The sequence below is a fragment of the Bombina bombina genome, chromosome 7 (genome assembly GCF_027579735.1).
Source record: "Bombina bombina isolate aBomBom1 chromosome 7, aBomBom1.pri, whole genome shotgun sequence".
Classification (NCBI taxonomy): Eukaryota; Metazoa; Chordata; class Amphibia; order Anura; family Bombinatoridae; genus Bombina; species Bombina bombina.
Window position 1 is genome coordinate 14,319,984 of NC_069505.1, and position 71,477 is coordinate 14,391,460.

Genomic DNA, 71,477 nt, shown 5'->3' on the forward strand with positions numbered 1-71,477 from the left:
AAAGGAAGTCATGGCATATGGGGTCTTTCATGTTGTCGTGCCTGTTGAGGGTCGGGGACCCTCGTATAAAAAGGCTAAAGGAGAACGACCTGTACTGGGTGTCCAAGCATCTTTTTCCATCTCCCGGTTCCTAAAATCCATGCCATATACACGTCCCCTGATAGGGGACACCGCAGTGGAAGGTACCCGGCCACAATTTCTTTGCACAAAAGGAAATCCCGGACCCCAACCTGTACTCGATTGTGCAAAAGGAAGTAACCTTACCATGGGTCCCAAACCGCACGTCTTGTAATTCTCTGTCTGGGAAATTATATATCTATCAAATCTATCAATCGTATCTATCAAATGTATATTGCATCTATTGATCTATGTAATTCGTATCTATCAAATGTATATTGCATCTATTGATCTATGTAATTTGTATCTATCAAATGTATATTGCATCTATTGATCTATGTAATTCGTATCTATCAAATGTATATTGCATCTATTAATCTATGTAATTCGTATCTATCAAATGTATATTGCATCTATTGATCTATGTAATTCGTATCTATCAAATGTATATTGCATCTATTGATCTATGTAATTCGCAACTATCAAATGTATATTGCATCTATTGATCTATGTAATTCGTATCTATCAAATGTATATTGCATCTATTGATCTATGTAATTCGTATCTAGCAAATGTATATTGCATCTATTGATCTATGTAATTCGTATCTATCAAATGTATATTGCATCTATTGATCTATGTAATTCATATCTATCAAATGTATATTGCATCTATTGATCTATGTAATTCATATCTATCAAATGTATATTGCATCTATTGATCTATGTAATTCGTATCTATCAAATGTATATTGCATATATTGATCTATGTAATTCGTATCTATCAAATGTATATTGCATCTATTGATCTATATAATTTGTATCTATCAAATGTACATTGCATCTATTGATCTATGTAATTCATAACTATCAAATGTATATTGCATCTATTGATCTATGTAATTCGTATATATCATATGTATATTGCATCTATTGATCTATGTAATTCGTATCTATCAAATGTATATTGCATCTATTGATCTATGTAATTTGTATCTATCAAATGTATATTGCATCTATTGATCTATGTAATCTATGTATCTATCTATCAAATCTATCTATCTCGTGGCCGGACTGTTTTGTGACAGCCACTTGTGTTTTGGTCAAATTTGAAGTAGGAGGACCGACCAAGCATCTTTTTCCATCTCCCGGTTCCTAAAATCAATGCCATATACACCTCCCCCGATAGGGGGAGTAACAGGTATTAAACTGCTAAGAATAGTACTACTTAACACACCACTCAAATCTGGTGGCACAATAGATTGCACGCGCAGTGCCCCAAATTTGAAGCAGGAGGACCGACCAAGCATCTTTTTCCATCTCCCGGTTCTTAAAATCCATGCCATATACACGTCCACTGGCGCCGCAACTGCCTCTGGGAACCTTACCATGGGTCCCAGACCGCACATCTTGTAATTCTCTGTCTGGGAAATTATATATCTATCAAATCTATCTCTTTATCTATCAAATCTATCTAACTATAAATCGTATCTATCAAATGTATATTGCATCTATTGATCTATGTAATTCGCAACTATCAAATGTATATTGCATCTATTGATCTATGTAATTCGTATCTATCAAATGTATATTGCATCTATTGATCTATGTAATTCGTATCTAGCAAATGTATATTGCATCTATTGATCTATGTAATTCGTATCTATCAAATGTATATTGCATCTATTGATCTATGTAATTCATATCTATCAAATGTATATTGCATCTATTGATCTATGTAATTCATATCTATCAAATGTATATTGCATCTATTGATCTATGTAATTCGTATCTATCAAATGTATATTGCATATATTGATCTATGTAATTCGTATCTATCAAATGTATATTGCATCTATTGATCTATATAATTTGTATCTATCAAATGTATATTGCATCTATTGATCTATGTAATTCGTAACTATCAAATGTATATTGCATCTATTGATCTATGTAATTCGTATATATCATATGTATATTGCATCTATTGATCTATGTAATTCGTATCTATCAAATGTATATTGCATCTATTGATCTATGTAATTTGTATCTATCAAATGTATATTGCATCTATTGATCTATGTAATCTATGTATCTATCTATCAAATCTATCTATCTCATGGCCGGACTGTTTTGTGACAGCCACTTGTGTTTTGGTCAAATTTGAAGTAGGAGGACCGACCAAGCATCTTTTTCCATCTCCCGGTTCCTAAAATCAATGCCATATACACCTCCCCCGATAGGGGGAGTAACAGGTATTAAACTGCTAAGAATAGTACTACTTAACACACCACTCAAATCTGGTGGCACAATAGATTGCATGCGCAGTGCCCCAAATTTGAAGCAGGAGGACCGACCAAGCATCTTTTTCCATCTCCCGGTTCTTAAAATCCATGCCATGTACACGTCCACTGGCACCGCAACTGCCTCTGGGAACCTTACCATGGGTCACAGACCGCACATCTTGTAATTCTCTGTCTGTGAAATTATATATCTATCAAATCTATCTCTTTATCTATCAAATCTATCTAACTATAAATCGTATCTATCAAATGTATATTGCATCTATTGATCTATGTAATTCGTATCTATCAAATGTATATTGCATCTATTGATCTATGTAAATCGTATCTATCAAATGTATATTGCATCTATTGATCTATGTAATTTGTATCAATCAAATGTATATTGCATCTATTGATCTATGTAATTCGTATCAATCAAATGTATATTGCATCTATTGATCTATGTAATTCGTATCTATCAAATGTATATTGCATCTATTGATCTATGTAATTCGTATCTATCAAATGTATATTGCATCTATTGATCTATGTAATTCGTATCTATCAAATGTATATTGCATCTATTAATCTATGTAATTTGTATCTATCAAATGTATATTGCATCTATTGATCTATGTAATTCGTATCTATCAAATGTATATTGCATCTATTGATCTATGTAATTCGTATCTATCAAATGTATATTTCATCTACTGATCTATGTAATTTGTATCTATCAAATGTATATTGCATCTATTGATTTATGTATCTATCTATCAAATCTATCTCGTGGTTGTGCAAATGGACTGTTTGCGGTTGTTTGTGGTGTGTTTGGTCTGTCACTGTGAAGCGGGCGTAACCCCTACACTACATGATCGATTCAACATCATGCCTGATGTTTTAAAGCACGTTATTCCAAACAGTTTAGGAATGTTAGGTGATTTATGCCCTTTATGGCTTAAAACCAGACTTTGCATCAACTATGTAATTTTCCCTGGGAGTTTTGCCATGGATCCCCCTCCGGCATGCCACAGTCCAGGTGTTAGTCCCCTTGAAACAACTTTTCCATCACTATTGTGGCCAGAAAGAGTCCCTGTGGGTTTTAAAGTTCGCCTGCCTATTGAAGTCAATGGCGGTTCGCCCGGTTCGCCGGTTCGCGAACAGTTGCGGAAGTTCGAGTCCGCTGTTCGCGAACCGAAATTTTTAGTTTCGCGACATCACTACTTAAGATCCAATGGACATATGTCTGCGTGGGTTTGAACCCCACTGCTGGTATAGACTTTTCATTTCAGTGAAGTTAATTTATAAACTATTACTAATTATGTAAAGATGAAATATAGGGACAAAAGTAATCCAGTTTTCTTCTACTTTAGCAATTAGTACAGAGAACATCAAAGTATTTTATATAAATTAATTTCTCACAGGCAATTATTTTTAAATCTTATCTTACTGTCCATAACCCAGAATTCAATGGCTTAGTTAGTAAATTATATTTACTTTTAAAGCTTTACTAAAATCATCTGTTAGTCATTTTTTGCAATAGCGTTAAAATGTCGATAATATTCTGGAAACGTTCTTACACAAAAAACAGTATGACACCTACATGATAGTAAATGTTTGATTCAATTTCTATCATTGAGAATTACATTTCAAATGTTATTGCTTCATGGTTAGTAAAAAAAAGATGTGGTTTTCTATGGTGTTCTGACATGATATATTAATGTTTTGGATTTTAGACAATTTTTGATGTAATCTTCCTGTGGATTTGTTAACTTACAAATTGATGAATGATTTCTTCAGCCCCTTTTATATTGTTACAAATTAGATGTATGGCTTAAGTTAATTTTCTAATTGTTTTAAGAAAGATTGGCCTATAAAGCAAGTTTTAAAGTACATAACGCGTTTCAATACATTTTAAGATTGTAGGTTTATCTTCAGCTTGGTTTTGTTTCTGTCGACATTGTTAAAATTTAATGTACAACTTTGTTTGATCTTATAAACTTTTTAAAACATTTATTATTAATGCAAAGGAACTCTTATCTCTCAAAAACAAATTTGCTTCTATGTGATCTTAATTAACTCATATTACACCTAGCTGACATGTTAATATGACAATGAAAAAAATGATTACATGTCAAAAATGTGAATGTGGCATTGGACTTAAAGGGCCACTGTAAGTAAATATTTTCTATGCCTGTTACTAACTAACTACCCCAAATACGCTTTTTATCAATAGCATTTCATTAACATATCTCTACCGTATATCAGAAATCTTGTCTGCAAATGTAATTGTTTTCCAAACCCACTCTGTGGGTATCCTTTGCTCTGTACCAATCCGTTTACAATACCTAGGTTTCAAAATGGCGCTTTAAACACAAAGTTATTGGTTTAAGTATTTTGAACACACAGTGCTGAAAATAGTGGGCAGGATAACGTGACATCATCGGCGAATAAAAGATATAACTTTTAGAACGTTATGAAACTTCGTTTTGGAGAAAATATAGGTCAGTAGGTTTTAATTAATGTTTATTAACTTTAATATGTTAGTTGTTTAGCTTAAAAATTATAACAGAAAGTAATCCTTTAAGATCCAATGGACATATGTCCACGTGGGTTCGAACCCCACTTCTGATAAACATTTTTTCTTTCAGTGATGTTAAATTCTGTTTATTTATAAACTATTACTGAGTTTGTAGAGATTAAATATAGGGAAATAATTAATCCAGTTTTCTTCTACTTTAGCAATTAGTACAGAGAACATCAAAGTATTTTATATAAATTAATTTAAAAAACAAGGGTTCGGATTCCACTCCAAGTGAGTTTAAAAACAATCTTTATTGGTACATTTATAAGACATCATGGCTGAGGCTGCAGCTGTAATAGAGCATGAAGAAAAATGGATCTTACGCGTTTCGGCCGTTGGCCGTAATCATAGATCTGATTGATCTATGTGGATTTTAGATAAATTTTGATGTAATCTTCATGTGGATTTTGTTGTATAAACTGTAAAAGTGAAGTTAAATTCTGTTAATTTATAAACTTTTACTGAGTATGTAGATATGAAATATAGGGACATAATTAATCCAGTTTTCTTCTACTTTAGCAATTAGTACAGAGAACAAAGTATTTTATATAAATTTATTTCTCACAGGCAATTATTTTTAAATCTTATCTTACTGTCCAAAACCCAGTATTCAATGGCGTAGTTAGTAAATTATATTTACTTTTAAAGCTTTACTAAAATCATCTGTTAGTCATTTTTTGGAATAGCGTTAAAATGTCGATAATATTCTGGAAACGTTGTTACACAAAAAACAGTATGACACCTACATGATAGTAACAGTTTGATATTTATAGGAGCGCCAAAAAGGGCTAAGGTATATCACAGGGCTAATAAAGATCAAATAGTAATCAGGATAACAAACTTAAAGATATAAGTACAATAGATATCTGTTAAGATTATTTTTAATCAGTAGGGGTTGTCAAACAATCCAACCCATCACATATATGTAATAACAACAATATAAAAATACAATAAAAATTACAATCTAAAAGATATCTATACAATATAAAATCTGAGCGTGTAGCTACAAGTACAAGATTGAACTACTTATCTCAATAGGTGGTGTCAATCCTTAAGGAGCCATAAACTAGTTATAGGTATGGATTTGATAACCCAAAAGGAGAAATAGAAGTATAGGTGGCTTCTAAGTTTCCTACATACTACTAGTAGGAACAAAAAATCCTGTTGGCAGTAAAGGTGAAATTGGGGGTCACAAACTATCCGGTGGCTGAATATACAAAAAGTGAAAAATAAGATCTGATATGTGAAAAATATGATATAAGACAACACAGTAAAATCTCAATATTTAAAAAATCAGTGAACAGGGCAAATAAACTTTTTTGTGAATAAGTGCTACAAATTTGTGCAGAAGATATAAAAGTTATTCTATCCTAAATAGAACAATACCTGTATGTTCTAATATAAAGATAAGTGGGAATAAGACAATCGTACGCTAACTGGAAATCACAAAAGTCTGCGCTCTTGAATAAGATATAAAGTGATTCCTGAATGAAAAATTGTATATCGCTCCTATGCTTTCTCAGCGGTAATTTGTTAACATAGAGTAATAAATAGTTAAATGAAATTCACAGTACTAATGGATTACAATTTCCTAATCAAGTAATAATCCTAAAAGATACAAAAATTCAAATGTACAAATACAAAATTCCAAACCTATAAAGAAAAGAAAAATAAAATAATAGAAAAATAAAATAAAAATAAAAAATAATCAATGATAATATAAAAAGTCCTAAATGAAGTTAGTGAAAGTCAGTTAAAATCCAATTGCTGATGTCCCTCCATAAGGTCCAGAGTGGCTGATAATCCTAAGGGTATGTTGATCCAAGTTCTAATCAGTACAAACAATTCCTAAAAGAAAAAAAGTGCACTAAACAAACGGCCTATGGGGTATGGAATATTGGTATATAGACTTACCCCAATAGGCAATATCCTGGAAATATGGCAAGCCTCACAAATCGTGTGTCGATTATCCGTCTACGCGTTTCGGCCCTCTGATGGGCCTTTTTCAAGACATAGTGAGGCTAAATGTATACTGACCTTATATAGTGTATCTTAGGGGTATTCCTCTAGAATATTGGCGCCAAATTGACTCGGATAGAACCGGATTGCCTGCCAATTTTCATGGCCGTTATCGCTAAACCGGAAGTCCAGGATGTGTGCACTTCCGGTTGGGTCATTTCCGGTGCTTACGGAGCCATTTTGGAAACGGGCATTCTGAATATTTTGGGACAGATTTAAAACTTGCGGAATTGGTCACTAGAGGATAATTATGTTATGCCCCCTTTTTTGCTATTTGAGAACATTATCTTATCAACAATTTGGGACTCATTTGACCATTAAATTATAAGAGTAATCCAAAGTATTAAATCTTAAGTCTTTTATTAATCAATATATTTCGTTAAAAATTGATTGATGTTGTCTAATAGTTTCTGGATTTTATCTAAAGTGGTTTCCACGGGTGGTTTTACCTCTCCTGAACTAGGGAATAATTTAGATGATTTTAGGCTTCCATATTCCAGGATTCACAAACATAGATAGTTATATGCAACATAATAGCAATATATATGCATGGTTGAGGTTTTCATACCCATATGTATTTAATTACATTTATCCATATATGGTTAGTTAACTTTAATATCTCAACTTGGATATTCACTATTGCTTGTAAAGGTACATCCTTATATGGTGAGAGAATCTTCTGTAAACCCAAAATTTATTGTATATCACAGAACAATTTCTATGAGGAATTATATTCCGACATGTTAAATTGACCTTTAATAAAAAATTAAAAATTGACATCTAATTAAAAACTAGGGGGCAATTAAAGTGAGAGTGATTCCCTTACTTTCGAAAGGTCACGGTTAGCCAATTATCAATCTCATCGATTGGGGTATTGGTGCCACCTCTTTTAACCATTTTGTTGTTATAGTACATATTTGGTCTAATATTGCTGAAATTATTGAGGAGTTATGTTTCATTTCTAAACTTCTTTATTATCAATAGTTGTCATTATAATTGTATTCAGACTCAAATATTTCAGAATAGATGGACTATCTCAAAGTTGGCATTAAGTCCCTTAGGATGAATGCAACCCAAATGGAAAATCCATTTGCACTCTGTTTTTAGCATTCTTGCTTCCATGTTTCCCCCTCTCCAGTCTTTGTTTAATTTACAAATTGCCAGATACCTAAAACTTTCACTGCTGCTTCCATGTACCTCTTTGAAATGTTTGTAGAGGGGCAGATCTATTTTCTTTCACTTTATTTGTAGGAGTTGCTCCCGAATCCTGTCTCTCAGCTTTCTCGTGGTCTGGCCCACGTAGTGTAGGCCACACCCACATTCAATTAAATATACCACATGGTGGTCTGTGCATCTGATGGTTTGTTTGATGTTATAAGATTCATTGGTGATCTTGGATTTGAATTTGTCCGTCTTCATTCCATGTTTGCAAGCCTTACAAAAGTGGCATGGGAAAAAACCTTTCAAATTCTTTCCCAGAACCCCCATGGGATTCTTATATGTTTTGTTCCTCGGGATACTTGGGGCTAACATGGATTTAAGGTTGTCTGCTTTCCTGAAGATGAAGCCCGGTTGTTCTGTTAGGTGTTCACCTAATACATCATCTTCCTTCAAAAGATACCAATGGCGTTTGATAATGTCCTCAATTATTTTCCTTCTTTCACTATATTGAGTGATGAATGGTATCTTAAGGTTTTCAGGAGTCGTTGTATTCTGTTTTTTCTTATAAGTTAGTAGGTTTTCTCTTTTAATAAGGCTTACTTCTTTGATTGTTTTGTTTATGGAGGATTCGTTATATCCCCTCTCCAGGAATTTGTTTTTAAGTGTTGCCGACTGTTTGGCCCACATGTCCTCACTCAAACAATTTTTCCTGATTCTCATTAATTGTCCCTTTGGGATGTTTGAGATCCACTTCCTATGATGACAGCTTGTTTGATGAATGAAGTTATTCGAATCCACTTCCTTAAAGTGGGTTGAGGTTTCTACTTTCCCATTTGTCACTCTTATGTCTAGATCTAGAAATACTACATTTGTTTTGCTGATAGTACTCGTAAACTTCAGATTTAGTTGGTTCATATTCATCACTTCTAATGTGTATTGTAGATCTTCCAAACTCCCCTTCCAGATGAGGAAGATGTCGTCTATGTACCTTTTGTATAGGACCAGGTCCGCGCCTGCTGGGCAAGACTCCCAGAAGATGTTTTCCCACTTGCCCATATAGAGGTTGGCATAGCTAGGCGCGAACCTGGTCCCCATGGCTGTTCCACAGACTTGACAATAGAATGTTCCTTCCCAACAGAAAAAATTGTGTTTCAGAATGTAGTTGATACCATCCAATATGAACGTTTTCTGGACTTCCGGCATGTTTGTGTCTTTCTCTAGAAAATAACCAATAGATTCATGTCCTTTTTCGTGTGGGATGGATGTATATAAGGATGTTACATCACTCGTCACCATGATGTAACTATCATCCCACTCCATGTTTCTGAGTAGATTGAGGACTTCTGTGGAGTCTCTTAGGTAGGAGGGTAAGGTTCTCACAAATGGCTGGAGTTTTTTGTCGATGTATTCGGACAAATTGCTAGAAAGAGATCCTATACCCGAGATGATTGGGCGTCCCATTGGATTAATGAGGCTCTTATGGATCTTTGGCAGATGGTAGAACACCGGGATGCTTGGGTGTTTAATGGTTAGGTAGCTGAATTCCTTTTCATTTAGGATCCCGATTTCATTAGCTTCCCTCAGCTGTTCATCCAATCTTCTTTGATATTCACTTGTGGGGTCAGTCCTTAAGACCTCATAGGTCACCTCGTCATCAAGGATTCTTTTGGATTCTTTACAGTACTCTTGATTTGTTCAGTATTACAATTCCTCCACCCTTGTCGGCTGATTTTATGACAATATTGGAATTGTGTTCTAATTTGGAGATTACATTCAGTTGTTTTGCACTTAAGTTTCTGTTATGTGCCTTTACTGATTGTAATTTCTTAATATCATTACAGACTACGGCCTCAAAAGCCTCAATCGCTGATCCCTTACAATGAGTGGGATAAAAACGGGACTTAGGTTTGAGGTCCGTATGTAAGAAGGAGTCTCCCTTGGGAGTTCTTGATGGAAGTGACGCATTTCTTTCAGCCATAGATTTTAGGAAATATCTCTTCAGGGTGAGTTTCCTCACAAACTCCTTTGTGTTGAGATATGTTTGAAATTTGTCTAATCCTCTTGATGGAGCATATGTTAGACCATATCCTAAGACTTCCTTTTCTTCTGGTTTTAAAATTATATTGCTCAAATTGAAGATCCCTTTTACTTCAGTGGCGTTTGGGTCATTATTCCGGTTATGTTCAGTATTTTCAGATCTTTCTATTGGATGGACCAAGTTGGGTCTGTTCTTAAATCTGGCCCCTGATCTTTGTCCCCGGTGTATCTTCTTTTCACTGGGGTGTCCACGTTCTCTAGTATTATTAGCTTCCTTTTTCCCTTTGCTTCTCTCATGGGTGGGTTGTTGTGGCCCATCCCTAAAAAAGAAGAAGATGAGGAGGCAGTGGATGAGGATGTGGGGTTGTTGTCTTCCCTTACGTTGTCTGGAGGTCCCTATATGTGGGTGTGGCTAGAGGAGAGAATCTATTGGTTAATTCTCTAAAGTTCTCTTTCCAATCGTGTTGTTGCCCCCTATATCCACCTTGTGGACTATGATCTCTAGTATGATTATAAAATGGTCGTCGTCTCATGGAATTATTCTCTGAGTTTTTCATCCTGTATTGATCACTGTATTCATAGTTTCCTAACCATTGTCGGTTATGTCCATAGTTTTCTTTCATGGGATGTGGTTGATAGATTCTATTTTGATGCCTATCATTCCAGTTTGGTGTATATGGTCCCCTTCTTTGTGGGTTCCCATAAACTCCATGATTTTCATATGGTCTATGTGAATAGTTATAGTCACTTTAACAATGGCCTTGATACATGGAATGTCTTCTATCGTTAGTGGAGGGTCCTGCATAGCCCTTGTCTCTGTTATAATAGGAATTCCTTCTTAGGTAGTTATTGGGGAGATTTTCATTAAAAGGTCTCCTTGAATTGGGTCTATTGGATCCATATTGGGGATGATCCTCGGGGTTAAAATGCACCCTAGGTCCCCTGGTCTCTCTACGTGCGTTATTTGGAAAACCTTTTACAGGTGTTTCTGTCCAATTGTTCCTATTTACCACTTGTGTCATTGAAGGTGGTATTACCACCTCTGTGTACATCTGGTCGTTGACAGTAGTTTTGCTCGTATCGTGGCTTTCTTGGGCCGCGTTCAGATCTCTGTTGATTTTCTTTGTTTTTTTCGCAATCATATAATCTTTCAATTTATTATTTTTTGTGTATAGATGTTCCTGTTTCTCTTTGAAAGTTTGAGAGTCTTTAAATAATTCCATATTTTTCTCCTCAGACTGAATTTCTGAGTCTATATGTGTTAGAAGGAGTTCCCTGTATTTGATAATGAGTCTCATGAGTTCCTGAGATGCCCCAATAATGATTTTATTCCAATTATCACTAAATTTTAGTGATAATTAGTGTTGAAGGAATATTCTTTGGTGATCAATAAACCTTTCGGTACATAATTGAGTTCTAAACACTTTTTTAAAAAGGAGATTTCTATCTTATATTTTGTTTCTGATATCAATAATTTTTCCAGATTCTTGAATATAGTATTGATGTCAATTACAGTGTTTGTTCCTGTTAAATTATCACTATTAAGGGCTATATTAATATCAGAGCTAACATCAGCTCTAAGGCTCTTAATTGATAATGTAGAATCCATAACGTAAAACAAATGAATAAATAGACCTGTGTCTGGCAGCTGTCCACTTATGATAGGTTTAGCAATAGACTATTAACAACAGAAATGAAGTTTCCAGCGCCTAAACTGATAAAGATAATATACCTGCTACACTATAAAGAAGATCCCCTATCAGATCTAATGAATTGTGACAGTTTGATATATATAGGAGTGCCAAAAAGGGCTAAGATATATCACAGGGCTAATAAAGATCAAATAGTAATCAGGATAACAAACTTAAAGATATAAGTACAATAGATATCTGTTAAGATTATTTTTAATCAGTAGGGGTTGTCAAACAATCCAACCCATCACATATATGTAATAACAACAATATAAAAATACAATAAAAATTACAATCTAAAAAATGTCTATACAATATAAAATCTGAGCGTGTAGCTACAAGTACAAGATTGAACTACTTATCTCAATAGGTGGTGTCAATCCTTAAGGAGCCATAAACTAGTTATAGGTATGGATTTGATAACCCAAAAGGAGAAATAGAAGTATAGGTGGCTTCTAAGTTTCCTACATACTACTAGTAGGAACAAAAAATCATGTTGGCAGTAAAGGTGAAATTGGGGTCACAAACTATCCGGTGGCTGAATATACAAAAAGTGAAAAATAATATCTGATATGTGAAAAATATGATATAATACAACACAGTAAAATCTCAATATTCAAAAAATCAGTGAATAGGGCAAAGAAACTTTTTTTTGAATAAGTGCTACAAATTTGTGCAAAAGATATAAAAGTGATTCTATCCTAAATAGAACAATACCGGTATGTTCTAATATAAAGATAAGTGGGAATAAGACAATCGTACGCTAACTGGAAATCACAAAAGTCTGCGCTCTTGATTAAGATATAAAGTGATTCCTGAATGAAAAATTGTATATCGCTCCTATGCTTTCTCAGCGGTAATTTGTTAATAGTTAAATGAAATTCACAGTACTAATGGATTACAATTTCCTAATCAAGTAATAATCCTAAAAGATACAAAAATTCAAATGTACAAATACAAAATTCCAAACCTATAAAGAAAAGAAAAGAAAAAGAAAATAATAGAAAAATAAAATAAAAAATAAAAAAATAATAATCAATGATAATATAAAAAGTCCTAAATGAAGTTAGTGAAAATCAGTTAAAATCCAATTGTTGATGTCCCTCGATAGGGTCCAGAGTGGCTGATAATCCTAAGGGTATGTTGATCCAAGTTCTAATCAGTACAAACAATTCCTAAAAGAAAAAAAGAGAAGTGCACTAAACAAACGGCCTATGGGGTATGGAATATTGGTAAATAGACTTACCCCAATAGGCAATATCCTGGAAATATGGCAAGCCTCACAAATCGTGTGTCGATTATCCGTCTACGCGGTTCGGCCCTCTGATGGGCCTTTTTAAAGACATAGTGAGGCTAAGTGTATACTGACCTTATATAGTGTATCTTAGGGGTATTCCTTTATAATATTGGTGCCAAATTGACTTGGAAAGAACCGGATTGCCCGCCAATTTTCATGGTGGTTATCGCTAAACCGGAAGTCCAGGATGTGTGCACTTCCGGTTGGGTCATTTCCGGTGCTTACGGAGCCATTTTGGAAACGGGCATTCTGAATATTTTGAGGCAGATTTAAAACTTGCGGAATTGGTCACTAGAGGATTATTATGTTATGCCCCCATTTTTGCTATTTGAGAACATTATCTTATCAACAATTTGGGACTCATTTGACCATTAGATTATAAAAGTAATCCAAAGTATTAAATCTTAAGTCTTTTATTAATCAATATATTTCGTTAAAAAATTATTGATGTTGTCTAATAGTTTCTGGATTTTATCTAAAGTGGTTTCCACGGGTGGTTTTACCTCTCCTGAACTAGGGAATAATTTAGATGATTTTAGGCTTCCATATTCCAGGATTCACGAACATAGATAGTTATGTGCAACATAATAGCAATATATATGCATGGTTGAGGTTTTCATACACATATGTATTTAATTACATTTATCCATATATGGTTAGTTAACTTTAATATGTCAACTTGGATATTCACTATTGCTTGTAAAGGTACATCCTTATATTGTGAGATAATCTTCTGTAAACCCAAAATTTATTGTATATCACACAACAATCTCTATGAGGAATTATATTCCGACATGTTAAATTGACCTTTAATAAAAAATTAAAAATTGACATCTAATTAAAAACTAGGGGGCAATTAAAGTGAGAGTGATTCCCTTACTTTTGAAAGGTCACGGTTAGCCAATTATCAATCTCATCGATTGGGGTATTGGTGCCACCTTTTTTTAACCATTTTGTTGTTATAGTACATATTTGGTCTAATATTGCTGAAATTATTGAGGAGTTATGTTTCATCTCTAAACTTCTTTATTATCAATAGTTGTCATTATAATTGTTTTCAGACTCAAATATTTCAGAATAGATGGACTATCTCAAAGTTGGCATTAAGTCCCTTAGGATGAATGCAATCCAAATGGAAAATCCATTTGCACTCTGTTTTTAGCATTCTTGCTTCCATGTTTCCCCCTCTCCAGTCTTTGTTTAATTTACAAATTGCCAGATACCTAAAACTTTCACTGTTGCTTCCATGTACCTTTTTGAAATGTTTGTAGAAGGGCAGATCTATTTTCTTCCACTTTATTTGTAGGAGGTGCTCCCGAATCCTGTCTCTTAGCTTTCTCGTGGTCTGGCCCACGTATTGTAGGCCACACCCACATTCAATTAAATATACCACATGGTGGTCTGTGCATCTGATGGTTTGTTTGATGTTATAAGATTCGTTGGTGATCTTGGATTTGAATGTGTCCGTCTTCATTCCATGTTTGCAAGCCTTACAAAAGTGGCATGGGAAAAAACCTTTCAAATTCTTTCCTAGAACCCCCATGGGATTCTTATATGTTTTGTTCAGGATACTTGATTCGATTGTTCCGGATACTTGATTTGATTTGTTCGGGATACTTGGGGCTAACATGGATTTAAGGTTGTCTGCTTTCCTGAAGATGAAGCCCGGTTGTTCTGTTAGGTGTTCGCCTAATACATCATCTTCCTTCAAAAGATACCAATGGCATTTGATAATGTCCTCAATTATTTTCATTCTTTCACTATATTGAGTGATGAATGGTATCTTAAGGTTTTTCAGGAGTCGTTGTATTCTGTTTTTTCTTATAAGTTAGTAGGCTTTCTCTTTTAATAAGGCTTACTTCTTCGATTGTTTTGTTTATGGAGGATTCGTTATATCCCCTCTCCAGGAATTTGTTTTTAAGTGTTGCCGACTGTTTGGCCCACATGTCCTCACTTGAACAGTTTTTCCTGATTCTCATTAATTGTCCCTTCGGGATGTTTGAGATCCACTTCCTATGATGACAGCTTGTTTGATGAATGAAGTTATTCAAATCCACTTCCTTAAAGTAGGTTGAGGTTTCTACTTTACCATTTGTCACTCTTATGTCTAGATCTAGAAATACTACATTTGTTTTGCTGATAGTACTCGTAAACTTCAGATTTAGTTGGTTCATATTCATCACTTCTAATGTGTATTGTAGATCTTCCAAACTAACCTTCCAGATGAGGAAGATGTCGTCTATGTACCTTTTGTATAGGACCAGGTCCGCGCCTGCTGGGCAAGACTCCCAGAAGATGATTATTTTTTTTTTTTTTTTATTTTTCTATTATTTTATTTTTCTTTTCTTTTCTTTATAGGTTTGGAATTTTGAAATTACCGCTGAGAAAGCATAGGAGCGATATACAATTTTTCATTCAGGAATCACTTTATATCTTAATCAAGAGCGCAGACTTTTGTGATTTCCAGTTAGCGTACGATTGTCTTATTCTCTCTTATCTTTATATTAGAACATACCGGTATTGTTCTATTTAGGATAGAATCACTTTTATATCTTTTGCACAAATTTGTAGCACTTATTCACAAAAAAGTTTCTTTGCCCTGTTCACTGATTTTTTGAATATTGAGATTTTACTGTGTTGTAAAATATCATATTTTTCACATATCAGATCTTATTTTTCACTTTTTGTATATTCAGCCACCGGATAGTTTGTGACCCCAATTTCACCTTTACTGCCAGCAGGATTTTTTGTTCCTACTAGTAGTATGTAGGAAACTTAGAAGCCACCTATACTTCTATTTCTCCTTTTGGGTTATCAAATCCATACCTATAACTAGTTTATGGCTCCTTAAGGATTGACACCACCTATTGAGATAAGTAGTTCAATCTTGTACTTGTAGCTACACGCTCAGATTTTATATTGTATAGATATTTTTTAGATTGTAATTTTTATTGCATTTTTATATTGTTGTTAATACATATATGTGATGGGTTGGATTGTTTGACAACCCCTACTGATTAAAAATAATCTTAACAGATATCTATTGTACTTATATCTTTAAGTTTGTTATCCTGATTACTATTTGATCTTTATTAGCCCTGTGATATACCTTAGCCCTTTTTGGCACTCCTATATATATCAAACTGTCACAATTCATTAGATCTGATAGGGGATCTTCTTTATAGTGTAGCAGGTATATTATCTTTATGAGTTTAGGTGCTGGAACCTACATTATAGTAAATGTTTGATTCCATTTTTATCATTGAGAATTACATTTAAAATGTTATTGCTTCATGGTTAGTAAAAAAAAAGATGTTGTTTTCTATGGTGTTCTGACAAGATATATTGATTTTTTGGATTTTAGACAGATTTTGATGTAATCTTCATGTGGATTTGTTAACTTACAAATTGATGAATGATTTCTTCAGCCCCGTTTCTATTGTTCCAAATTAGATTTATGGCTTAAGTGAATTTTCTAATTGTTTTAAGAAAGATTGGCCTTAAAAGCAAGTTTTGAAGTACATAACGCATTTCACTACATTTTAAGATTGTTCCAAGTTAGATGTATGGCTTAAGTTAATTTTCTAATTGTTTTAAGAAAGATTGGCCTTAAAAGCAAGTTTTAAAATACATAACGCGTTTCACTTCATTTTAAGATTGTAGGTTTATCTTCAGCTTGGTTTTGTTTCTGTCGGCATAGATAAAATTTAATGTACAACTTTGTCTGATCTTATAAACTTTTTAAAACATTTATTAATAATGCAAAGGAACTCTTATCTCTCAAAAACAAATTTGCTTCTATGTGATCTTAATTAACTCATAGTACACCTAGTTTAAATGTTAATATCACAATGATTACATGTCAAAGCTTTGGATGTGGCACCAGGATGGCCGAGTGGTTAAGGCGTTGGACTTAAGATCCAATGGACATATGTCCGCGTGGGTTCGAACCCCACTTCTGGTAGAGATTTTTCATTTCAGTGAAGTTAAATTCTGTTCATTTATAAACTATTACTGAGTATGTAGAGATGAATCATAGGGAAATAATTAATCCAGTTGTCTTCTACTTTAGCAATTAGTACAGAGAACATCAAAGTATTTTATATAAATTAATTTCTCACAGGCAATTATTTTTAAATCTTATCTTACTGTCCAAAACCCAGTATTCAATGGCTTAGTTAGTAAATTATATTTACTTTTAAAGTTTTACTAAAATCATCTGTTAGTCATTTTTCGGACTAGCGTTAAAATGTTGATAATATTCTGGAAACGTTATTACACAAAAAACAGTATGACATCTACATGATAGCAAATGTTTGATTCAATTTCTATCATTGAGAATTACATTTCAAATGTTATAGCTTCATGGTTAGTAAAAAAAAGATGTTGTTTTCTATGGTGCTCTGACAAGATATATTGATTTTTTGGATTTTAGACAGATTTTGATGTAATCTTCATGTGGATTTGTTAACTTACAAATTGATGAATGATTTCTTCAGCCCCTTTTCTATTGTTCCAAATTAGATGTATGGCTAAAGTTAATTTTCTAATTGTTTTAAGAAATATTGGCCTTAAAAGCAAGTTTTGAAGTACATAACGCGTTTCACTACATTTTAAGATTGTTCCAAGTTAGATGTATGGCTTAAGTTAATTTTCTAATTGTTTTAAGAAAGATTGGCCTTAAAAGCAAGTTTTAAAATACATAACGCGTTTCACTTCATTTTAAGATTGTAGGTTTATCTTCAGCTTGGTTTTGTTTCTGTCGGCATAGATAAAATTTAATGTACAACTTTGTTTGATCTTATAAACTTTTTAAAACATTTATTAATAATGCAAAGGAACTCTTATCTCTCAAAAACAAATTTGCTTCTATGTGATCTTAATTAACTCATAGTACACCTAGCTTACATGTTAATATCACAATGACAAAAATGATTACATGTCACAACTGTGATTGTGGCACCAGGATGGCTGAGTGGTTAAGGCGTAGGACTTAAGATCCAATGGACATATGTCCGCGTGGGTTCGAACCCCACTTCTGGTAGAGATTTTTCGTTTCAGTGAAGTTAAATTCTGTTCATTTATAAACTATTACTGAGTATGTAGAGATGAATCATAGGGAAATAATTAATCCAGTTGTCTTCTACTTTAGCAATTAGTACAGAGAACATCAAAGTATTTTATATAAATTAATTTCTCACAGGCAATTATTTTTAAATCTTATCTTACTGTCCAAAACCCAGTATTCAATGGCTTAGTTAGTAAATTATATTTACTTTTAAAGCTTTACTAAAATCATCTGTTAGTCATTTTTCGGACTAGCGTTAAAATGTTGATAATATTCTGGAAACATTATTACACAAAAAACAGTATGACATCTACATGATAGCAAATGTTTGATTCAATTTCTATCATTGAGAATTACATTTCAAATGTTATAGCTTCATGGTTAGTAAAAAAAAGATGTTGTTTTCTATGGTGCTCTGACAAGATATATTGATTTTTTGGATTTTAGACAGATTTTGATGTAATCTTCATGTGGATTTGTTAACTTACAAATTGATGAATGATTTCTTCAGCCCCTTTTCTATTGTTCCAAATTAGATGTATGGCTAAAGTTAATTTTCTAATTGTTTTAAGAAATATTGGCCTTAAAAGCAAGTTTTGAAGTACATAACGCGTTTCACTACATTTTAAGATTGTTCCAAGTTAGATGTATGGCTTAAGTTAATTTTCTAATTGTTTTAAGAAAGATTGGCCTTAAAAGCAAGTTTTAAAATACATAACGCGTTTCACTTCATTTTAAGATTGTAGGTTTATCTTCAGCTTGGTTTTGTTTCTGTCGGCATAGATAAAATTTAATGTACAACTTTGTCTGATCTTATAAACTTTTTAAAACATTTATTAATAATGCAAAGGAACTCTTATCTCTCAAAAACAAATTTGCTTCTATGTGATCTTAATTAACTCATAGTACACCTAGCTTACATGTTAATATCACAATGACAAAAATGATTACATGTCACAACTGTGATTGTGGCACCAGGATGGCCGAGTGGTTAAGGCGTTGGACTTAAGATCCAATGGACATATGTCCGCGTGGGTTCGAACCCCACTTCTGGTAGAGATTTTTCGTTTCAGTGAAGTTAAATTCTGTTCATTTATAAACTATTACTGAGTATGTAGAGATGAATCATAGGGAAATAATTAATCCAGTTGTCTTCTACTTTAGCAATTAGTACAGAGAACATCAAAGTATTTTATATAAATTAATTTCTCACAGGCAATTATTTTTAAATCTTATCTTACTGTCCAAAACCCAGTATTCAATGGCTTAGTTAGTAAATTATATTTACTTTTAAAGTTTTACTAAAATCATCTGTTAGTCATTTTTCGGACTAGCGTTAAAATGTTGATAATATTCTGGAAACGTTATTACACAAAAAACAGTATGACATCTACATGATAGCAAATGTTTGATTCAATTTCTATCATTGAGAATTACATTTCAAATGTTATAGCTTCATGGTTAGTAAAAAAAAGATGTTGTTTTCTATGGTGCTCTGACAAGATATATTGATTTTTTGGATTTTAGACAGATTTTGATGTAATCTTCATGTGGATTTGTTAACTTACAAATTGATGAATGATTTCTTCAGCCCCTTTTCTATTGTTCCAAATTAGATGTATGGCTAAAGTTAATTTTCTAATTGTTTTAAGAAATATTGGCCTTAAAAGCAAGTTTTGAAGTACATAACGCGTTTCACTACATTTTAAGATTGTTCCAAGTTAGATGTATGGCTTAAGTTAATTTTCTAATTGTTTTAAGAAAGATTGGCCTTAAAAGCAAGTTTTAAAATACATAACGCGTTTCACTTCATTTTAAGATTGTAGGTTTATCTTCAGCTTGGTTTTGTTTCTGTCGGCATAGATAAAATTTAATGTACAACTTTGTTTGATCTTATAAACTTTTTAAAACATTTATTAATAATGCAAAGGAACTCTTATCTCTCAAAAACAAATTTGCTTCTATGTGATTTTAATTAACTCATAGTACACCTAGCTTACATGTTAATATCACAATGACAAAAATGATTACATGTCACAACTGTGATTGTGGCACCAGGATGGCCGAGTGGTTAAGGCGTAGGACTTAAGATCCAATGGACATATGTCCGCGTGGGTTCGAACCCCACTTCTGGTAGAGATTTTTCGTTTCAGTGAAGTTAAATTCTGTTCATTTATAAACTATTACTGAGTATGTAGAGATGAATCATAGGGAAATAATTAATCCAGTTGTCTTCTACTTTAGCAATTAGTACAGAGAACATCAAAGTATTTTATATAAATTAATTTCTCACAGGCAATTATTTTTAAATCTTATCTTACTGTCCAAAACCCAGTATTCAATGGCTTAGTTAGTAAATTATATTTACTTTTAAAGTTTTACTAAAATCATCTGTTAGTCATTTTTCGGACTAGCGTTAAAATGTTGATAATATTCTGGAAACGTTATTACACAAAAAACAGTATGACATCTACATGATAGCAAATGTTTGATTCAATTTCTATCATTGAGAATTACATTTCAAATGTTATAGCTTCATGGTTAGTAAAAAAAAGATGTTGTTTTCTATGGTGCTCTGACAAGATATATTGATTTTTTGGATTTTAGACAGATTTTGATGTAATCTTCATGTGGATTTGTTAACTTACAAATTGATGAATGATTTCTTCAGCCCCTTTTCTATTGTTCCAAATTAGATGTATGGCTAAAGTTAATTTTCTAATTGTTTTAAGAAATATTGGCCTTAAAAGCAAGTTTTGAAGTACATAACGCGTTTCACTACATTTTAAGATTGTTCCAAGTTAGATGTATGGCTTAAGTTAATTTTCTAATTGTTTTAAGAAAGATTGGCCTTAAAAGCAAGTTTTAAAATACATAACGCGTTTCACTTCATTTTAAGATTGTAGGTTTATCTTCAGCTTGGTTTTGTTTCTGTCGGCATAGATAAAATTTAATGTACAACTTTGTCTGATCTTATAAACTTTTTAAAACATTTATTAATAATGCAAAGGAACTCTTATCTCTCAAAAACAAATTTGCTTCTATGTGATTTTAATTAACTCATAGTACACCTAGCTTACATGTTAATATCACAATGACAAAAATGATTACATGTCACAACTGTGAGTGTGGCACCAGGATGGCCGAGTGGTTAAGGCGTTGGACTTAAGATCCAATGGACATATGTCCGCGTGGGTTCGAACCCCACTTCTGGTAGAGATTTTTCGTTTCAGTGAAGTTAAATTCTGTTCATTTATAAACTATTACTGAGTATGTAGAGATGAATCATAGGGAAATAATTAATCCAGTTGTCTTCTACTTTAGCAATTAGTACAGAGAACATCAAAGTATTTTATATAAATTAATTTCTCACAGGCAATTATTTTTAAATCTTATCTTACTGTCCAAAACCCAGTATTCAATGGCTTAGTTAGTAAATTATATTTACTTTTAAAGTTTTACTAAAATCATCTGTTAGTCATTTTTCGGACTAGCGTTAAAATGTTGATAATATTCTGGAAACGTTATTACACAAAAAACAGTATGACATCTACATGATAGCAAATGTTTGATTCAATTTCTATCATTGAGAATTACATTTCAAATGTTATAGCTTCATGGTTAGTAAAAAAAAGATGTTGTTTTCTATGGTGCTCTGACAAGATATATTGATTTTTTGGATTTTAGACAGATTTTGATGTAATCTTCATGTGGATTTGTTAACTTACAAATTGATGAATGATTTCTTCAGCCCCTTTTCTATTGTTCCAAATTAGATGTATGGCTAAAGTTAATTTTCTAATTGTTTTAAGAAATATTGGCCTTAAAAGCAAGTTTTGAAGTACATAACGCGTTTCACTACATTTTAAGATTGTTCCAAGTTAGATGTATGGCTTAAGTTAATTTTCTAATTGTTTTAAGAAAGATTGGCCTTAAAAGCAAGTTTTAAAATACATAACGCGTTTCACTACATTTTAAGATTGTAGGTTTATCTTCAGCTTGGTTTTGTTTCTGTCGGCATAGATAAAATGTAATGTACAACTTTGTTTGCTCTTATAAACTTTTTAAAACATTTATTAATAATGCAAAGGAACTCTTATCTCTCAAAAACAAATTTGCTTCTATGTGATCTTAATTAACTCATAGTACACCTAGCTTACATGTTAATATCACAATGACAAAAATGATTACATGTCACAACTGTGATTGTGGCACCAGGATGGCCGAGTGGTTAAGGCGTTGGACTTAAGATCCAATGGACATATGTCCGCGTGGGTTCGAACCCCACTTCTGGTAGAGATTTTTCGTTTCAGTGAAGTTAAATTCTGTTCATTTATAAACTATTACTGAGTATGTAGAGATGAATCATAGGGAAATAATTAATCCAGTTGTCTTCTACTTTAGCAATTAGTACAGAGAACATCAAAGTATTTTATATAAATTAATTTCTCACAGGCAATTATTTTTAAATCTTATCTTACTGTCCAAAACCCAGTATTCAATGGCTTAGTTAGTAAATTATATTTACTTTTAAAGTTTTACTAAAATCATCTGTTAGTCATTTTTCGGACTAGCGTTAAAATGTTGATAATATTCTGGAAACGTTATTACACAAAAAACAGTATGACATCTACATGATAGCAAATGTTTGATTCAATTTCTATCATTGAGAATTACATTTCAAATGTTATAGCTTCATGGTTAGTAAAAAAAAGATGTTGTTTTCTATGGTGCTCTGACAAGATATATTGATTTTTTGGATTTTAGACAGATTTTGATGTAATCTTCATGTGGATTTGTTAACTTACAAATTGATGAATGATTTCTTCAGCCCCTTTTCTATTGTTCCAAATTAGATGTATGGCTAAAGTTAATTTTCTAATTGTTTTAAGAAATATTGGCCTTAAAAGCAAGTTTTGAAGTACATAACGCATTTCACTACATTTTAAGATTGTTCCAAGTTAGATGTATGGCTTAAGTGAATTTTCTAATTGTTTTAAGAAAGATTGGCCTTAAAAGCAAGTTTTAAAATACATAACGCGTTTCACTTCATTTTAAGATTGTAGGTTTATCTTCAGCTTGGTTTTGTTTCTGTCGGCATAGATAAAATTTAATGTACAACTTTGTTTGATCTTATAAACTTTTTAAAACATTTATTAATAATGCAAAGGAACTCTTATCTCTCAAAAACAAATTTGCTTCTATGTGATTTTAATTAACTCATAGTACACCTAGCTTACATGTTAATATCACAATGACAAAAATGATTACATGTCACAACTGTGATTGTGGCACCAGGATGGCCGAGTGGTTAAGGCGTTGGACTTAAGATCCAATGGACATATGTCCGCGTGGGTTCGAACCCCACTTCTGGTAGAGATTTTTCGTTTCAGTGAAGTTAAATTCTGTTCATTTATAAACTATTACTGAGTATGTAGAGATGAATCATAGGGAAATAATTAATCCAGTTGTCTTCTACTTTAGCAATTAGTACAGAGAACATCAAAGTATTTTATATAAATTAATTTCTCACAGGCAATTATTTTTAAATCTTATCTTACTGTCCAAAACCCAGTATTCAATGGCTTAGTTAGTAAATTATATTTACTTTTAAAGTTTTACTAAAATCATCTGTTAGTCATTTTTTGGACTAGCGTTAAAATGTTGATAATATTCTGGAAACGTTATTACACAAAAAACAGTATGACATCTACATGATAGCAAATGTTTGATTCAATTTCTATCATTGAGAATTACATTTCAAATTTTATAGCTTCATTGTTAGTAAAAAAAAAGATGTTGTTTTCTATGGTGTTCTGACAAGATATATTGCTTTTTTGATTTTAGACAGATTTTGATGTAATCTTCATGTGGATTTGTTAACTTACAAATTGATGAATGATTTCTTCAGCCCCTTTTCTATTGTTCCAAATTAGATGTATGGCTAAAGTTAATTTTCTAATTGTTTTAAGAAATATTGGCCTTAAAAGCAAGTTTTGAAGTACATAACGCGTTTCACTACATTTTAAGATTGTTCCAAGTTAGATGTATGGCTTAAGTTAATTTTCTAATTGTTTTAAGAAAGATTGGCCTTAAAAGCAAGTTTTAAAGTACATAACGCGTTTCACTTCATTTTAAGATTGTAGGTTTATCTTCAGCTTGGTTTTGTTTCTGTCGGCATAGATAAAATTTAATGTACAACTTTGTTTGCTCTTATAAACTTTTTAAAACATTTATTAATAATGCAAAGGAACTCTTATCTCTCAAAAACAAATTTGCTTCTATGTGATCTTAATTAACTCATAGTACACCTAGCTTACATGTTAATATCACAATGACAAAAATGATTACATGTCACAACTGTGAGTGTGGCACCAGGATGGCCGAGTGGTTAAGGCGTTGGACTTAAGATCCAATGGACATATGTCCGCGTGGGTTCGAACCCCACTTCTGGTAGAGATTTTTCGTTTCAGTGAAGTTAAATTCTGTTCATTTATAAACTATTACTGAGTATGTAGAGATGAATCATAGGGAAATAATTAATCCAGTTGTCTTCTACTTTAGCAATTAGTACAGAGAACATCAAAGTATTTTATATAAATTAATTTCTCACAGGCAATTATTTTTAAATCTTATCTTACTGTCCAAAACCCAGTATTCAATGGCTTAGTTAGTAAATTATATTTACTTTTAAAGTTTTACTAAAATCATCTGTTAGTCATTTTTCGGACTAGCGTTAAAATGTTGATAATATTCTGGAAACGTTATTACACAAAAAACAGTATGACATCTACATGATAGCAAATGTTTGATTCAATTTCTATCATTGAGAATTACATTTCAAATGTTATAGCTTCATGGTTAGTAAAAAAAAGATGTTGTTTTCTATGGTGCTCTGACAAGATATATTGATTTTTTGGATTTTAGACAGATTTTGATGTAATCTTCATGTGGATTTGTTAACTTACAAATTGATGAATGATTTCTTCAGCCCCTTTTCTATTGTTCCAAATTAGATGTATGGCTAAAGTTAATTTTCTAATTGTTTTAAGAAATATTGGCCTTAAAAGCAAGTTTTGAAGTACATAACGCGTTTCACTACATTTTAAGATTGTTCCAAGTTAGATGTATGGCTTAAGTTAATTTTCTAATTGTTTTAAAAAGATTGGCCTTAAAAGCAAGTTTTAAAATACATAACGCGTTTCACTTCATTTTAAGATTGTAGGTTTATCTTCAGCTTGGTTTTGTTTCTGTCGGCATAGATAAAATTTAATGTACAACTTTGTTTGATCTTATAAACTTTTTAAAACATTTATTAATAATGCAAAGGAACTCTTATCTCTCAAAAACAAATTTGCTTCTATGTGATTTTAATTAACTCATAGTACACCTAGCTTACATGTTAATATCACAATGACAAAAATGATTACATGTCACAACTGTGATTGTGGCACCAGGATGGCCGAGTGGTTAAGGCGTTGGACTTAAGATCCAATGGACATATGTCCGCGTGGGTTCGAACCCCACTTCTGGTAGAGATTTTTCGTTTCAGTGAAGTTAAATTCTGTTCATTTATAAACTATTACTGAGTATGTAGAGATGAATCATAGGGAAATAATTAATCCAGTTGTCTTCTACTTTAGCAATTAGTACAGAGAACATCAAAGTATTTTATATAAATTAATTTCTCACAGGCAATTATTTTTAAATCTTATCTTACTGTCCAAAACCCAGTATTCAATGGCTTAGTTAGTAAATTATATTTACTTTTAAAGTTTTACTAAAATCATCTGTTAGTCATTTTTCGGACTAGCGTTAAAATGTTGATAATATTCTGGAAACGTTATTACACAAAAAACAGTATGACATCTACATGATAGCAAATGTTTGATTCAATTTCTATCATTGAGAATTACATTTCAAATGTTATAGCTTCATGGTTAGTAAAAAAAAGATGTTGTTTTCTATGGTGCTCTGACAAGATATATTGATTTTTTGGATTTTAGACAGATTTTGATGTAATCTTCATGTGGATTGGATAACTTACAAATTGATGAATGATTTCTTCAGCCCCTTTTCTATTGTTCCAAATTAGATGTATGGCTAAAGTTAATTTTCTAATTGTTTTAAGAAATATTGGCCTTAAAAGCAAGTTTTGAAGTACATAACGCATTTCACTACATTTTAAGATTGTTCCAAGTTAGATGTATGGCTTAAGTTAATTTTCTAATTGTTTTAAGAAAGATTGGCCTTAAAAGCAAGTTTTGAAGTACATAACGCGTTTCACTTCATTTTAAGATTGTAGGTTTATCTTCAGCTTGGTTTTGTTTCTGTCGGCATAGATAAAATTTAATGTACAACTTTGTCTGATCTTATAAACTTTTTAAAACATTTATTAATAATGCAAAGGAACTCTTATCTCTAAAAAACAAATTTGCTTCTATGTGATCTTAATTAACTCATAGTACACCTAGCTTACATGTTAATATCACAATGACAAAAATGATTACATGTCACAACTGTGAGTGTGGCACCAGGATGGCCGAGTGGTTAAGGCGTTGGACTTAAGATCCAATGGACATATGTCCGCGTGGGTTCGAACCCCACTTCTGGTAGAGATTTTTTGTTTCAGTGAAGTTAAATTCTGTTCATTTATAAACTATTACTGAGTATGTAGAGATGAATCATAGGGAAATAATTAATCCAGTTGTCTTCTACTTTAGCAATTAGTACAGAGAACATCAAAGTATTTTATATAAATTAATTTCTCACAGGCAATTATTTTTAAATCTTATCTTACTGTCCAAAACCCAGTATTCAATGGCTTAGTTAGTAAATTATATTTACTTTTAAAGTTTTACTAAAATCATCTGTTAGTCATTTTTCGGACTAGCGTTAAAATGTTGATAATATTCTGGAAACGTTATTACACAAAAAACAGTATGACATCTACATGATAGCAAATGTTTGATTCAATTTCTATCATTGAGAATTACATTTCAAATGTTATAGCTTCATGGTTAGTAAAAAAAAGATGTTGTTTTCTATGGTGCTCTGACAAGATATATTGATTTTTTGGATTTTAGACAGATTTTGATGTAATCTTCATGTGGATTTGTTAACTTACAAATTGATGAATGATTTCTTCAGCCCCTTTTCTATTGTTCCAAATTAGATGTATGGCTAAAGTTAATTTTCTAATTGTTTTAAGAAATATTGGCCTTAAAAGCAAGTTTTGAAGTACATAACGCGTTTCACTACATTTTAAGATTGTTCCAAGTTAGATGTATGGCTTAAGTTAATTTTCTAATTGTTTTAAGAAAGATTGGCCATAAAAGCAAGTTTTAAAGTACATAACGCGTTTCACTACATTTTAAGATTGTAGGTTTATCTTCAGCTTGGTTTTGTTTCTGTCGGCATAGATAAAATTTAATGTACAACTTTGTTTGATCTTATAAACTTTTTAAAACATTTATTAATAATGCAAAGGAACTCTTATCTCTCAAAAACAAATTTGCTTCTATGTGATTTTAATTAACTCATAGTACACCTAGCTTACATGTTAATATCACAATGACAAAAATGATTACATGTCACAACTGTGAGTGTGGCACCAGGATGGCCGAGTGGTTAAGGCGTTGGACTTAAGATCCAATGGACATATGTCCGCGTGGGTTCGAACCCCACTTCTGGTAGAGATTTTTCGTTTCAGTGAAGTTAAATTCTGTTCATTTATAAACTATTACTGAGTATGTAGAGATGAATCATAGGGAAATAATTAATCCAGTTGTCTTCTACTTTAGCAATTAGTACAGAGAACATCAAAGTATTTTATATAAATTAATTTCTCACAGGCAATTATTTTTAAATCTTATCTTACTGTCCAAAACCCAGTATTCAATGGCTTAGTTAGTAAATTATATTTACTTTTAAAGTTTTACTAAAATCATCTGTTAGTCATTTTTCGGACTAGCGTTAAAATGTTGATAATATTCTGGAAACGTTATTACACAAAAAACAGTATGACATCTACATGATAGCAAATGTTTGATTCAATTTCTATCATTGAGAATTACATTTCAAATGTTATAGCTTCATGGTTAGTAAAAAAAAGATGTTGTTTTCTATGGTGCTCTGACAAGATATATTGATTTTTTGGATTTTAGACAGATTTTGATGTAATCTTCATGTGGATTTGTTAACTTACAAATTGATGAATGATTTCTTCAGCCCCTTTTCTATTGTTCCAAATTAGATGTATGGCTAAAGTTAATTTTCTAATTGTTTTAAGAAATATTGGCCTTAAAAGCAAGTTTTGAAGTACATAACGCGTTTCACTACATTTTAAGATTGTTCCAAGTTAGATATATGGCTTAAGTTAATTTTCTAATTGTTTTAAGAAAGATTGGCCTTAAAAGCAAGTTTTAAAATACATAACGCGTTGTTATTACGTTATATTTACTTTTAAAATTTTACTAAAATCATCTGTTAGTCATTTTTCGGACTAGCGTTAAAATGTTGATAATATTCTGGAAACGTTATTACACAAAAAACAGTATGACATCTACATGATAGCAAATGTTTGATTCAATTTCTATCATTGAGAATTACATTTCAAATGTTATAGCTTCATGGTTAGTAAAAAAAAGATGTTGTTTTCTATGGTGCTCTGACAAGATATATTGATTTTTTGGATTTTAGACAGATTTTGATGTAATCTTCATGTGGATTTGTTAACTTACAAATTGATGAATGATTTCTTCAGCCCCTTTTCTATTGTTCCAAATTAGATGTATGGCTAAAGTTAATTTTCTAATTGTTTTAAGAAAGATTGGCCTTAAAAGCAAGTTTTGAAGTACATAACGCGTTTCACTACATTTTAAGATTGTTCCAAGTTAGATGTATGGCTTAAGTTAATTTTCTAATTGTTTTAAGAAAGATTGGCCTTAAAAGCAAGTTTTAAAATACATAACGCGTTTCACTTCATTTTAAGATTGTAGGTTTATCTTCAGCTTGGTTTTGTTTCTGTCGGCATAGATAAAATTTAATGTACAACTTTGTCTGATCTTATAAACTTTTTAAAACATTTATTAATAATGCAAAGGAACTCTTATCTCTCAAAAACAAATTTGCTTCTATGTGATCTTAATTAACTCATAGTACACCTAGCTTACATGTTAATATCACAATGACAAAAATGATTACATGTCACAACTGTGAGTGTGGCACCAGGATGGCCGAGTGGTTAAGGCGTTGGACTTAAGATCCAATGGACATATGTCCGCGTGGGTTCGAACCCCACTTCTGGTAGAGATTTTTCATTTCAGTGAAGTTAAATTCTGTTCATTTATAAACTATTACTGAGTATGTAGAGATGAATCATAGGGAAATAATTAATCCAGTTGTCTTCTACTTTAGCAATTAGTACAGAGAACATCAAAGTATTTTATATAAATTAATTTCTCACAGGCAATTATTTTTAAATCTTATCTTACTGTCCAAAACCCAGTATTCAATGGCTTAGTTAGTAAATTATATTTACTTTTAAAGTTTTACTAAAATCATCTGTTAGTCATTTTTTGGACTAGCGTTAAAATGTTGATAATATTCTGGAAACGTTATTACACAAAAAACAGTATGACATCTACATGATAGCAAATGTTTGATTCAATTTCTATCATTGAGAATTACATTTCAAATTTTATAGCTTCATGGTTAGTAAAAAAAAAGATGTTGTTTTCTATGGTGTTCTGACAAGATATATTGATTTTTTGGATTTTAGACAGATTTTGATGTAATCTTCATGTGGATTTGTTAACTTACAAATTGATGAATGATTTCTTCAGCCCCTTTTCTATGGTTCCAAATTAGATGTATGGCTAAAGTTAATTTTCTAATTGTTTTAAGAAAGATTGGCCTTAAAAGCAAGTTTTGAAGTACATAACGCGTTTCACTACATTTTAAGATTGTTCCAAGTTAGATGTATGGCTTAAGTTAATTTTCTAATTGTTTTAAGAAAGATTGGCCTTAAAAGCAAGTTTTAAAAGTACATAACGCGTTTCACTTCATTTTAAGATTGTAGGTTTATCTTCAGCTTGGTTTTGTTTCTGTCGGCATAGATAAAATTTAATGTACAACTTTGTCTGATCTTATAAACTTTTTAAAACATTTATTAATAATGCAAAGGAACTCTTATCTCTCAAAAACAAATTTGCTTCTATGTGATCTTAATTAACTCATAGTACACCTAGCTTACATGTTAATATCACAATGACAAAAATGATTACATGTCACAACTGTGATTGTGGCACCAGGATGGCCGAGTGGTTAAGGCGTTGGACTTAAGATCCAATGGACATATGTCCGCGTGGGTTCGAACCCCACTTCTGGTAGAGATTTTTCGTTTCAGTGAAGTTAAATTCTGTTCATTTATAAACTATTACTGAGTATGTAGAGATGAATCATAGGGAAATAATTAATCCAGTTGTCTTCTACTTTAGCAATTAGTACAGAGAACATCAAAGTATTTTATATAAATTAATTTCTCACAGGCAATTATTTTTAAATCTTATCTTACTGTCCAAAACCCAGTATTCAATGGCTTAGTTAGTAAATTATATTTACTTTTAAAGTTTTACTAAAATCATCTGTTAGTCATTTTTCGGACTAGCGTTAAAATGTTGATAATATTCTGGAAACGTTATTACACAAAAAACAGTATGACATCTACATGATAGCAAATGTTTGATTCAATTTCTATCATTGAGAATTACATTTCAAATGTTATAGCTTCATGGTTAGTAAAAAAAAGATGTTGTTTTCTATGGTGCTCTGACAAGATATATTGATTTTTTGGATTTTAGACAGATTTTGATGTAATCTTCATGTGGATTTGTTAACTTACAAATTGATGAATGATTTCTTCAGCCCCTTTTCTATTGTTCCAAATTAGATGTATGGCTAAAGTTAATTTTCTAATTGTTTTAAGAAATATTGGCCTTAAAAGCAAGTTTTGAAGTACATAACGCGTTTCACTACATTTTAAGATTGTTCCAAGTTAGATGTATGGCTTAAGTTAATTTTCTAATTGTTTTAAGAAAGATTGGCATAAAAGCAAGTTTTAAAATACATAACGCGTTTCACTTCATTTTAAGATTGTAGGTTTATCTTCAGCTTGGTTTTGTTTCTGTCGGCATAGATAAAATTTAATGTACAACTTTGTCTGATCTTATAAACTTTTTAAAACATTTATTAATAATGCAAAGGAACTCTTATCTCTCAAAAACAAATTTGCTTCTATGTGATCTTAATTAACTCATAGTACACCTAGCTTACATGTTAATATCACAATGACAAAAATGATTACATGTCACAACTGTGAGTGTGGCACCAGGATGGCCGAGTGGTTAAGGCGTTGGACTTAAGATCCAATGGACATATGTCCGCGTGGGTTCGAACCCCACTTCTGGTAGAGATTTTTCGTTTCAGTGAAGTTAAATTCTGTTCATTTATAAACTATTACTGAGTATGTAGAGATGAATCATAGGGAAATAATTAATCCAGTTGTCTTCTACTTTAGCAATTAGTACAGAGAACATCAAAGTATTTTATATAAATTAATTTCTCACAGGCAATTATTTTTAAATCTTATCTTACTGTCCAAAACCCAGTATTCAATGGCTTAGTTAGTAAATTATATTTACTTTTAAAGTTTTACTAAAATCATCTGTTAGTCATTTTTCGGACTAGCGTTAAAATGTTGATAATATTCTGGAAACGTTATTACACAAAAAACAGTATGACATCTACATGATAGCAAATGTTTGATTCAATTTCTATCATTGAGAATTACATTTCAAATGTTATAGCTTCATGGTTAGTAAAAAAAAGATGTTGTTTTCTATGGTGCTCTGACAAGATATATTGATTTTTTGGATTTTAGACAGATTTTGATGTAATCTTCATGTGGATTGGATAACTTACAAATTGATGAATGATTTCTTCAGCCCCTTTTCTATTGTTCCAAATTAGATGTATGGCTAAAGTTAATTTTCTAATTGTTTTAAGAAATATTGGCCTTAAAAGCAAGTTTTGAAGTACATAACGCATTTCACTACATTTTAAGATTGTTCCAAGTTAGATGTATGGCTTAAGTTAATTTTCTAATTGTTTTAAGAAAGATTGGCCTTAAAAGCAAGTTTTAAAATACATAACGCGTTTCACTTCATTTTAAGATTGTAGGTTTATCTTCAGCTTGGTTTTGTTTCTGTCGGCATAGATAAAATTTAATGTACAACTTTGTCTGATCTTATAAACTTTTTAAAACATTTATTAATAATGCAAAGGAACTCTTATCTCTCAAAAACAAATTTGCTTCTATGTGATCTTAATTAACTCATAGTACACCTAGCTTACATGTTAATATCACAATGACAAAAATGATTACATGTCACAACTGTGAGTGTGGCACCAGGATGGCCGAGTGGTTAAGGCGTTGGACTTAAGATCCAATGGACATATGTCCGCGTGGGTTCGAACCCCACTTCTGGTAGAGATTTTTCGTTTCAGTGAAGTTAAATTCTGTTCATTTATAAACTATTACTGAGTATGTAGAGATGAATCATAGGGAAATAATTAATCCAGTTGTCTTCTACTTTAGCAATTAGTACAGAGAACATCAAAGTATTTTATATAAATTAATTTCTCACAGGCAATTATTTTTAAATCTTATCTTACTGTCCAAAACCCAGTATTCAATGGCTTAGTTAGTAAATTATATTTACTTTTAAAGTTTTACTAAAATCATCTGTTAGTCATTTTTCGGACTAGCGTTAAAATGTTGATAATATTCTGGAAACGTTATTACACAAAAAACAGTATGACATCTACATGATAGCAAATGTTTGATTCAATTTCTATCATTGAGAATTACATTTCAAATGTTATAGCTTCATGGTTAGTAAAAAAAAGATGTTGTTTTCTATGGTGCTCTGACAAGATATATTGATTTTTTGGATTTTAGACAGATTTTGATGTAATCTTCATGTGGATTTGTTAACTTACAAATTGATGAATGATTTCTTCAGCCCCTTTTCTATTGTTCCAAATTAGATGTATGGCTAAAGTTAATTTTCTAATTGTTTTAAGAAATATTGGCCTTAAAAGCAAGTTTTGAAGTACATAACGCGTTTCACTACATTTTAAGATTGTTCCAAGTTAGATGTATGGCTTAAGTTAATTTTCTAATTGTTTTAAGAAAGATTGGCCTTAAAAGCAAGTTTTAAAATACATAACGCGTTTCACTTCATTTTAAGATTGTAGGTTTATCTTCAGCTTGGTTTTGTTTCTGTCGGCATAGATAAAATTTAATGTACAACTTTGTCTGATCTTATAAACTTTTTAAAACATTTATTAATAATGCAAAGGAACTCTTATCTCTCAAAAACAAATTTGCTTCTATGTGATCTTAATTAACTCATAGTACACCTAGTTTACATGTTAATATCACAATGACAAAAATGATTACATGTCACAACTGTGAGTGTGGCACCAGGATGGCCGAGTGGTTAAGGCGTTGGACTTAAGATCCAATGGACATATGTCCGCGTGGGTTCGAACCCCACTTCTGGTAGAGATTTTTCATTTCAGTGAAGTTAAATTCTGTTCATTTATAAACTATTACTGAGTATGTAGAGATGAATCATAGGGAAATAATTAATCCAGTTGTCTTCTACTTTAGCAATTAGTACAGAGAACATCAAAGTATTTTATATAAATTAATTTCTCACAGGCAATTATTTTTAAATCTTATCTTACTGTCCAAAACCCAGTATTCAATGGCTTAGTTAGTAAATTATATTTACTTTTAAAGTTTTACTAAAATCATCTGTTAGTCATTTTTCGGACTAGCGTTAAAATGTTGATAATATTCTGGAAACGTTATTACACAAAAAACAGTATGACATCTACATGATAGCAAATGTTTGATTCAATTTCTATCATTGAGAATTACATTTCAAATGTTATAGCTTCATGGTTAGTAAAAAAAAGATGTTGTTTTCTATGGTGCTCTGACAAGATATATTGATTTTTTGGATTTTAGACAGATTTTGATGTAATCTTCATGTGGATTTGTTAACTTACAAATTGATGAATGATTTCTTCAGCCCCTTTTCTATGGTTCCAAATTAGATGTATGGCTAAAGTTAATTTTCTAATTGTTTTAAGAAAGATTGGCCTTAAAAGCAAGTTTTGAAGTACATAACGCGTTTCACTACATTTTAAGATTGTTCCAAGTTAGATGTATGGCTTAAGTTAATTTTCTAATTGTTTTAAGAAAGATTGGCCTTAAAAGCAAGTTTTAAAGTACATAACGCGTTTCACTACATTTTAAGATTGTATGTTTATCTTCAGCTTGGTTTTGTTTCTGTCGGCATAGATAAAATGTAATGTACAACTTTGTTTGCTCTTATAAACTTTTTAAAACATTTATTAATAATGCAAAGGAACTCTTATCTCTCAAAAACAAATTTGCTTCTATGTGATCTTAATTAACTCATAGTACACCTAGCTTACATGTTAATATCACAATGACAAAAATGATTACATGTCATTATTGCGAGTGTGGCACCAGGATGGCCGAGTGGTTAAGGCGTTGGACTTAAGATCCAATGGACATATGTCCGCGTGGGTTCGAACCCCACTTCTGGTAGAGATTTTTCGTTTCAGTGAAGTTAAATTCTGTTCATTTATAAACTATTACTGAGTATGTAGAGATGAATCATAGGGAAATAATTAATCCAGTTGTCTTCTACTTTAGCAATTAGTACAGAGAACATCAAAGTATTTTATATAAATTAATTTCTCACAGGCAATTATTTTTAAATCTTATCTTACTGTCCAAAACCCAGTATTCAATGGCTTAGTTAGTAAATTATATTTACTTTTAAAGTTTTACTAAAATCATCTGTTAGTCATTTTTTGGACTAGCGTTAAAATGTTGATAATATTCTGGAAACGTTATTACACAAAAAACAGTATGACATCTACATGATAGCAAATGTTTGATTCAATTTCTATCATTGAGAATTACATTTCAAATGTTATAGCTTCATGGTTAGTAAAAAAAAGATGTTGTTTTCTATGGTGCTCTGACAAGATATATTGATTTTTTGGATTTTAGACAGATTTTGATGTAATCTTCATGTGGATTTGTTAACTTACAAATTGATGAATGATTTCTTCAGCCCCTTTTCTATTGTTCCAAATTAGATGTATGGCTAAAGTTAATTTTCTAATTGTTTTAAGAAATATTGGCCTTAAAAGCAAGTTTTGAAGTACATAACGCATTTCACTACATTTTAAGATTGTTCCAAGTTAGATGTATGGCTTAAGTTAATTTTCAAATTGTTTTAAGAAAGATTGGCCTTAAAAGCAAGTTTTAAAATACATAACGCGTTTCACTACATTTTAAGATTGTAGGTTTATCTTCAGCTTGGTTTTGTTTCTGTCGGCATAGATAAAATTTAATGTACAACTTTGTCTGATCTTATAAACTTTTTAAAACATTTATTAATAATGCAAAGGAACTCTTATCTCTCAAAAACAAATTTGCTTCTATGTGATTTTAATTAACTCATAGTACACCTAGCTTACATGTTAATATCACAATGACAAAAATGATTACATGTCACAACTGTGATTGTGGCACCAGGATGGCTGAGTGGTTAAGGCGTAGGACTTAAGATCCAATGGACATATGTCCGCGTGGGTTCGAACCCCACTTCTGGTAGAGATTTTTCGTTTCAGTGAAGTTAAATTCTGTTCATTTATAAACTATTACTGAGTATGTAGAGATGAATCATAGGGAAATAATTAATCCAGTTGTCTTCTACTTTAGCAATTAGTACAGAGAACATCAAAGTATTTTATATAAATTAATTTCTCACAGGCAATTATTTTTAAATCTTATCTTACTGTCCAAAACCCAGTATTCAATGGCTTAGTTAGTAAATTATATTTACTTTTAAAGTTTTACTAAAATCATCTGTTAGTCATTTTTTGGACTAGCGTTAAAATGTTGATAATATTCTGGAAACGTTATTACACAAAAAACAGTATGACATCTACATGATAGCAAATGTTTGATTCAATTTCTATCATTGAGAATTACATTTCAAATGTTATAGCTTCATGGTTAGTAAAAAAAAGATGTTGTTTTCTATGGTGTTCTGACAAGATATATTGATTTTTTGGATTTTAGACAGATTTTGATGTAATCTTCATGTGGATTTGTTAACTTACAAATTGATGAATGATTTCTTCAGCCCCTTTTCTATGGTTCCAAATTAGATGTATGGCTAAAGTTAATTTTCTAATTGTTTTAAGAAAGATTGCCCTTAAAAGCAAGTTTTGAAGTACATAACGCGTTTCACTACATTTTAAGATTGTTCCAAGTTAGATGTATGGCTTAAGTTAATTTTCTAATTGTTTTAAGAAAGATTGGCCATAAAAGCAAGTTTTAAAGTACATAACGCGTTTCACTACATTTTAAGATTGTAGGTTTATCTTCAGCTTGGTTTTGTTTCTGTCGGCATAGATAAAATTTAATGTACAACTTTGTCTGATCTTATAAACTTTTTAAAACATTTATTAATAATGCAAAGGAACTCTTATCTCTCAAAAACAAATTTGCTTCTATGTGATCTTAATTAACTCATAGTACACCTAGCTTACATGTTAATATCACAATGACAAAAATGATTACATGTCACAACTGTGAGTGTGGCACCAGGATGGCCGAGTGGTTAAGGCGTTGGACTTAAGATCCAATGGACATATGTCCGCGTGGGTTCGAACCCCACTTCTGGTAGAGATTTTTCGTTTCAGTGAAGTTAAATTCTGTTCATTTATAAACTATTACTGAGTATGTAGAGATGAATCATAGGGAAATAATTAATCCAGTTGTCTTCTACTTTAGCAATTAGTACAGAGAACATCAAAGTATTTTATATAAATTAATTTCTCACAGGCAATTATTTTTAAATCTTATCTTACTGTCCAAAACCCAGTATTCAATGGCTTAGTTAGTAAATTATATTTACTTTTAAAGTTTTACTAAAATCATCTGTTAGTCATTTTTCGGACTAGCGTTAAAATGTTGATAATATTCTGGAAACGTTATTACACAAAAAAACAGTATGACATCTACATGATAGCAAATGTTTGATTCAATTTCTATCATTGAGAATTACATTTCAAATGTTATAGCTTCATGGTTAGTAAAAAAAAGATGTTGTTTTCTATGGTGCTCTGACAAGATATATTGATTTTTTGGATTTTAGACAGATTTTGATGTAATCTTCATGTGGATTTGTTAACTTACAAATTGATGAATGATTTCTTCAGCCCCTTTTCTATTGTTCCAAATTAGATGTATGGCTAAAGTTAATTTTCTAATTGTTTTAAGAAATATTGGCCTTAAAAGCAAGTTTTGAAGTACATAACGCGTTTCACTACATTTTAAGATTGTTCCAAGTTAGATGTATGGCTTAAGTTAATTTTCTAATTGTTTTAAGAAAGATTGGCCTTAAAAGCAAGTTTTAAAATACATAACGCGTTTCACTTCATTTTAAGATTGTAGGTTTATCTTCAGCTTGGTTTTGTTTCTGTCGGCATAGATAAAATTTAATGTACAACTTTGTCTGATCTTATAAACTTTTTAAAACATTTATTAATAATGCAAAGGAACTCTTATCTCTCAAAAACAAATTTGCTTCTATGTGATCTTAATTAACTCATAGTACACCTAGCTTACATGTTAATATCACAATGACAAAAATGATTACATGTCACAACTGTGAGTGTGGCACCAGGATGGCCGAGTGGTTAAGGCGTTGGACTTAAGATCCAATGGACATATGTCCGCGTGGGTTCGAACCCCACTTCTGGTAGAGATTTTTTGTTTCAGTGAAGTTAAATTCTGTTCATTTATAAACTATTACTGAGTATGTAGAGATTAATCATAGGGAAATAATTAATCCAGTTGTCTTCTACTTTAGCAATTAGTACAGAGAACATCAAAGTATTTTATATAAATTAATTTCTCACAGGCAATTATTTTTAAATCTTATCTTACTGTCCAAAACCCAGTATTCAATGGCTTAGTTAGTAAATTATATTTACTTTTAAAGTTTTACTAAAATCATCTGTTAGTCATTTTTTGGACTAGCGTTAAAATGTTGATAATATTCTGGAAACGTTATTACACAAAAAACAGTATGACATCTACATGATAGCAAATGTTTGATTCAATTTCTATCATTGAGAATTACATTTCAAATGTTATAGCTTCATGGTTAGTAAAAAAAAGATGTTGTTTTCTATGGTGCTCTGACAAGATATATTGATTTTTTGGATTTTAGACAGATTTTGATGTAATCTTCATGTGGATTTGTTAACTTACAAATTGATGAATGATTTCTTCAGCCCCTTTTCTATTGTTCCAAATTAGATGTATGGCTAAAGTTAATTTTCTAATTGTTTTAAGAAATATTGGCCTTAAAAGCAAGTTTTGAAGTACATAACGCGTTTCACTACATTTTAAGATTGTTCCAAGTTAGATGTATGGCTTAAGTTAATTTTCTAATTGTTTTAAGAAAGATTGGCCTTAAAAGCAAGTTTTAAAGTACATAACGCGTTTCACTACATTTTAAGATTGTAGGTTTATCTTCAGCTTGGTTTTGTTTCTGTCGGCATAGATAAAATTTAATGTACAACTTTGTTTGATCTTATAAACTTTTTAAAACATTTATTAATAATGCAAAGGAACTCTTATCTCTCAAAAACAAATTTGCTTCTATGTGATTTTAATTAACTCATAGTACACCTAGCTTACATGTTAATATCACAATGACAAAAATGATTACATGTCACAACTCTGAGTGTGGCACCAGGATGGCCGAGTGGTTAAGGCGTTGGACTTAAGATCCAATGGACATATGTCCGCGTGGGTTCGAACCCCACTTCTGGTAGAGATTTTTCGTTTCAGTGAAGTTAAATTCTGTTCATTTATAAACTATTACTGAGTATGTAGAGATGAATCATAGGGAAATAATTAATCCAGTTGTCTTCTACTTTAGCAATTAGTACAGAGAACATCAAAGTATTTTATATAAATTAATTTCTCACAGGCAATTATTTTTAAATCTTATCTTACTGTCCAAAACCCAGTATTCAATGGCTTAGTTAGTAAATTATATTTACTTTTAAAGTTTTACTAAAATCATCTGTTAGTCATTTTTCGGACTAGCGTTAAAATGTTGATAATATTCTGGAAACGTTATTACACAAAAAACAGTATGACATCTACATGATAGCAAATGTTTGATTCAATTTCTATCATTGAGAATTACATTTCAAATGTTATAGCTTCATGGTTAGTAAAAAAAAGATGTTGTTTTCTATGGTGCTCTGACAAGATATATTGATTTTTTGGATTTTAGACAGATTTTGATGTAATCTTCATGTGGATTTGTTAACTTACAAATTGATGAATGATTTCTTCAGCCCCTTTTCTATTGTTCCAAATTAGATGTATGGCTAAAGTTAATTTTCTAATTGTTTTAAGAAAGATTGGCCTTAAAAGCAAGTTTTGAAGTACATAACGCGTTTCACTACATTTTAAGATTGTTCCAAGTTAGATGTATGGCTTAAGTTAATTTTCTAATTGTTTTAAGAAAGATTGGCCTTAAAAGCAAGTTTTAAAGTACATAACGCGTTTCACTACATTTTAAGATTGTAGGTTTATCTTCAGCTTGGTTTTGTTTCTGTCGGCATAGATAAAATTTAATGTACAACTTTGTTTGATCTTATAAACTTTTTAAAACATTTATTAATAATGCAAAGGAACTCTTATCTCTCAAAAACAAATTTGCTTCTATGTGATTTTAATTAACTCATAGTACACCTAGCTTACATGTTAATATCACAATGACAAAAATGATTACATGTCACAACTGTGAGTGTGGCACCAGGATGGCCGAGTGGTTAAGGCGTTGGACTTAAGATCCAATGGACATATGTCCGCGTGGGTTCGAACCCCACTTCTGGTAGAGATTTTTCGTTTCAGTGAAGTTAAATTCTGTTCATTTATAAACTATTACTGAGTATGTAGAGATGAATCATAGGGAAATAATTAATCCAGTTGTCTTCTACTTTAGCAATTAGTACAGAGAACATCAAAGTATTTTATATAAATTAATTTCTCACAGGCAATTATTTTTAAATCTTATCTTACTGTCCAAAACCCAGTATTCAATGGCTTAGTTAGTAAATTATATTTACTTTTAAAGTTTTACTAAAATCATCTGTTAGTCATTTTTTGGACTAGCGTTAAAATGTTGATAATATTCTGGAAACGTTATTACACAAAAAACAGTATGACATCTACATGATAGCAAATGTTTGATTCATTTTCTATCATTGAGAATTACATTTCAAATTTTATAGCTTCATGGTTAGTAAAAAAAAAGATGTTGTTTTCTATGGTGCTCTGACAAGATATATTGATTTTTTGGATTTCTGGTAGAGATTTTTCATTTCAGTGAAGTTAAATTCTGTTCATTTATAAACTATTACTGAGTATGTAGAGATGAATCATAGGGAAATAATTAATCCAGTTGTCTTCTACTTTAGCAATTAGTACAGAGAACATCAAAGTATTTTATATAAATTAATTTCTCACAGGCAATTATTTTTAAATCTTATCTTACTGTCCAAAACCCAGTATTCAATGGCTTAGTTAGTAAATTATATTTACTTTTAAAGTTTTACTAAAATCATCTGTTAGTCATTTTTCGGACTAGCGTTAAAATGTTGATAATATTCTGGAAACGTTATTACACAAAAAACAGTATGACATCTACATGATAGCAAATGTTTGATTCAATTTCTATCATTGAGAATTACATTTCAAATGTTATAGCTTCATGGTTAGTAAAAAAAAGATGTTGTTTTCTATGGTGCTCTGACAAGATATATTGATTTTTTGGATTTTAGACAGATTTTGATGTAATCTTCATGTGGATTTGTTAACTTACAAATTGATGAATGATTTCTTCAGCCCCTTTTCTATTGTTCCAAATTAGATGTATGGCTAAAGTTAATTTTCTAATTGTTTTAAGAAATATTGGCCTTAAAAGCAAGTTTTGAAGTACATAACGCGTTTCACTACATTTTAAGATTGTTCCAAGTTAGATGTATGGCTTAAGTTAATTTTCTAATTGTTTTAAGAAAGATTGGCCATAAAAGCAAGTTTTAAAATTACATAACGCGTTTCACTACATTTTAAGATTGTAGGTTTATCTTCAGCTTGGTTTTGTTTCTGTCGGCATAGATAAAATTTAATGTACAACTTTGTTTGCTCTTATAAACTTTTTAAAACATTTATTAATAATGCAAAGGAACTCTTATCTCTAAAAAACAAATTTGCTTCTATGTGATCTTAATTAACTCATAGTACACCTAGCTTACATGTTAATATCACAATGACAAAAATGATTACATGTCACAACTGTGATTGTGGCACCAGGATGGCTGAGTGGTTAAGGCGTAGGACTTAAGATCCAATGGACGTATGTCCGCGTGGGTTCGAACCCCACTTCTGGTAGAGATTTTTCGTTTCAGTGAAGTTAAATTCTGTTCATTTATAAACTATTACTGAGTATGTAGAGATGAATCATAGGGAAATAATTAATCCAGTTGTCTTCTACTTTAGCAATTAGTACAGAGAACATCAAAGTATTTTATATAAATTAATTTCTCACAGGCAATTATTTTTAAATCTTATCTTACTGTCCAAAACCCAGTATTCAATGGCTTAGTTAGTAAATTATATTTACTTTTAAAGTTTTACTAAAATCATCTGTTAGTCATTTTTCGGACTAGCGTTAAAATGTTGATAATATTCTGGAAACGTTATTACACAAAAAACAGTATGACATCTACATGATAGCAAATGTTTGATTCAATTTCTATCATTGAGAATTACATTTCAAATGTTATAGCTTCATGGTTAGTAAAAAAAAGATGTTGTTTTCTATGGTGCTCTGACAAGATATATTGATTTTTTGGATTTTAGACAGATTTTGATGTAATCTTCATGTGGATTTGTTAACTTACAAATTGATGAATGATTTCTTCAGCCCCTTTTCTATTGTTCCAAATTAGATGTATGGCTAAAGTTAATTTTCTAATTGTTTTAAGAAATATTGGCCTTAAAAGCAAGTTTTGAAGTACATAACGCGTTTCACTACATTTTAAGATTGTTCCAAGTTAGATGTATGGCTTAAGTTAATTTTCTAATCGTTTTAAGAAAGATTGGCCATAAAAGCAAGTTTTAAAGTACATAACGCGTTTCACTACATTTTAAGATTGTAGGTTTATCTTCAGCTTGGTTTTGTTTCTGTCGGCATAGATAAAATTTAATGTACAACTTTGTTTGATCTTATAAACTTTTTAAAACATTTATTAATAATGCAAAGGAACTCTTATCTCTCAAAAACAAATTTGCTTCTATGTGATCTTAATTAACTCATAGTACACCTAGCTTACATGTTAATATCACAATGACAAAAATGATTACATGTCACAACTGTGATTGTGGCACCAGGATGGCCGAGTGGTTAAGGCGTTGGACTTAAGATCCAATGGACATATGTCCGCGTGGGTTCGAACCCCACTTCTGGTAGAGATTTTTCATTTCAGTGAAGTTAAATTCTGTTCATTTATAAACTATTACTGAGTATGTAGAGATGAATCATAGGGAAATAATTAATCCAGTTGTCTTCTACTTTAGCAATTAGTACAGAGAACATCAAAGTATTTTATATAAATTAATTTCTCACAGGCAATTATTTTTAAATCTTATCTTACTGTCCAAAACCCAGTATTCAATGGCTTAGTTAGTAAATTATATTTACTTTTAAAGTTTTACTAAAATCATCTGTTAGTCATTTTTTGGACTAGCGTTAAAATGTTGATAATATTCTGGAAACGTTATTACACAAAAAACAGTATGACATCTACATGATAGCAAATGTTTGATTCAATTTCTATCATTGAGAATTACATTTCAAATGTTATAGCTTCATGGTTAGTAAAAAAAAGATGTTGTTTTCTATGGTGCTCTGACAAGATATATTGATTTTTTGGATTTTAGACAGATTTTGATGTAATCTTCATGTGGATTTGTTAACTTACAAATTGATGAATGATTTCTTCAGCCCCTTTTCTATTGTTCCAAATTAGATGTATGGCTAAAGTTAATTTTCTAATTGTTTTAAGAAATATTGGCCTTAAAAGCAAGTTTTGAAGTACATAACGCGTTTCACTACATTTTAAGATTGTTCCAAGTTAGATGTATGGCTTAAGTTAATTTTCTAATTGTTTTAAGAAAGATTGGCCATAAAAGCAAGTTTTAAAGTACATAACGCGTTTCACTACATTTTAAGATTGTAGGTTTATCTTCAGCTTGGTTTTGTTTCTGTCGGCATAGATAAAATTTAATGTACAACTTTGTTTGATCTTATAAACTTTTTAAAACATTTATTAATAATGCAAAGGAACTCTTATCTCTCAAAAACAAATTTGCTTCTATGTGATCTTAATTAACTCATAGTACACCTAGCTTACATGTTAATATCACAATGACAAAAATGATTACATGTCACAACTCTGAGTGTGGCACCAGGATGGCCGAGTGGTTAAGGCGTTGGACTTAAGATCCAATGGACATATGTCCGCGTGGGTTCGAACCCCACTTCTGGTAGAGATTTTTCGTTTCAGTGAAGTTAAATTCTGTTCATTTATAAACTATTACTGAGTATGTAGAGATGAATCATAGGGAAATAATTAATCCAGTTGTCTTCTACTTTAGCAATTAGTACAGAGAACATCAAAGTATTTTATATAAATTAATTTCTCACAGGCAATTATTTTTAAATCTTATCTTACTGTCCAAAACCCAGTATTCAATGGCTTAGTTAGTAAATTATATTTACTTTTAAAGTTTTACTAAAATCATCTGTTAGTCATTTTTTGGACTAGCGTTAAAATGTTGATAATATTCTGGAAACGTTATTACACAAAAAACAGTATGACATCTACATGATAGCAAATGTTTGATTCAATTTCTATCATTGAGAATTACATTTCAAATGTTATAGCTTCATGGTTAGTAAAAAAAAGATGTTGTTTTCTATGGTGCTCTGACAAGATATATTGATTTTTTGGATTTTAGACAGATTTTGATGTAATCTTCATGTGGATTTGTTAACTTACAAATTGATGAATGATTTCTTCAGCCCCTTTTCTATTGTTCCAAATTAGATGTATGGCTTAAGTTAATTTTCTAATTGTTTTAAGAAATATTGGCCTTAAAAGCAAGTTTTGAAGTACATAACGCGTTTCACTACATTTTAAGATTGTTCCAAGTTAGATGTATGGCTTAAGTTAATTTTCTAATTGTTTTAAGAAAGATTGGCCTTAAAAGCAAGTTTTAAAATACATAACGCGTTTCACTTCATTTTAAGATTGTAGGTTTATCTTCAGCTTGGTTTTGTTTCTGTCGGCATAGATAAAATTTAATGTACAACTTTGTTTGATCTTATAAACTTTTTAAAACATTTATTAATAATGCAAAGGAACTCTTATCTCTCAAAAACAAATTTGCTTCTATGTGATTTTAATTAACTCATAGTACACCTAGCTTACATGTTAATATCACAATGACAAAAATGATTACATGTCACAACTGTGAGTGTGGCACCAGGATGGCCGAGTGGTTAAGGCGTTGGACTTAAGATCCAATGGACATATGTCCGCGTGGGTTCGAACCCCACTTCTGGTAGAGATTTTTCGTTTCAGTGAAGTTAAATTCTGTTCATTTATAAACTATTACTGAGTATGTAGAGATGAATCATAGGGAAATAATTAATCCAGTTGTCTTCTACTTTAGCAATTAGTACAGAGAACATCAAAGTATTTTATATAAATTAATTTCTCACAGGCAATTATTTTTAAATCTTATCTTACTGTCCAAAACCCAGTATTCAATGGCTTAGTTAGTAAATTATATTTACTTTTAAAGTTTTACTAAAATCATCTGTTAGTCATTTTTCGGACTAGCGTTAAAATGTTGATAATATTCTGGAAACGTTATTACACAAAAAACAGTATGACATCTACATGATAGCAAATGTTTGATTCAATTTCTATCATTGAGAATTACATTTCAAATGTTATAGCTTCATGGTTAGTAAAAAAAAGATGTTGTTTTCTATGGTGCTCTGACAAGATATATTGATTTTTTGGATTTTAGACAGATTTTGATGTAATCTTCATGTGGATTTGTTAACTTACAAATTGATGAATGATTTCTTCAGCCCCTTTTCTATTGTTCCAAATTAGATGTATGGCTAAAGTTAATTTTCTAATTGTTTTAAGAAATATTGGCCTTAAAAGCAAGTTTTGAAGTACATAACGCGTTTCACTACATTTTAAGATTGTTCCAAGTTAGATGTATGGCTTAAGTTAATTTTCTAATTGTTTTAAGAAAGATTGGCCATAAAAGCAAGTTTTAAAGTACATAACGCGTTTCACTACATTTTAAGATTGTAGGTTTATCTTCAGCTTGGTTTTGTTTCTGTCGGCATAGATAAAATTTAATGTACAACTTTGTTTGATCTTATAAACTTTTTAAAACATTTATTAATAATGCAAAGGAACTCTTATCTCTCAAAAACAAATTTGCTTCTATGTGATCTTAATTAACTCATAGTACACCTAGCTTACATGTTAATATCACAATGACAAAAATGATTACATGTCACAACTGTAAATGTGGCACCAGGATGGCCGAGTGGTTAAGGCGTTGGACTTAAGATCCAATGGACATATGTCCGCGTGGGTTCGAACCCCACTTCTGGTAGAGATTTTTTGTTTCAGTGAAGTTAAATTCTGTTCATTTATAAACTATTACTGAGTATGTAGAGATGAATCATAGGGAAATAATTAATCCAGTTGTCTTCTACTTTAGCAATTAGTACAGAGAACATCAAAGTATTTTATATAAATTAATTTCTCACAGGCAATTATTTTTAAATCTTATCTTACTGTCCAAAACCCAGTATTCAATGGCTTAGTTAGTAAATTATATTTACTTTTAAAGTTTTACTAAAATCATCTGTTAGTCATTTTTCGGACTAGCGTTAAAATGTTGATAATATTCTGGAAACGTTATTACACAAAAAACAGTATGACATCTACATGATAGCAAATGTTTGATTCAATTTCTATCATTGAGAATTACATTTCAAATGTTATAGCTTCATGGTTAGTAAAAAAAAGATGTTGTTTTCTATGGTGCTCTGACAAGATATATTGATTTTTTGGATTTTAGACAGATTTTGATGTAATCTTCATGTGGATTTGTTAACTTACAAATTGATGAATGATTTCTTCAGCCCCTTTTCTATTGTTCCAAATTAGATGTATGGCTAAAGTTAATTTTCTAATTGTTTTAAGAAATATTGGCCTTAAAAGCAAGTTTTGAAGTACATAACGCGTTTCACTACATTTTAAGATTGTTCCAAGTTAGATGTATGGCTTAAGTTAATTTTCTAATTGTTTTAAGAAAGATTGGCCTTAAAAGCAAGTTTTAAAATACATAACGCGTTTCACTTCATTTTAAGATTGTAGGTTTATCTTCAGCTTGGTTTTGTTTCTGTCGGCATAGATAAAATTTAATGTACAACTTTGTTTGATCTTATAAACTTTTTAAAACATTTATTAATAATGCAAAGGAACTCTTATCTCTCAAAAACAAATTTGCTTCTATGTGATCTTAATTAACTCATAGTACACCTAGCTTACATGTTAATATCACAATGACAAAAATGATTACATGTCACAACTGTGAGTGTGGCACCAGGATGGCCGAGTGGTTAAGGCGTTGGACTTAAGATCCAATGGACATATGTCCGCGTGGGTTCGAACCCCACTTCTGGTAGAGATTTTTCGTTTCAGTGAAGTTAAATTCTGTTCATTTATAAACTATTACTGAGTATGTAGAGATGAATCATAGGGAAATAATTAATCCAGTTGTCTTCTACTTTAGCAATTAGTACAGAGAACATCAAAGTATTTTATATAAATTAATTTCTCACAGGCAATTATTTTTAAATCTTATCTTACTGTCCAAAACCCAGTATTCAATGGCTTAGTTAGTAAATTATATTTACTTTTAAAGTTTTACTAAAATCATCTGTTAGTCATTTTTCGGACTAGCGTTAAAATGTTGATAATATTCTGGAAACGTTATTACACAAAAAACAGTATGACATCTACATGATAGCAAATGTTTGATTCAATTTCTATCATTGAGAATTACATTTCAAATTTTATAGCTTCATGGTTAGTAAAAAAAAGATGTTGTTTTCTATGGTGTTCTGACAAGATATATTGATTTTTTGGATTTTAGACAGATTTTGATGTAATCTTCATGTGGATTTGTTAACTTACAAATTGATGAATGATTTCTTCAGCCCCTTTTCTATTGTTCCAAATTAGATGTATGGCTAAAGTTAATTTTCTAATTGTTTTAAGAAATATTGGCCTTAAAAGCAAGTTTTGAAGTACATAACGCGTTTCACTACATTTTAAGATTGTTCCAAGTTAGATGTATGGCTTAAGTTAATTTTCTAATTGTTTTAAGAAAGATTGGCCTTAAAAGCAAGTTTTAAAGTACATAACGCGTTTCACTACATTTTAAGATTGTAGGTTTATCTTCAGCTTGGTTTTGTTTCTGTCGGCATAGATAAAATGTAATGTACAACTTTGTTTGCTCTTATAAACTTTTTAAAACATTTATTAATAATGCAAAGGAACTCTTATCTCTCAAAAACAAATTTGCTTCTATGTGATCTTAATTAACTCATAGTACACCTAGCTTACATGTTAATATCACAATGACAAAAATGATTACATGTCACAACTGTGATTGTGGCACCAGGATGGCCGAGTGGTTAAGGCGTTGGACTTAAGATCCAATGGACATATGTCCGCGTGGGTTCGAACCCCACTTCTGGTAGAGATTTTTCGTTTCAGTGAAGTTAAATTCTGTTCATTTATAAACTATTACTGAGTATGTAGAGATGAATCATAGGGAAATAATTAATCCAGTTGTCTTCTACTTTAGCAATTAGTACAGAGAACATCAAAGTATTTTATATAAATTAATTTCTCACAGGCAATTATTTTTAAATCTTATCTTACTGTCCAAAACCCAGTATTCAATGGCTTAGTTAGTAAATTATATTTACTTTTAAAGTTTTACTAAAATCATCTGTTAGTCATTTTTCGGACTAGCGTTAAAATGTTGATAATATTCTGGAAACGTTATTACACAAAAAACAGTATGACATCTACATGATAGCAAATGTTTGATTCAATTTCTATCATTGAGAATTACATTTCAAATGTTATAGCTTCATGGTTAGTAAAAAAAAGATGTTGTTTTCTATGGTGCTCTGACAAGATATATTGATTTTTTGGATTTTAGACAGATTTTGATGTAATCTTCATGTGGATTTGTTAACTTACAAATTGATGAATGATTTCTTCAGCCCCTTTTCTATTGTTCCAAATTAGATGTATGGCTAAAGTTAATTTTCTAATTGTTTTAAGAAATATTGGCCTTAAAAGCAAGTTTTGAAGTACATAACGCGTTTCACTACATTTTAAGATTGTTCCAAGTTAGATGTATGGCTTAAGTTAATTTTCTAATTGTTTTAAGAAAGATTGGCATAAAAGCAAGTTTTAAAATACATAACGTGTTTCACTTCATTTTAAGATTGTAGGTTTATCTTCAGCTTGGTTTTGTTTCTGTCGGCATAGATAAAATTTAATGTACAACTTTGTTTGATCTTATAAACTTTTTAAAACATTTATTAATAATGCAAAGGAACTCTTATCTCTCAAAAACAAATTTGCTTCTATGTGATCTTAATTAACTCATAGTACACCTAGCTTACATGTTAATATCACAATGACAAAAATGATTACATGTCACAACTGTGCCTGTGGCACCAGGATGGCCGAGTGGTTAAGGCGTTGGACTTAAGATCCAATGGACATATGTCCGCGTGGGTTCGAACCCCACTTCTGGTAGAGATTTTTCGTTTCAGTGAAGTTAAATTCTGTTCATTTATAAACTATTACTGAGTATGTAGAGATGAATCATAGGGAAATAATTAATCCAGTTGTCTTCTACTTTAGCAATTAGTACAGAGAACATCAAAGTATTTTATATAAATTAATTTCTCACAGGCAATTATTTTTAAATCTTATCTTACTGTCCAAAACCCAGTATTCAATGGCTTAGTTAGTAAATTATATTTACTTTTAAAGTTTTACTAAAATCATCTGTTAGTCATTTTTCGGACTAGCGTTAAAATGTTGATAATATTCTGGAAACGTTATTACACAAAAAACAGTATGACATCTACATGATAGCAAATGTTTGTTTTTTTAAAAGATTTATTTATAATCAGAGAAAAAAAACAATATTACAATCTGTTCCACATTTTTAAATTAGACAAAAATATTTCTCCATATATTAACCTAACAAAAAAAATGGTTATTTCACAGTAAACATTCAAGAACATCTTCCAAGTACTATATATTCCATGCAGATCTATAAACAGCATAAAATGGGTTATCAGGAAGACGCAGCTTTTGTCATAATAATAATGAAACAAAAAAAGAAACAATCACCGCTCCCATATTAACTTTATACTTTAAATTTTGAATCCCAAAACAAATAATATATTTGTAAACAATCTGATTTATTCCTTCCTTTATGGAGGAATATATGGAACAACTATAATATTCACCATAAATAGCTAACAAGACAAGACAAGACTAGACCCAAACAACACAGAAGAAAAAAAAAAAGGAATGAATTCCTCTCCTCGACCCCCACCCCTCCAAATGGGCCCCTCACGATTGTTTTATCCAACTATGTGGAAAGACATTCAATAAGGTCAGTTCCGCATAGCTTGCTGATGATAAAAAGGGAGAAAGAATCAGTTTTTGACTGGCCACTGGGTAAGTTAAAATGACTGGGGACAATCTCCATAGAAACATCTTGATTCTATTCTCCTAGGCATCAAATAGATGAAATGATTTGAAGACAATTTGATCTTGAAGTGTTTTAAAAACCATAGCTAATCCTGGTACAGCCTTACTTTTCCAATTTCTAAGTATACAATATCTAACCACTAGTATAATTGTATTTATACTATTTATAGTGTTACTATTGAAAGCGTTATTGCACAATCATAGCAAAATAATATCCTCCGCAGCTAACGCAATTGAGACTTTGTATAGTTTATTAAACCAATAAATAATTTTCAACCATAGTTGTCTAACTTTAGGGCATGTCCAAAACATATGAAGTGTATCTGCCTTATAGTATGCACACCGCGGGCACAAGTTAACCAGAGAAGGGTAGAACTTATTCATTTTCGAAGGTGAAACATAAAAATTGTTTATCACCTTCATATGTGATTCTTTCCATACCACTGGCACTTTACATCTATATAGGGAGTCAAAACTCTTCGAGATCATTTCATGATCTATCGACGGAATTACCGATAGCCATGATTTACATATATTATCCCTAATGGGCAGGCTTTGCTTATTTAACATAATATCGTACATCAATGAAATTGATGCATCACCTGTAGTAAATTTTTGTATGCACAGTTTAATATCGACCCAACCCGCTGTGGCACTACTCTGCCATTTCTGGTCTAAGATAAAATGGCAAATTTGAAAATGCACAAATAGATTAGATCTAGGTATAGCATACTTACTAAACATAGCCTCTGCCAAGACAACTTGATCATTTTCATCAAGAAGTTGTTTTATGTAGTATAATCCTTTATCTGCCCAATCTTTGAACACTTTTTGATATAGCCCAGGGAGAAAGCTAGGATTACTTACGATAGGTAGAAATTCTGAGAACGAATAGTCTAAATCTAAAATTAAACAAAATTTTTGCCATGCATGTACTATGTTCTTAATAGAAATAAGACAGTTAACATTCTGTGGCAATTTCCGGACTTGAGAATGTAGGATCGCTTTCAAAGAGAATGGTGTAATTAAAGAAGACTCTATCTCTCCAGATGAAATGATATTAGATCCAGCGAGCCAATCTATTGCTATTTTAGCCATTGCGGCCAAATTATAGAGTTTAAGATTAGGGAGCGCTAAAACAGCTACTCCCGTAGTTTGCATAAGTCTCCCCAACGAAATCCGGGGTTTTTTATTTTTCCAGATAAATTTAGACCCCATGAACAAACCATCAGAGTTCCAGTATCTCCCTGCGGAAGAACCGTGGATAAGCACCCCTACTGCAAATGAACTGTTGGAGACCCCCATTTTGGAGACCCCCAAATTTAGACCCCCATGAACAAACCATCAGAGTTCCAGTATCTCCCTGCGGAAGAACCGTGGATAAGCACCCCTACTGCAAATGAACTGTTGGAGAACTGTATTATAGCAAAGTGTCGAGGTGCAGCGCTCTCAAATGGACAAAGACTGTTCTTAAAGTGTTCAGAGGCCACCTAGAGACAGTTGTGCTGTTGCTATGTCATGCTTTACTGTGGAAAAGGAACTGTTGGACATATTGGGGGGTGCTAGCAATGCAGGTGGAGAGATAGACGATGCAGACGATGTTTGGGGGTAGATGGGGGGCTGGTTGGGTCTCTGTGCTGGTAGACCGGTAGTTTTGGGAAGGTTGGAAGATAGATGGAAGGTATTGGAGGGGCTGTACCTATATGCAGTGACAATTATCCTATAAAAGTATATCACGACACAGGAATATTTTTCGCTTTAGTATTCTCACAGAGTTCTGTTACCATAATATAAGGCTTTGCTAATTTTCTATGCCTGTCTATTTTTTATGTTATTCTGTTAGAATAAAAGGATGGTATGTTAGGGGTAATATGAACCTGATGGCAGCCATCTTGTTCTTCGTAGCCATCTTGTTCTTCGCAGCCATTTTGTAATGAATAGACTTTATTATACTGGGGTATTATGCAGTGAGAATTATATGCATGTTATGATAATTTCCTTAGCTGTTCGGCCTTGCCAATGTACCCTGGCCCGACGCCCAGAAATAAGATAGAATAAGATAATGTAAACAAGAGGGTTCAGAAACCTTGTTGTCTCCGCAGATGGTAGTTTGTTATGACTCTGTAAGTATTGTTATGAGAAACTCATGTTCCAGTTTTTCCTTGTACTTTGCTTTGTATAATTGTGTAAGATGACGCGGTCCTAACGTGTCATCCCCTTAACCCTGTATGTCACTATAAGAAAGGCTTGCACTGTGCAATAAACAGAATTGGCTTTCGATCATAATGCTGCGTGGTCTGAGTCATTCTAAGGGGCCCTTATCAGATAATCTACATATGCCTCAGGTGGTACACTAGGCCCCAGGCTTTGGCCTGCGCTTACACCCCCCCCCGTGGGATTATACACCTTACAATTCTTGGTGTCACGACAGTGGGATTCGCAGGAGGTAAGTTATCGTGTTTTTATTACGCTGCTTTCCTTCTGTGAATCTGAACCTAAATTTAGTTGTTTGTGTTTTATAAAAAAAAAAAAAAAAAAAGGTGTAATATATGATATAAGGTTAAAGGGGTTCCTGTGGTTGAAGCACAGGTTTGCGGAGGTTATAGTCCTGCCGGCAGTTGTGATACCCCTCCAGACAGGTGTAGAGTCCTGTGCTGAGACACGACAGGTATTGTGAGTCCTGTCTGTGATAAGCGCGCAAGAAATATATGTATGCCAGTTGACGGGAGAATTTTTTTAAGATAAAACTCCCCCGGGCAAGGTGGCAGTGAGTGAGTGAGTCTCACGTGTGTTAAAGTTTCCCATATTCATTCCCATAATAGAGTTTTGTTACCCACCTGAAGCTCATGTTGATATCTGATGCTTGCTTTGCTTTGTTTGTGTTTTTGATGCTGTGCGTAGAAAATATTAAGTGGCTGTGCATGTTATTATTGTGGCTATTATTGTATTGAGAAAGGGGAACTGCTTATAGATAAGAATGCACAGAGAAAATTAAAGGTATAAGGTAAAAGAAAAGGAGAGTTAATAGTTTCTGCAAAAGACAGAAATATTTTTTAAAACACTGTCAGTAAGTACTGCTGTGTGATAAATAGAGGAATCTCTGTGTTTAAAAATGTAGCAGGCAAAGAAGGGGGGCCACCACTGAGCGCGCACATAGATCATAATAAATAAAAAAAAGAGAGAGAAGAAACTGTTACAGCAGCTCCATTTGTGAGACTTTTTGTATTTGCAGTAAGGAAATTTAGGAAATTTTGTCTGTCGGTTCTCACTGTGGTATGCGTGTAACAGATTTGCTTTAAACCAAAAACAGAATGTATTATTTGAAAATGATTATCCCAATCCAGGCAAAAAATGGCCATTTTGCGTGGAATCGGAAAGAAAAATACATTTTGAACTTGGTGACAGGTTAATCTGGTGGTTTTTAATATATATATGTCGTACGCTATAAATTAGATGTTTTTCTGAGAAAGAAAAAAAGGGAGTGAATCTCTGGTATGCGAGATGGAATGAACTTGTGTGTCTGTATCGTAAGAATGTTTCCTTATGTTTCTCTGTTGGGAAATCAGACGTTTTAAGAAGATATTTTGTAATGTTATTTTATATACCTGTATTTTAAAGTCACCAGCATGTTTTAAGTATGTGGTATTCATATGCAGTTTTAGTTTTAAGTGATAATTGTTTTTCGGCATGTAAAGATATGATATTGTTTTTGCAAGTGAAGTAACGGCTTTGAAAGTGGCTTTGAAAGTGCGATGGTGTGTGTGATTTTTTTGTCCCACTCTGGTAAATATGAAACTGTTTCAAATATGATTAATGGGTTAACGTATGTTGTATTTGTAAGGTCTGTGCACAGAGTTGGTGCACCTAATGACAAATAGTTATAAGCTGTAGTTGAAAGTTTATCTAAAAGTGCGTCCGTTTTTGTTGCAAGTAAATTAATCTGCAGGGCATGCTACAGTACAGAGGTGAAATTTGTGTGGTAAATCATACAAGCAGCCTAAATTATGGTTGGGATATACATATGTAATTTACGTGATGAATGGTTAGTCCTTAAAGGGACAGTCCACTGTAACAAGGTGTTGCTATTAATGTATTGTCCATGACTTGTGATACAAGCTGCATAGTATAACATATAGGAGAGATTGCAATTGCAAGTTTATTTGTATATATATGAAGTAGCTGGTCTTATGCTTTCAAAACACAGTTGATTGCAATGGGTTGCATTTTAGATAATAAGAATATCTCATTATCTTATATTTGTCTGTAAAATCAGAGCTCAGTGCGTAGACGGAGCAATAGAAAATTGTAATTTTATTATTTAAAGAACCAGTGCAATAACACTGTATTAGTAGTTTGCAAAATATATTTTAAGAGACTTTTCTTTGTATATATTTATTTTAAATCTGCCGTTTAGATCGCAGATATTTATTTTTGCAGTATAACTTAATTCTCTCTGTAATGCAAACTGAAGTGATAAGTTGTTTACAATTTTAGTGTAGGGATCCGTGAGACTAGCGGACAGAGAAAAAAAAACGAGAAAAAACAGAGGAGTGAAAATATTTAAAGGGATACAGGAAAACTGATATAACATCTGAGAATTTAAGGGAATATTTACAGAACAGACAATGAGGTTTACTGTAAGCCTAACACTAGTATATTTCACTGTGTTAGCAGTTTCAATTTAAGATTATTTTTAGTTTGGTTAAAATGTCCCTTTAACTAGCCTGCATCCCACTGTGAGTGCGTTCTTATGCTGCTTATGCTTGTTTAGGCTATTTAATGAACGTCAGTATGCATTTTTTATTATAAGGATCATTGGGAATAATTTAAAGGGGAAATTGTATTAGTATTCTTTTTCAGAAAGCTTATTTTTTGTGTTATATACGGTTGCTATATTTGGCTGGACAACTGCAGAATGGTGAATATCAAATTATACATAATATTAAATCCAATAATTTTGTTGTGGTTAAACTAATTAGCATTTATCAAGTTTTCGTGTGAATTTTATATTTTTAAGCAGTAAACAGTGTTTCTCCTTTAAGTAGAAATGAAACTTTGAGCTTGCCTTACTATCCTTGAGAAGAATGATAACACTGTGCATGTTTTGCTTTTCTTTAGAAAAAAAAGTTTCTCTGTTTGGCTTTGTTGCAGAGAGAACAATTTGCACTTTACATTTAAAGCGGCAGTACTGGTGTTCTATGTTATAAAAAATGATAACTATAAATTGCTCACTACAAAGAAACAAGTATTTATATTATATTCTATCACAGAATATAGCTTAAAAATGATAACTTTATTTCTGTGGCTGTCAAACTGTATCTCACAGATATAACTCTTTGCTATTTAAAATAACCCCCACTGCGTTCAATAAATAAATGAGATGTTATTTCATGAAGTGATTTCAGTGACACTTTAAAATATATATAGTTATTCGGTTATTAACTAGTCTACCACTATTATTGCAATGACTTTGATTGCTGCTTAACAGCTAAGTCGTGGTCTATAAGGTGTCTACAAATAAACACCCCTAAAACAAATGATGCACATTTGATCTGATTCTACTGCATTTATATAACTTGCTAATTTATCTGATCCCAGTTTTAGTTTTATTTATATGGCTTACGTGTATTTTGTCTCTTGGTGTTGTAATGAGATTTATACAGCCTGTGATAAGAGGCAGTCGTCAAAGGTTTAAAAAAATTAGCATATGAGCCTACCTATGTTTGGTTTAATCTAGGAAGGTTGGTTAAAATTAAAAGTCCTATCTGAATAATGAATTTTCATTTATCCTAGAATGTCCCTTTAACAGTGGCTACCGTGGTTATCTGATTGTTCCCAAATAAGCGCAATTTTATTTGTATAATCTGCAACTGAAGTTTCTTGGGCATCTGCTGTGATTGTTTTCTTTGTGTGATATCAAAGTTTTGTACATAGTGGATGTTTTTAATTGTTTGTAGTGTTCTGAGAGTGTTGCATTCCAGTGAATGTCAGAATATGTGTCGCATTTTAAGTTAATTGTGGTTGTTTGAAATTTGTGTCAGCAGCTAATGTTTCGTTTTGTGTAAGACAAGAACGATTGGTTTTCATTGTTTGTTATGTTTTTCTCTTTTGTGAATACGTGTGGAAGCGTGCTGTATGGACAGCATATTGAATTGTGAAGTGTATTTCATTTTTGCTTGCTATTGAGAATTGTCTCTGCATGAGTGGAGTGCATGATTTGTCCTTTAGTTTCTTGTTATCTTGTATTTGCGTGTCACATGAGATGTTTCACGCAAACATGGGGGAAGTATTGATGAGTATTGATGAATATCTTTTTTATTGTCTTTCTGTGTTGTATCTTGCTCTCATATTTCAGAGGCCTAAAATGTTTTATTTTTCTATTTGGTTCTTAACACTATATTTGTATTTGCAGGATGAGATCATGAAGCGGTCTTCAGAGATTAAAAGACACTAACTGAATTATTTTTGAGTTTCCATATTTAGGTGAAATCTGTACAGGCAAAATTCCATAAGTGCACTCTTCAAAAGATTAAAGATTGAAAGCAAGTAAACCTTTAAAGAAAGAAAAGAAGAAGATGAAAGACCTTTTGTCAAGCTTGTTTTAACCACCATACTGCAGTAAAAAAAAAAAAAAAAAGTTACTGAACTATCTTTGGATCCATTCTTTGCTTTGCATGCTGGTACCAGCCCCAGAACTGGACTCTGGTCTTCAGGACATAAAGACTATCCTTCTCTGGACTGTGCCTTACCGCTCGATATGGAGGTCCTGTTATGCTGTTACAGGGTCAACCAATTAAATTAGGGGAGAATTGTTTTAACTCAATTCCTTATATTGCTTGTTTTGTATTCTCTTGTATTTGTTTTATTTTTATTGATCATATTGGGTATAAGACATCATATGCTTCATTGGTATTAGTGCACATTGTAGTTTATGTGCTTAACATAGTAATTTTTAGATAAATGTAACTGTGAACTGTGCAGTATTGTACCCTATTGAATGACCCACTGAGTATAAAATATGTTTAAGGAAAATGTTACAACATAGCATAATATCTTAGACCCTTCACCCTTTAGAACATAAGGAGGACACGTCTAAGCTAGAAGCTTATAGTAAATATACAGAGAAATGTTTCAGGGAATAGCCTAATTATAGTTTATGAAAGCAAAGGTATTTTTCCCTTTTATTAATTAGTATGGTATCTGCAAAGTGAATTTGGTCATTCCTGATGTTTGTCAAAGAGATTAATTCTTACCATAAAGATGTGTTTACCTTTAAAAGAGTTTGTAGTTTTAAATGATGTTCTGTTTATATGCTTTCCTCATACAGGAGTGTGAGAGAATTTAGGTTGCATAAAATAATTAGTAAACTAGTAGTGTTTATATCAGATGAGATTGTTGAATATTAGGATCATGGTTGGAGAATTATAAACATTATAGATAGCAGCCATCCAGAATAAAGCAACACAAGGTTCTTTAATTTTTTTTTAGAAGTTCAAAGTCACAGTGTAAAGAAATTCATTTATTTTTATTGACTGTTTTCTTTTTTTTCCATTTTTGCTACAGGGCAGGCCTTAGCATAAGTTTTGGCATAACCATTCAGGCCCTTGATGAAGTTTGGCAGGTTTTCACTTGCGTAGTATTCATGAAGTATCATTTAAAAGTGTATAGAGAAGTTGTAAATTATTCTCTGAGAAATGTCAATGTATTTAGTTTGTATCCACAATGTTTTGTTTGATTTTAAATGACATAGGATCAAAGTGACGTTTTATTTGGACATAATTGTGATTGTATTGCGGTGTGTACTCATCCTGTACTGTTTCTGTTTGCTTCCTAGACTCCCTGTGACTCGAGTGTCTACTTGCCATGGGTATCCACTGGTTGCCTTGTCTACCCCATGAACAAACCATCAGAGTTCAAGTATCTCCCTGCGGAAGAACCGTGGATAAGCACCCCTACTACAAATGAACTGTTGGAGAACTGTATTATAGCAAAGTGTCGAGGTGCAGCGCTCTCAAATGGACAAAGACTGTTCTTAAAGTGTTCAGAGGCCACCTAGAGACAGTTGTGCTGTTGCTATGTCATGCTTTACTGTGGAAAAGGAACTGTTGGACATATTGGGGGGTGCTAGCAATGCAGGTGGAGAGATAGACGATGCAGACGTTGTTTGGGGGTAGATGGGGGGCTGGTTGGGTCTCTGTGCTGGTAGACCGGTAGTTTTGGGAAGGCTGGAAGATAGATGGAAGGTATTGGAGGGGCTGTACCTATATGCAGTGACAATTATCCTATAAAAGTATATCACGACACAGGAATATTTTTCGCTTTAGTATTCTCACAGAGTTCTGTTACCATAATATAAGGCTTTGCTAATTTTCTATGCCTGTCTATTTTTTATGTTATTCTGTTAGAATAAAAGGATGGTATGTTAGGGGTAATATGAACCTGATGGCAGCCATCTTGTTCTTCGCAGCCATTTTGTAATGAATAGACTTTATTATACTGGGGTATTATGCAGTGAGAATTATATGCATGTTATGATAATTTCCTTAGCTGTTCGGCCTTGCCAATGTACCCTGGCCCGACGCCCAGAAATAAGATAGAATAAGATAATGTAAACAAGAGGGTTCAGAAACCTTGTTGTCTCCGCAGATGGTAGTTTGTTATGACTCTGTAAGTATTGTTATGAGAAACTCATGTTCCAGTTTTTCCTTGTTCTTTGCTCTGTATAATTGTGTATGATGACGCGGTCCTAACGTGTCATCCCCTTAATCCTGTATGTCACTATAAGAAAGGCTTGCACTGTGCAATAAACAGAATTGGCTTTCGATCATAATGCTGCGTGGTCTGAGTCATTCTAAGGGGCCCTTATCAGATAATCTACATATGCCTCAGGTGGTACACTAGGCCTCAGGTGGTACACTAGGCCCCAGGCTTTGGCCTGCGCTGACACCCCCCCGTGGGATTATACACCTTACAACTATGTTCTTAATAGAAATAAGACAGTTAACATTCTGTGGCAATTTCCGGACTTGAGAATGTAGGATCGCTTTCAAAGAGAATGGTGTAATTAAAAAAGACTCTATCTCTCCAGATGAAATGATATTAGATCCAGCAAGCCAATCTATTGCTATTTTAGCCATTGCGGCCAAATTATAGAGTTTAAGATTAGGGAGCGCTAAAACAGCTACTCCCGTAGTTTGCATAAGTCTCCCCAACGAAATCCAGGGTTTTTTATTTTTCCAAATAAATTTAGAAAATAGGGCATTCATTAGTTTCAAATCCTTATTTAATATAAATAAAGGAAGGTTCTGCAATGGGTATAACAAACGAGGGAAGATAATAGTTTTAATTAAATTAACGCGCGCTATCATAGATAATGGGAAAGCCGCCCAAAGTTGTAAATCTGTACCAATCTTTTGAAACAAAGGTTCAAAATTAGCCTTGTACCAATGACTAGGATTTCTATGCAAAACTAGGCCAAGATATTTAATCGCCTCAACTTGTTTAAAGGGGGAATTAGATATTACTGGCGAGGTATTATTAAGACACAATAATTCACTCTTTTCTAAATTAATCTTGTACCCAGAGAAAGAGCTAAAGAGTTTCAGGATTTGTAAAACCACCATTATAGATTGCTGAATATCAGCCAGAAATAGTAAAACGTCGTTGGCATATAATAAGATTTTTAAGGAATATGTACCCAGCTGAATTCCAGATAAGGCTTCTCTAAACCGTATTGCTAAAGGTTCCAATGCGATGTTAAAAAGTAAGGGGGACAACGGGCATCCTTGCCTGGTGCCCCTCTGTAATATTATTTTTGGCGATAAAGTCCCATTGATACGAAGACAAGATATTGGATTATGATATAATCTATGGATGAAGTGTAAAAATTCTCCTTTAAACCCAAATTGCTCTAATGACCTAAATAAGTATTCCCAAACAATTGAGTCAAATGCTTTGACAGCATCCAAGGAGAGAACAGCAGCATCTTGCCATAAGGGCTTCTTCCTATCCAAATCCACATTCCAAACATAATCCAACACATTAATAACATTATTTTTTGTCGGGTTTCTGGCTAACATAAAACCGGTTTGATCTGGGTGGATAATATTATGTAAACACTTAGATACTCTTGCGGCAATAATTGCCATTAATATTTTATAGTCTATATTCAATACTGATATAGGCCTATAGGAGGCCGGGTCTTCTGTGTTCTTATCTTTCTTTAAGATGAGAGAAATATTCACGGCAGAGAAATAGTTTGAGATAGGATGCATTGTACCATAATAAAAATTAAAAAGTTTTTCTAGTATTAAGAGTATATCATCACCTATACATTTATAGAATTCATCGGGACCCGCAGCTTTATTCATCTTTAGGTTATCTATGGCCTTCCTGATTTCCTGCGTTGAAATCGGGGCATTAATCAATAAGGCCTAGATTTAGAGTTGGGCGGTAGCCGTGAAAACCAGCGTTAGAGGCTCCTAACGCTAGTTTTTACCGCCCTCTGGTATTTGAAGTCAGTCAGGAAAGGGTCTAACGCTCACTTTCCAGCCACGACTTTTCCATACCGCAGATCCCCTTACGTCATTTGCATATCCTATCTTTTCAATGGGATCTTTCTAATGCCGGTATTTAGAGTCGTGGCTGAAGTGAGCGTTAGAAATCTGACGACAAAACTCCAGCCGCAGAAAAAAGTCAGTAGTTAAGAGCTTTCTGGGCTAACGCCGGTTTATAAAGCTCTTAACTACTGTGCTCTAAAGTACACTAACACCCATAAACTACCTATGTACCCCTAAACTGAGGTCCCCCCACATCGCCGCCACTCGATTAAATTTTTTTATCCCCTAATCTGCCGACCGCCACCTACGTTATACTTATGTACCCCTAATCTGCTGCCCCTAACACCACCGACCCCTATATTATATTTATTAACCCCTAACCTGCCCCCCACAACGTCGCCGCCAGCTACCTACAATAATTAACCCCTAATCTGCCAACCGCAAAGCGCCGCCACCTACGTTATCCTTATGTACCCTTAATCTGCTGCCCCTAACACTGCCGACCCCTATATTATATTTATTAACCCCTAATCTGCCCCCCTCAACGTCGCCTCCACCTGCCTACACTTATTAACCCCTAATCTGCCGAGTGGACCGCACTGCTACTATAATAATGTTATTAACCCCTAATCCGCCTCACTCCCGCCTCAATAACCCTATAATACATAGTATTAACCCCTAATCTGCCCTCCCTAACATCGCCGACACCTAACTTCAATTATTAACCCCTAATCTGTCGACCGAATCTCGCCGCTACTGTAATAAATGGATTAACCCCTAAAGCTAAGTCTAACCCTAACACCAACACCCCCCTAAGTTAAATATAATTTAAATCTATTTTAGGATAGGATTTAGGATATTTATTTTACAGGTAACTTTGTATTTATTTTAACCAGGTACAATAGCTATTAAATAGTTAAGAACTATTTAATAGCTAAAATAGTTAAAATAATTACAAAATTACCTGTAAAATAAATCCTAACCTAAGTTACAATTAAACCTAACACTACACTATCAATAAATAAATTAAATAAAATACCTACAATTATCTACAATTAAACCTAACACTACACTATCAATAAATTAATTAAATACAATATCTATAAATAAATACAATGAAATAAACTAACTAAAGTACAAAAAATAAAAAAGAACTAAGTTACAAAAAATAAAAAAATATTTACAAACATTAGAAAAATATTACAACAATTTTAAACTAATTACACCTACTCTAAGCCCCCTAATAAAATAACAAAGCCCCCCAAAATAAAAAAAATGCCCTACCCTATTCTAAATTTAAAAAGTTCAAAGCTCTTTTACCTTACCAGCCCTGAACAGGGCCCTTTGCGGGGCATGCCCCAAAGAATTCAGCTCTTTTGCCTGTAAAAAAAACACATACAATACCCCCCCCAACATTACAACCCACCACCCACATACCCCTAATCTAACCCAACCCCCCCTTAAATAAACTTAACACTAAGCCCCTGAAGATCATCCTACCTTATCTTCACCATGCCAGGTTCACCGATCCGTCCTCGGAAGTCTTGATCCAAGCCTCGGAAGTCTTGATCCAAGCCCAAGCGGGGGGCTGAAGAGTGACGTCCATCCTCGGGCTGAAGTCTGGATCCAAGCGGCGGCTGAAGAAATCCATCATCGGGCTGAAGTCGGAAGTCCATCATCGGGATGAAGTCTTCTATCAAGCAGCATCTTCAATCTTCTTTCTTCCGGAGCGGAGCGGAGCCATCTTCTTCCCAGCCGACGCAGATCCATCCTCTTCTAACGACGCCTACTAGCCGAATGACGGTTCCTTTAAATGACGTCATCCAAGATGGCTTCCGTCGAATTCCGATTGGCTGATAGGATTCTATCAGCCAATCGGAATTAAGGTAGGAAAATTCTGATTGGCTGATGGAATCAGCCAATCAGATTGAGCTCGCATTCTATTGGCTGATCGGAACAGCCAATAGAATGCGAGCTCAATCTGATTGGCTGATCGGATCAGCCAATCGGATTGAACTTGAATCTGATTGGCTGATTCCATCAGCCAATCAGAATTTTCCTACCTTAATTCCGATTGGCTGATAGAATCCTATCAGCCAATCGGAATTCGACGGACGCCATCTTGGATGACGTCATTTAAAGGAACCGTCATTCGGCTAGTAGGCGTCGTTAGAAGAGGATGGATACGCGTCGGCTGGGAAGAAGATGGCTCCCCTCTGCTCCGCACCGGAAGAAAGAAGATTGAAGATGCTGCTTGATAGAAGACTTCATCCCGATGATAGACTTCCGACTTCAGCCCGATGATGGATTTCTTCAGCCGCCGATTGGATCCAGACTTCAGCCCGAGGATGGACGTCACTCTTCAGCCCCCCGCTTGGGCTTGGATCAACACTTCCGAGGCTTGGATCAAGACTTCCGAGGACCGATCGGTGAACCTGGCATGGTGAAGATAAGGTAGGAAGATCTTCAGGGGCTTAGTGTTAGGTTTATTTAAGGGGGGTTTGGGTTAGATTAGGGGTATGTGGGTGGTGGGTTGTAATGTTGGGGGGGGTATTGTATGTGTTTTTTTTACAGGCAAAAGAGCTGAATTCTTTGGGGCATGCCCCGCAAAGGGCCCTGTTCAGGGCTGGTAAGGTAAAAGAGCTTTGAACTTTTTTAATTTAGAATAGGGTAGGGCATTTTTTTTATTTTGGGGTCTTTGTTATTTTATTAGGGGGCTTAGAGTAGGTGTAATTAGTTTAAAATTGTTGTAATATTTTTCTAATGTTTGTAAATATTTTTTTATTTTTTGTAACTTAGTTATTTTTATTTTTTGTACTTTAGTTAGTTTATTTCATTGTATTTATTTGTAGATATTGTATTTAATTAATTTATTGATAGTGTAGTGTTAGGTTTAATTGTAGATAATTGTAGGTATTTTATTTAATTAATTTATTGATAGTGTAGTGTTAGGTTTAATTGTAACTTAGGTTAGGATTTATTTTACAGGTAATTTTGTAATTATTTTAACTATTTTAGCTATTAAATAGTTCTTAACTATTTAATAGCTATTGTACCTGGTTAAAATAAATACAAAGTTACCTGTAAAATAAATATAAATCCTAAAATAGCTATAATATAATTATAATTTATATTGTAGCTATATTAGGGTTTATTTTACAGGTAAGTATTTAGCTTTAAATAGGATTAATTTATTTAATAAGAGTTAATTTATTTCGTTAGATTATATTAATTAATTAAATTAATTAATTATATTTAACTTAGGGGGGTGTTAGTGTTAGGGTTAGAATTAGCTTTAGGGGTTAATCCATTTATTACAGTAGCGGCGAGATTCGGTCGGCAGATTAGGGGTTAATAATTGAAGTTAGGTGTCGGCGATGTTAGGGAGGGCAGATTAGGGGTTAATACTATTTATTATAGGGTTATTGAGGCGGGAGTGAGGCGGATTAGGGGTTAATAACTTTATTATAGTAGCGGTGCGGTCCGCTCGGCAGATTAGGGGTTAATAAGTGTAGGCAGGTGGAGGCGACGTTGAGGGGGGCAGATTAGGGGTTAATAAATATAATATAGGGGTCGGCGGTGTTAGGCGCAGCAGATTAGGGGTATATAGCTATAATGTAGGTGGCAGCGGTGTACGGTGTTAGGGTGTTAGGTGCAGACTTAGGAGGTGTTTCCGCATAGCAAACAATGGGGCTGCGTTAGGAGCTGAGCGCTGCTTTTTTACAGGTGTTAGGTTTTTTTTCAGCTCAAACAGCCCCATTGTTTTCTATAAGGGGAATCGTGCACGAGCACGTTTTTGAAGATGGCCGCGTCCGTAAGCACCGCTGGTATCGAGAGTTGAAGTTGTGGTAAATATGCTATACGCTCCTTTTTTGGAGCCTAACGCAGCCATTCTGTGAACTCTAAATACCAGCGGTATTTAAAAGGTGCGGCCAGAAAAAAGCACGCGTAGCTAAGGCACCCCTTTGGCCGCAAAACTCTAAATCTAGGCATAAGAGATCCTCATTAGATAATTTAGGGACCTTAATCATATCCTAAAATAAGTCCTGATTGACGTTATCTATTGCGGATTCAGAGTAGAGCTGTTGAAAATAGGAATAAAAAATTTCTTAAATCCCCTTAGTTTCTGTAGCTCTACCTTTATCTGATTGGATAGCAAAAATAAGATTTTTCTTTTTTCTACTTTTAACAAGTTTAGCCAAATATTTAGCGGAACACCCATGGACACCTCTAAAGTGAAGATTTATTTTTGCTTCATCCTCTACTAATTTTTGTTTTAGGAAGAGGTCTCTTACCTTTCTATTCTCTCTATATTTACCCCAATTTCCCACTGTAGGATTTAGACAATATTTTGTATGGGTATTCCTAACTTGATTTATGATTTGAATTTCCCGTGCTCTACTCACTTATGCTTGAATCTCTCCCCGTAGAACAGCTTTAAAAGCTTCCCAGCATATTTCCGGTTTATTAATATAGTTTAAGTTCTCGTTATAATAACGCTGCCATGATGCTTTCAAAAAATTAACAAATTTAGGATTGGTGATAGATATCGAGGGAAAACAAATCTGGGTATTTTAAACCTATCTTTATTACCGGATAAGAGAGCTAATGAGATAATAACATGATCTGACACGCTGATCTCTCCTATCTCGGCCTCTGCTTCCTGCGTCAAAAGCGTCCCAGAAATTAACAACAAATCTATTCTTGATAATGTCCCGTGTGCTTTAGATTCACATGAGTATGACAATTTATCTGGATTTTTTAATTCGCCAGATATCTACTAACTTCAGCCTCCTGCAAAAATGTTTTAAAAATTTCACGTTTCTATTATGAAACGAAACATTTATTTTGAGAATCTGTCCAATATAGGGCAGAGAGTTGCATTAAAATCACCCCCTAACATTAAATTTTCAGAAACAAAAGGAAACAATTTTAATTTTATGTTTTCCCAAAAATCTCTAGAGAAATTATTTGGAGCATAGACAAATCACCAATTTTACGTTTTTTAAATGAATTTGAAGAATAATGTATCTAGCTGCCTCGTCTACTTCTATTTTAATTAGCTTATAGTCTAAGTCTTTATGTAAGAGAATAGCTAACCCACATCTTCTAGCTCTACCGGATGTGGATATGACTTCCCCTACCCACTTTATCCTTAACTTCGCTGCTTCTTGCTGATTAAGGTATGTCTCCTGTAGGGGGACTATATACGGTTTATGACTAGATAGCTTTTTGATAACCAGCTTACGCTTAATGGGGGAGGTTATTCCCCCTATATTCCAGGATAGTACTTTAATTTCTTCACCCATCTAACCTTAACCTTTCAGCTAAAAGTGATCCGAGGGGACCTCATAGGGCACCACAACAATTCAGCGCGAGGGGATAGGTAGGAGAAGAGGGGGGGGAGGAGAGAGAGGGAGGAGAAAAAAACAAACAAAAAAAACAACAGACCCCACACAACATAAAACAAACATATCAACTTTGCTAATCTTAACTAAAATCGACACCATAATTTCCCTAACATGATAGGGCTATACATGAGGATTCGGCCTAATTCTCATTTCGACACCAGATCTAAGCTATAATACACTCATAGGGTGTCTATATATTTTTTAACCTCTGAGGCCTCCTCAAATGAATGTCTAACGCCTCGATCTTCCACTAAAATTCATGCTGGATAGATCATCCATGCTTTTAACCCTTTATTGATGAGTTGTGTGCAAAACGGGGCCATAGCCCTTCTCTTCGAAGAGGTCTCAGAAGAAAAATCTTGAAACATTAGTACCCTACAATTTCCAAATACTGGGGGTTCAGATGTTTTAAACAGTCTCAATAATTCAATCTTATCTTGATATTTTAAAAGTTTAAATAAACACACTCTATTTTTTAAAGCTCCATCTGGAGAGACTTACTTGGGGCCTAATCTATGAGCCCGTTCAATCATGAGTGGTAATGCTTGAGGGGACATCCCTAGAGCAAGGGGAAGCGTGGTGGAAGTAAATTTTAACAAATCCTCAAATTCTGATAATTCTGGTAACCCCACTAATCTAATATTGTTACGCCGGGAGCGATCCTCAAGATCCTCCAGGCGCAACTGCATATTTCTAATTTTGGTGTCTTGTTTTTTAATTATCTCTGTAGATATGTGGGTCTGATCTTCTAGATCAGAAATTATATTCTCTGCCTCTGTTAATCTGGTTGAAAACTGTCTCACCTCTGACACTAATGTGGCAATTTCAGTAGAAATAGAACTTAAGTCCTTTTTAATAGCTTCAAATTGAGGGCAAAATACTTCTGAAAGTTTAGATGTAAGCTCTTGCAGGTCGCATGAGATCTTACTAGTCTCCATAGTGCTATCTAAGCTGGCATCAATTGTTTTATTTCTCTTATCTTTCACTTTTGCAGGCATTATGGGTAAAAAGGATTTCACCAGAGTGATATATCTTTCCATTCAAAATAGTGCATAAATATGACAGCACACCACACCAAACCAGGAGAGCACCTGGCAACACAACACGTTATATAGATCCCATAGAATCTGTGCACATCAATGTGAAGACCCCCCCTTTTTTTCTTTTGTTCCCCTACTAAATGTCTAGCTGTGTATAAATAATTGGGAAAAAAAAAGAAAAAAAGAAAATACACAAAAAAAAGAAAAACATTTTGTGAAGAAAAAAAAGAAAAAAAAGAAGAGCCTGCTATGTAGCGTTCAATTGAAACCAGTCAACAATAACCACCACTAACCCTTATTATCTAATACTTATTATTATTGGGATACTAAATAACAACTTTTACCTTTATACCTTATTCAATAATACTGACCTGATAGCTTGTTCTATAGGTACTTTATCAAAATTGAACAGTAGATCACTTACTTAATCTAAATACTCATAATCAATTCCTAAGGCCTCATGGATACGATTACCAAACCAGCTAAACTAGTAGCATCTAAACAGTTCCCTTTGTATATACCTCCTGAGAGAAAGACAAATATTGTACAAATATTGGGAATACAATTGGCATATGCTGTACTTATTTGTACAAAATAACAGCCGGATTAATGGGTTAATACACAAGGGGTTAAATAATGAGGCTCTGTACAATCAATCGTTATTATATGACATACCTCTTTTTTTTCCCCTGCTTCCCCCTTTCCCTTTAAACTAAACCAAAAACAAAGCACACAAACAGAGATAGAAACCTGTAAGTAAATCCCTTAGCATAAGTTGCAATGTTCAGTACTGTCTTTCCACACATCAAAACTTTGCTGGAATTGATGGAAATAAATCCAAAGCTTTTCTTATTAGTTCCCTTCTGACAACAAAAGCAAGTAAACTCACGTCTGTGTCTATGATACCCAGGCACACTGTCCCAAGCAAGCCGTTCATGTAGATACCAGTTGCGCTATAGTGGGACTTGTTACTCCCCTCACCGGTCTGAGCGCGTAGTAGACTTTCTACAATCTAAGGAGGCATCCGAAATGCAGAGAAAGCCGAGACCATACCCCATTAGTCCGACGTATACAATGCCCTCCCATATGATGGTCTACTCCTGGCCATAAAACTACAGGGATTACTTCCATGATCTCCTTAACCCCATAATTTTTCATTCCTTAACTGGGGGAATGATCCCCCCCCCTTTTAATCTCATTATCTACCACATCTTACACGCAACCCATTTTCCCCTCTCCCTATTCTTCTGCTCTGTTTGCTCCTGTTGCTCAGTATCATAATAATATACCTAACCTCCATTGAAGCTCTACTACTAACTCTCTGCCTCCGTTTTAACCCCTTACTCATATCAAAGAGGCTCTTGACTACTGTCTCACCTTTACCCATAACATGGTATTAGCAGTCCAGGTATACCCAACATAACCCTGAGATCTCTGCTGATAACCCAGTTAACTCAGAACTTAAGTGATTACACCCTGCTGGGTTGAAAGCCTACTTGCACTCTCTTCCCTCCCCTTCCCCCCCACCTTTTTTCTCTCTTTTTTTGTTGTTGTTGTTTTCTTTCAGAATTGCGCCTTCTTACAATAAATACCCAAGGTCTCAACTCCCCAACGAAGCGGAGCCTACTACTGAACCTCCTATGGAAGTCCAAGACAGATATAGCCTTCATCCAGGAGACTCACTGGATTTCGGACTCCACACCCAAAATAAAGTTTAAATCTTATAATGAAAAAAACTGAAATTATAAGCAGAAGAATCAAACTGAAACAGCTGCCTGAAGAACTTTTCTACCAAAAACTGCTTCAGAAGAAGAAAACACATCAAAATGGTAGAATTTAGTAAAAGTATGCAAAGAAGACCAAGTTGCTGCTTTGCAAATCTGATCAACCGAAGCTTCATTCCTAAACGCCCAGGAAGTAGAAACTGACCTAGTAGAATGAGCTGTAATCCTTTGAGGCGGAGTTTTACCGACTCGACATAAGCATGATGAATTAAAGATTTCAACCAAGACGCCAAAGAAATGGCAGAGGCCTTCTGACCTTTCCTAGAACCGGAAAAGATAACAAATAGACTAGAAGTCTTTCGGAAATTCTTAGTAGCTTCAACATAATATTTCAAAGCTCTAACTACATCCAAAGAATGCAATGATCTCTCCTTAGAATTCTTAGGATTAGGACACAATGAAGGAACCACAATTTCTTTACTAATGTTGTTAGAATTCACAACCTTAGGTAAAAATTTAAAAGAAGTTCGCAACACCACCTTATCCTGATGAAAAATCAGAAAAGGAGACTTACAAGAAAGAGCAGATAATTCAGAAACTCTTCTAGCCGAAGAGATGGCCAAAAGAAACAAAACTTTCCAAGAAAGTAATTTAATGTCCAGTGAATGCATAGGTTCAAACGGAGGAGCTTGAAGAGCCCCCAGAACCAAATTCAAACTCCAAGGAGGAGAAATTCACTTAATAACAGGTTTTATACGAACCAAAGCTTGTAAAAAACAATGAATATCAGGAAGATTAGCAATCTTTCTGTGAAAAAAGAACAGAAAGAGCAGAGATTTGTCCTTTCAAGGAACTTGCAGACAAACCTTTATCCAAACCATCCTGAAGAAACTGTAAAATTCTCGGAATTCTAAAAGAATGCCAGGAAAAATGATGAGAAAGACACCAAGAAATGTAAATCTTCCAGACTCGATAATATATCTTCCTAGATACGGATTTACGAGCCTGTAACATAGTATTAATCACAGAGTCAGAGAAACCTCTTTGACTGAGAATCAAGCGTTCAATCTCCATACCTTCAAATTTAAGGATTTGAGATCCTGATGGAAAAAAGGACCTTGCGACAGAAGGTCTGGTCTTAACGGAAGAGTCCACGGTTGGCAAGTGGCCATCCGGACAAGATCCGCATACCAAAACCTGTGAGGCCATGCTGGAGCCACCAGCAGAACAAACGAGCATTCCTTCAGAATCTTGGAAATTACTCTTGGAAGAAGAACTAGAGGCGGAAAGATATAGGCAGGATGATACTTCCAAGGAAGTGACAATGCATCCATTGCTTCCGCCTGAGGATCTCTGGATCTAGACAGATACCTGGGAAGCTTCTTGTTTAGATGAGAAGCCATCAGATCTATTTCTGGAAGTCTCCACATTTGAACAATCTGAAGAAATACCTCTGGGTGAAGAGACCATTCTCCCGGATGTAACGTTTGGCGACTGAGATAATCCGCTTCCCGATTGTCTATACCTGGGATATGAACCGCAGAAATTAGACAGGAGCTGGATTCCGCCCATACCAGTATTCGAGATACTTCTTTCATAGCCAGAGGACTGTGAGTCCCTCCTTGATGATTGATATATGCCACAGTTGTGACACTAAACTTTGGTAGATCCAGCATCAGGCAGCGATTTTCCAGAAGTATCTTCTGATTCAGGGTCAATCTGGGACATCTTGCAATATGTAATAGAAAAAACAACATATAAAGCAAAATTGATCAAATTCCTTAAATGACAGTTTCAGGAATGGGAAAAAATGCCAGTGAACAAGCTTCTAGCAACCAGAAGCAATAAACAAAGAGACATAAATAATGTGGAGACAATAATGACACCCATATTTTTTAGCGCCAAAAAAGACGTCCACATTATTTGGCGCCAAAAATGACGCCACATCCGGTAACGCCGACACTTTTGGCGCAAAAACATCAAAAATGACGCAACGTCCGGTGACAAGTATGACGCCGGAAATAACAAAGAAATTTTTTTTTTTTTTTTGCGCCAAAAAAGTCTGCGCCAAGAATGACGCAATAAAATGAAGCATTTTCAGCCCCCGCGAGCCTAACAGCCCACAGGGAAAAAAGTCAAATTTTAAGGTAAGAAAAAAATTGATTATTCAAATGCATTATCCCAAATAATGAAACTGACTGTCTGAAATAAGGAATATTGAACATCCTTAATCAAGGCAAATAAATGTTTAAACACAAATATTTAGAACTTTATATAAAAGTGCCC

At 32.9% G+C, this 71,477-nt stretch overlaps 30 non-coding genes across 30 annotated transcripts; all 30 read left to right on the forward strand.

Annotated features, from left to right (window-relative positions):
* The first annotated feature begins 17,071 nt into the window (after window positions 1-17,071).
* TRNAL-UAA (transfer RNA leucine (anticodon UAA)) lies at window positions 17,072-17,154 on the forward strand. The gene has a single exon. It is a non-coding gene; the product is annotated as a tRNA-Leu (tRNA).
* Window positions 17,155-18,151: 997 nt separating this feature from the next.
* On the forward strand, window positions 18,152-18,234 carry TRNAL-UAA (transfer RNA leucine (anticodon UAA)). The gene has a single exon. It is a non-coding gene; the product is annotated as a tRNA-Leu (tRNA).
* A 997-nt stretch (window positions 18,235-19,231) lies between these two features.
* TRNAL-UAA (transfer RNA leucine (anticodon UAA)) lies at window positions 19,232-19,314 on the forward strand. Its single transcript has one exon. It is a non-coding gene; the product is annotated as a tRNA-Leu (tRNA).
* Window positions 19,315-20,311: 997 nt separating this feature from the next.
* TRNAL-UAA (transfer RNA leucine (anticodon UAA)) lies at window positions 20,312-20,394 on the forward strand. Its single transcript has one exon. It is a non-coding gene; the product is annotated as a tRNA-Leu (tRNA).
* Window positions 20,395-21,391: 997 nt separating this feature from the next.
* On the forward strand, window positions 21,392-21,474 carry TRNAL-UAA (transfer RNA leucine (anticodon UAA)). The gene has a single exon. It is a non-coding gene; the product is annotated as a tRNA-Leu (tRNA).
* A 997-nt stretch (window positions 21,475-22,471) lies between these two features.
* On the forward strand, window positions 22,472-22,554 carry TRNAL-UAA (transfer RNA leucine (anticodon UAA)). Its single transcript has one exon. It is a non-coding gene; the product is annotated as a tRNA-Leu (tRNA).
* A 997-nt stretch (window positions 22,555-23,551) lies between these two features.
* TRNAL-UAA (transfer RNA leucine (anticodon UAA)) lies at window positions 23,552-23,634 on the forward strand. Its single transcript has one exon. It is a non-coding gene; the product is annotated as a tRNA-Leu (tRNA).
* Window positions 23,635-24,631: 997 nt separating this feature from the next.
* Window positions 24,632-24,714, forward strand: TRNAL-UAA (transfer RNA leucine (anticodon UAA)). Its single transcript has one exon. It is a non-coding gene; the product is annotated as a tRNA-Leu (tRNA).
* Window positions 24,715-25,710: 996 nt separating this feature from the next.
* TRNAL-UAA (transfer RNA leucine (anticodon UAA)) lies at window positions 25,711-25,793 on the forward strand. Its single transcript has one exon. It is a non-coding gene; the product is annotated as a tRNA-Leu (tRNA).
* A 997-nt stretch (window positions 25,794-26,790) lies between these two features.
* On the forward strand, window positions 26,791-26,873 carry TRNAL-UAA (transfer RNA leucine (anticodon UAA)). The gene has a single exon. It is a non-coding gene; the product is annotated as a tRNA-Leu (tRNA).
* Window positions 26,874-27,870: 997 nt separating this feature from the next.
* Window positions 27,871-27,953, forward strand: TRNAL-UAA (transfer RNA leucine (anticodon UAA)). The gene has a single exon. It is a non-coding gene; the product is annotated as a tRNA-Leu (tRNA).
* Window positions 27,954-29,485: 1,532 nt separating this feature from the next.
* Window positions 29,486-29,568, forward strand: TRNAL-UAA (transfer RNA leucine (anticodon UAA)). The gene has a single exon. It is a non-coding gene; the product is annotated as a tRNA-Leu (tRNA).
* A 999-nt stretch (window positions 29,569-30,567) lies between these two features.
* Window positions 30,568-30,650, forward strand: TRNAL-UAA (transfer RNA leucine (anticodon UAA)). Its single transcript has one exon. It is a non-coding gene; the product is annotated as a tRNA-Leu (tRNA).
* A 996-nt stretch (window positions 30,651-31,646) lies between these two features.
* Window positions 31,647-31,729, forward strand: TRNAL-UAA (transfer RNA leucine (anticodon UAA)). The gene has a single exon. It is a non-coding gene; the product is annotated as a tRNA-Leu (tRNA).
* Window positions 31,730-32,726: 997 nt separating this feature from the next.
* TRNAL-UAA (transfer RNA leucine (anticodon UAA)) lies at window positions 32,727-32,809 on the forward strand. Its single transcript has one exon. It is a non-coding gene; the product is annotated as a tRNA-Leu (tRNA).
* Window positions 32,810-33,806: 997 nt separating this feature from the next.
* TRNAL-UAA (transfer RNA leucine (anticodon UAA)) lies at window positions 33,807-33,889 on the forward strand. Its single transcript has one exon. It is a non-coding gene; the product is annotated as a tRNA-Leu (tRNA).
* A 997-nt stretch (window positions 33,890-34,886) lies between these two features.
* Window positions 34,887-34,969, forward strand: TRNAL-UAA (transfer RNA leucine (anticodon UAA)). The gene has a single exon. It is a non-coding gene; the product is annotated as a tRNA-Leu (tRNA).
* A 997-nt stretch (window positions 34,970-35,966) lies between these two features.
* On the forward strand, window positions 35,967-36,049 carry TRNAL-UAA (transfer RNA leucine (anticodon UAA)). Its single transcript has one exon. It is a non-coding gene; the product is annotated as a tRNA-Leu (tRNA).
* A 997-nt stretch (window positions 36,050-37,046) lies between these two features.
* On the forward strand, window positions 37,047-37,129 carry TRNAL-UAA (transfer RNA leucine (anticodon UAA)). Its single transcript has one exon. It is a non-coding gene; the product is annotated as a tRNA-Leu (tRNA).
* Window positions 37,130-38,127: 998 nt separating this feature from the next.
* On the forward strand, window positions 38,128-38,210 carry TRNAL-UAA (transfer RNA leucine (anticodon UAA)). Its single transcript has one exon. It is a non-coding gene; the product is annotated as a tRNA-Leu (tRNA).
* Window positions 38,211-39,207: 997 nt separating this feature from the next.
* Window positions 39,208-39,290, forward strand: TRNAL-UAA (transfer RNA leucine (anticodon UAA)). The gene has a single exon. It is a non-coding gene; the product is annotated as a tRNA-Leu (tRNA).
* Window positions 39,291-40,287: 997 nt separating this feature from the next.
* On the forward strand, window positions 40,288-40,370 carry TRNAL-UAA (transfer RNA leucine (anticodon UAA)). The gene has a single exon. It is a non-coding gene; the product is annotated as a tRNA-Leu (tRNA).
* Window positions 40,371-41,843: 1,473 nt separating this feature from the next.
* TRNAL-UAA (transfer RNA leucine (anticodon UAA)) lies at window positions 41,844-41,926 on the forward strand. The gene has a single exon. It is a non-coding gene; the product is annotated as a tRNA-Leu (tRNA).
* Window positions 41,927-42,923: 997 nt separating this feature from the next.
* On the forward strand, window positions 42,924-43,006 carry TRNAL-UAA (transfer RNA leucine (anticodon UAA)). Its single transcript has one exon. It is a non-coding gene; the product is annotated as a tRNA-Leu (tRNA).
* Window positions 43,007-44,003: 997 nt separating this feature from the next.
* Window positions 44,004-44,086, forward strand: TRNAL-UAA (transfer RNA leucine (anticodon UAA)). Its single transcript has one exon. It is a non-coding gene; the product is annotated as a tRNA-Leu (tRNA).
* Window positions 44,087-45,083: 997 nt separating this feature from the next.
* TRNAL-UAA (transfer RNA leucine (anticodon UAA)) lies at window positions 45,084-45,166 on the forward strand. The gene has a single exon. It is a non-coding gene; the product is annotated as a tRNA-Leu (tRNA).
* A 997-nt stretch (window positions 45,167-46,163) lies between these two features.
* On the forward strand, window positions 46,164-46,246 carry TRNAL-UAA (transfer RNA leucine (anticodon UAA)). The gene has a single exon. It is a non-coding gene; the product is annotated as a tRNA-Leu (tRNA).
* A 997-nt stretch (window positions 46,247-47,243) lies between these two features.
* On the forward strand, window positions 47,244-47,326 carry TRNAL-UAA (transfer RNA leucine (anticodon UAA)). The gene has a single exon. It is a non-coding gene; the product is annotated as a tRNA-Leu (tRNA).
* Window positions 47,327-48,323: 997 nt separating this feature from the next.
* TRNAL-UAA (transfer RNA leucine (anticodon UAA)) lies at window positions 48,324-48,406 on the forward strand. The gene has a single exon. It is a non-coding gene; the product is annotated as a tRNA-Leu (tRNA).
* A 996-nt stretch (window positions 48,407-49,402) lies between these two features.
* Window positions 49,403-49,485, forward strand: TRNAL-UAA (transfer RNA leucine (anticodon UAA)). Its single transcript has one exon. It is a non-coding gene; the product is annotated as a tRNA-Leu (tRNA).
* Window positions 49,486-71,477: the final 21,992 nt, after the last annotated feature.